Genomic DNA, 68,760 nt, shown 5'->3' with positions numbered 1-68,760 from the left:
CAGTAACTGCACATTTCGACAAAATTGAGTTATAAGTGTGTGGCGGCAGGGGTGTGGTCGAGCATTCGTCCAGAGAGAGAGAAAGCGGTAAGGGTGCACACACCTGAGTGCTATAATGTCTAACACCTGTTTCTGATTGCAGTAAGCACTGGGGAGAGCGATAAAAAGGGACCACACCAGAGACGAGAGAGAGAGAGAGAGAGAGAGAGAGAGAGAGAGCTACCCGTCTGAAAGAGACTGTGTGTGTTTAGCTAAAGAGTATTATGCTGAAAAGCCCTTTTGAGTTTGTTTATTAAAAGTTATACCTTTGAGTTGAAGCCCAAGTTTCCTATGTCCTCCTTTCCCTCCCTTCCTTAAACGTCTACACTGGTGCCGAAACCTGGGAGAATTGGAGGAAATACGCCAGCATGCAGTCCTCGCAGATGGCGGAAGTCATCAAGTCCCTCGCCAGTATGCACCATGCACAACATCAGGCCCTGCTTGAGCTACGCCAGGACCAGGGTCACCGATTCCAGGAGGTGCTCCAAGCTCAAGCAGAGGACCGGCACGCGATCCGGAGCTTACTACACCAGGAGAAAGCGACCCCGGACCCAGCAGCCCCCACGCCCCCGCCGCCACAATGTGAAATTGGATCTCTTTGCCAGTGATCTGTTAGGTGACAGACGAGTTTGATTCAATTGACTGAAATTGCATTAAATGGCAAATTAAGTTCAGTTAGGAAACTCTGTGGCGCAGGCTGATAGGTCACCCAGGCACACCTAGCTACGTTAACCAATCAGAACCCCTTTTTTCCTCATCAAACAAATATAAATCATCGTAGTAGCGGCAGAAGCATGGTAAAACGCAGCGTTTCTCATGCCTCCTGCAGTCATCATTGTCGCTACTTTCTACTTGTTTTCCCACCTCTATGCCTCATCTCAAGCTACAGACCCAGAGAGTACCTTTTCCCTAGAAGATCAGGGAGCTGATAGAGTATTATTGGGGGGGGGGGGGGGATTTTCTCCCCTTTTCTCCCCATTTGGAATGCCCAATTCCCAATGTACTCTAGGTCCTCATGGTGGCGTAGTGACTCGCCTCAATCCGGGTGGCAGAGGACGAATCTCAGTTGCCTCCGCGTCTGAGACCGTCAATCCGCGCATCTTATCACATGACTTGTTGAGCGTGTTACCGCGGAGATGTAGCGTGTGTGGAGGCTTCACGCTATTCTCCACGGCATCCACGCACAACTCACCATGCGCCCCACCGAGAGCGAGAACCACATTATAGCGACCACGAGGAGGTTACCCCATGTGACTCTACCCTCCCTAGCAACTGGGCCAATTTGGTTGCTTAGGAGATCTGGCTGGAGTCACTCAGCACACCCTGGATTCGAACTCATGACTCCAGGGGTGATAGACAGCATCAATACTCGCTGAGATACCCAGGCCCCCTTGTCGAAGAGTATATTAAAGATCTCTGGCATCACCTGCAGGGACAGCAGGTGACGTTACACCGTTCTTTTGGCAGCAGCAAATCCTTTATCTGCAGCTCTATGATTCCCTCTGCAGCAGTATACCACCATCCTTCATAGGAGATTTTAGCAGGTAACAAGATCAGTTTCATATTCGTTTTTCTAGAAGAGAATTCAAGCTTTTAAAGGTATCTTTACATAGCTGTTAAGCCTGCTCTGTACCTGCACAATCAGTTTTAAGCGAACAGAATTGCTTTTATCATTTGTTTTAAAACACTTTGGAATAGTATTTCAGCTGAAGTTATCTCTAGCTTGAACGCAGTGCTGCTTGAAACCAGACTAGGGCTGGGTTTGGAATTGCATACAACCGTACTTCCATGCTATTTCGGCCATTGACACATGCAGTGGCGGTAGTGGGGGTGGTGTGCCATTCCGAACTCTGCATAAATCTCCCTACTCTTCAAACTCAGGTGTAAGTTTTGTACGCTGATTTTGCATAAATGATGGCAGATTCAGAGCTGCTTTCAACATCATATAAGCATATTTGATTTTATATTTTAAAGCATAATGGCCATCTCAGTTGTTGCAATGTAATTGATGTATAAATGCATGCATGCCCACTGAATACCATTAATCTGTTTGAAAATTTACCTGAATGTATTTTGATCAAAGGTTCTCCACCCTTTGACTTCAAGGCCCCCCACTGTCAAGAGAATATATTCCATGTAGGCCTTCCATGTAGGTTGTTTTTCATTATTATAAGATAATTCTCTATTTCTTCTGTAATAATGACAAGCCTGTTTCAAGTTTTAAGAATGTAATAAATATTTAAATCATAATAATCTTCCTATATAAATAATTTTTAAGATCAAGAGGCCCCTGGAAGTGTGCCGAGGCCCCTTGGTGGGTCCCCACCCCCTGTTGAGAACCACTGTTTTAGATGCAGCTTCTATTCCATCTTTTCAGTGTCAGTCTAGAGTCTTCCCTTGCAGAAACTCTTGGCACCAACAATCATCCATGTGATTATCTAATCAGCCAATCGTGTGGCAGCAGTGCAGTGCATAAATCACGCAGATACGGGTCAGGAGCTTCAGTTAATGTTCACATCAACCATCAGAATGGGGGAAAATTTTGATATATATATATTAGGAGTGTAACGGTTCTCTGTAAAAAAACGTACGGTTCACCACCCACGGTTCGGGAAGCATTGGCACCACGGTCGGTTCACCTCAAGTTTATTGACGCATCTGGAGCACAAGTTTTGGTGAAGAAAACAAAGCGTCAAACAGACACGCACAGTTACAACCACCACTTTTGCACCTGAACGGATCTGTAGATGGACGCTCCGCCTGTTTCACGTGGGTCAACTTGATGACATCACTTCAGCACGTGTTATGTAGTTGAAAATGGCAAGTGGATAAAATGAGACCCTCATAGAAAAGCCCCCTGCATTTCTCCTTTCTGGGAACATTTTCTTTTTGCAGTCAATTACAACAGTGATGGTCAAAAGACGTTTACAAAACAGGCACTGTTTGCAGACATCGCTTGACACTAGTGCTGTATACTGGTAATATACAACAGTTAGTCCAAATCTGATTGGACAAGAGACGTTCCATGAGTACTGATGGTTGGATGCTTCACTGTGTGTATCACTCTGCTTGTGTCTGTGTCATTCTAAACTAAAGTGTAAGAGCAGTGCAGATGTGTTAAGAGCTATATGTGTCTCTTTACATTTAATTATGTTACATTACAAATTTTAGCCAGCAGGTGGAGGCAAAAGACCATTTTTTTTTTTTTGTAATATGAGCCAGTTGGTGACGTGAAGTGAGTCAGCATCAGTCAGTGTTTTCATTCATCAGCACTTCCGTAAATGCTCGTATTACTACTACACTACTAAAGCTAGGAAATAGCTTTAAATGGCTTTAAATGAACAACTTCAGCATTAAGGCTCATCACAGCTGATCGACACGACAAACTGATTAATTACACAAACTCCACATTGAGTTTCCACATTGGAGAGGAGATTACGGTTTCTATAGAAGTGAATGTCTCTTGCACACCGGCTACCGCGAAATAGGGAGGAATACCCCCGCTTGGACGGCTATTTTTCCACTGAGAAAATAGGATGCATTTCACCAAAATGACATTATCTTCAGAAAGCTGACTGACACACTACAGCATCATCAACAAGTGATCGCACATGCTCCATCTCTCTCTCTTTCTGTCTTTCTCTCTCTCACACACACACACACACACACATCCGTGTTTCTCCAATAACATGTTAGAAATAGCCCAAGCTGTGAAACTAGTAGTTCTGAAGTGATGTTTTTGAGAGGCTTGGATGCATCATTCGTTTAGAACCAGCAACGGCAGATTCTGATCCGTCGCGTATGTAGTTCCTTGCACAAATGCGTTTTTTGTGACCGTACTCAGTTTTTCCGTACTTGTTCATTGAACTGTTTTATATAAGCAATATCACACTCGCAATCGTGCTATATGGTCCTAAATCAGCACTGCTGTGATTACCTACGGCCAAATCATGATGTAGGGCCATATCGCACTCTTGCTCGTGTGACATTGCTTAAATATATGTCAATAATGCGCATGAGGGTTTATTTAAAACGTGCACGCAAGTTCTTCTTGTTTCCTCATGCGGCTGTAATCTGTTGTGAGTGTCAATAATGCTCTTTGATTAATAGCATTAAGATGCCGTTATAGTAATACATTGATATATGATTAATCATCACCCAGGGAAAGAGCCGCAGGAGAGCCGATACTGCATACACTCCCTTCCAGTGCTAATTCAAACAGAGATGAAACAATAACTAAAGCGCTTGATGTATTCATGTGGGATTTCCACGTGTTATTAAAATACTCGAGCAGCATTATCACAACATCCCTTCTTGTATGCATTTCATAGCAAGGTTTTTCCTTCTATAGTGATGTACAGCTTCCCAGTATTGAATATATGTTGAGAAGTGTTTGAAGTGCACTTTATGTTGATGCATGTAGCGTAATAGTGCAGGTATTAAGTTAAAATGTTGATTTAGTAATTAGAGAAAATTTTTTTAGTTTTCAAAAGTTTGTTTTTTTAGTTAAGGACCCTGATGAAAATTAACCATGATTTTACTATAGTAATATTGTAGTAACCATGACTGCTGTCACCATGGTTTTCTGAGCAGAAATCATTGTTTTGATACAACAGTAAAAGGTTTTATAACAGTAATACTGTAGGTTCAATATAATAAGCATGATTTTACTATATATTGTAACCATGAGAGTAACCATGTTTATATTGTGGTTACTATGATTTTACTACAAATAACATGGTTAAACTATGGTTACTGTTGTATAACAATCATTATTATTTAAGGGCAAACCTGCTGAAGTGTTTACCAAATAGATTATTCTTTGGATTTGGCAGTAATAGTTTTTTTCTGAACAAAATAAATACTGAACTGTACCGAAACTGTGACCCTAAAACCGCGATACAAACTGAACCATGAGAAATTCACCCCTTGCACCCCTAATAAATATATATATATATATATATATATATATATATATATATATATATATATATATATATATATATATATATATATATATATATGTACCTTTATTTGTAGTTCTCTTGGTGAGCGCTGCTGTTTGCTCCTCTGAGATGTTCAGTCTCTTCAGCACATCAGCCATCGTCATCTTCAACAACTGGATCTCATCCTCCTGCATCTGAACACGCTGTTCCAGGAACGTCAGACGATCACACACCTCCAGACCGCTCACATGACAGCTCTGATCATCTGAAACACAACAACAACACAATACAATACACACCCAGAGTCATCCAGTGTGAAACAAAAATGTGAACTGCAAATCAAGGAAACTGAAACCGAAACACTGGAATGGAACTTTATTAGGAATCATGCATCATAAATCTCCCAGTCAGATTCATTCACATAATTATCTGTGTGTTTTTAGAAGTGACCGCAGCTCGCATCACCTCAGCAGGACACATATGGAGTCATGGATTATATGATAGTCCATAATCCCACAGCCGAAAGGAATTAGCATGAGCAAATCCCACTGGACGATCCTCAATTCCTTCTACAGACACTTGCAGAACAACACACAGAATTTACTATTATATGCCTATTTACATTCATTAGATTCTGTCAATTACTGGATGAGGTCATAACACTTTTGAATTAAAAATGAAAATAATCTTATCATGCTGAGTAGAATAAAACCTAATATTTCTTTTATTACATGGTGAACTTGGTTAGTAAAGAGTATTTTAATATTTGAACAGCTCTGGATATTTTGCTCATATTTGCTTGCTTATATTTTAGCTGATGTCTTGAGGTAAAATATGATCTATCTCACATTTCTCAACTTCATCCAACTGAAGACACTTTTCACACTGTAACATGTATCATTGTCTTGTATTATAGTAAAATATCCAAACTTAAATCAAGAAACATTTCCTTGAAAAGCAAAAGATATTGACACTCTTGAGATCTTAATATGTCGTTTTGCTTCTCTAGCTTGTGAATTGTTCTTATTTTAAATAAGTTTGGACATTTGTGCTGTAAAACAACAGAATAAAGCACATTCAGAAGGTGATGTTGTTCAGTGTATGTAGAGATTGTTCACTGACCGAGGATGAAATCGGAGTCGGGTGCGAGCAGAGACTCATTGTTGTAACTGTCTGTCTGTCGAGCTCCTTCATCCTCACCACGCTCCATCAGATCCTCCATCTGTGAGTCCGACTCCATCTCAAATGTGTGTGTGTAAGGAGAACTTCCTGACAAACAATTTACAACAAAAGATACAACACAAGCTCCTCCTCCCTCAGATGACCCGCTTAATCCTTACACACACACACACACACACACACACACACACACACACACACACAGGTTTAGAGGTGATGATTTCATTCCAGATTAACGGCCTGTAAACGTCTCAAGAGCTCGACTGACAGACGCATCAGATGTTGTTTTGAGAATGCATGCATGAAAAAAAAAATCATATTCTTTATCAGATTTTTTGTCTTGTTTTCCAAATATCTAAACATCTTTAAAACAAAAAACATTTACTTGAAAAGTAAAACTGTATAAGACACTACGACTTGTTTTCAGAGAAAGCATCTTCAATTGAAGTCTACATTGTCTTGTTCCGTTTATTTTAAGAAAAATAAAATCTAACTTGTGGACAACTGGATGGTTTGGTTTTACATGGGATTTTCGACCTGTCGTGAGCAGAAAAGCTCAGTTCAGTTTACAAGATGAAAACCGATGTCACTGATTTCTCTCCATTAAATCATCACTTGAGCTTTAAACACAGACTCTGCAGTCAACAACAAAATGACATATTTAGAAAAAGATTATTTACAGTGAAATATCAGATCTCAGCAAGCAACATAAACACACACACACACACACACACAGATGCACACAGACGTACACACACACACAAACACACAGATGCACACACACTCACACACAAACTCACAGACACACACACAAACTCAGACACACACACACAAACTCACACACAGACACACACACACACAAACTCACAGACACACACACACACACACACACACACACACACACAGACAGACACAAACACACACAGAGAGACACACTCACAGACACACACACACACACACACACACACACACACACACACACAGGGAGACACACAGACACAGACACACACACACAGACACACACAAACTCACAGACACACACACACACACACACACAGACAGACACAAACACACACAAAGAGACACACTCACAGACACACACACACAGGGAAACACACACAAACACACACAGATGCACACACACTCACACACAAACTCACAGACACACACACACAAACTCACACACAGACACACACACACACACACACACAACTCACAGACACACACACACACAGACAGACACAAACAAACACACACACACACACACACACTCACTCTCACACACACACACACACACACACACACACACACACACGTGAATGTGAAAATGTGCCTGATTGACATGAACATAATGTCTATAAATAGACTTGATTTTCTTTATGTACAATATAGTTTCTTTTTGATTTATTTTGTTTTTGGGGTTGAATATGAGCTGAACATGTTTTCATGAGAATTATTAAAGTCCTTCAGATTCCACTCATGTGATAAAGTGCAAAATCAATGAAGATGTGTTTATTTGGAGTATTTTACAGGTGAATACTGACATCTACTGGATACAACAGTTACAACACATCACACTATATTGATCCTGTCCACCTTCCATTTCTAGTGTGACTGAAAATCTGACAGAAGTTTATTGTGTAATTTCTTTTCAGTATTCAGTGTGCTAGTATTCTATTCTAAACAACAAGGAGACACTCGTTTCATTACTGCAGAAAACGTGTTCAACAGACCTTGTGACGTCACAGACAGTAAAAGAGGATGTGAGGTCATTTTCTGTGCACTATGATGTAATTAGAATATACTGTGATGTAATGCGACTGTAAATAATATGAATGTAGTGAAAGGAGCATCAACAAACAGAAAACTTGCAGTTTTCACAAAAAAACTTTAATTTGATATTTTATAAATACTCTTTCATTGAACAACAATCAGCAGGGATCCATGTCACTGGAAAATGAAACATTTGAATAATAATAATAAAAATAAAACAAATCCCAAATCTGTCAAAAGAGATGCACAGGATAAAAAAACAAAAAACAAATAATAATAATAAAAAAAAAAAAAAAAAAAAGAATTTTGTTGTTGTTGTTGTTGTTGTTGTTGGTCAGAACATGGGCAAATAAAATAATTTTTTATTGGTTAGTATGAACTAATTATCAATCAGGGAAAATCCAGTATATTCCTATCCAAATGAAAGATTCTTACAGAACTAGTTCAGAACATCTTATCGACACTCATGATCAGAGGGGCTCAAATCCACACATCAGTTCTAAAAACGAATCCCTCACTGGAATGAACCAGAGGCGTAGCCAAGGGTGGGGCGGGGTGCGCCTGAGCCCACCTAAATTAGACCCAGGCCCACCCAGAATATTAGAGATTATTCTTTGACTTCAAATATATATTTATAAAACAGTTAAAAAAATGCATGAATTCTGATTTCTGAAAGTGTGAAAGAACTGTTTGAATGTGCCGTTTCTCTGTTGTTAAGGAACATTTGGTGAAAAAAAAAATGTGGCCCATCCATTTTTATTGAGGCCCACCCAAAAGTAATTTCCTGGCTACGCACTTGGAATGAACTGGAATTTTCCCCAATGAGTTCACTTCAGGTGTTTGTGAATGTGACAACAAATATTACAAACATTACAGCTGCATCACAGACATACTGAAGAAAAAAAAAGATTAAAAACACATGACATATACAGAAAATGTCATAAGGCTCAGTATCATTAAGTCCTTGATAAACCAGTGTAACAGAGTTAATTACTCAGATCTGACATGCTTCCAAATACAATATCCTTCGTTTTACACCATATCTGAAACAGATGTAACTGTAGGGATTACAAACTCTTTAATTCCAGATTTCTTACTACAGGGTCTACAGCATGTGTTCACAAATACATAATTGACCTGATTATGATGTGCTTTGGTCTGAACCTCTTGACATCAACTCAAGACCACATCTGAATTTGCAACATGAAGACTTCATCATTTCATAATAAAACACAAACATTTCAAAAAATGGGGGAAAAAAACTACTGCACTTATTGATCACAAAACTGCAAAAGCACTTCAAAACATGTTTTAAAACTAAGATGACTTGAAATATAGATATTAATATGCGTTTTTACTCCATGTTAAATAATTTGAATACATTTTAAATACAATTACAAATCTCTAAGGTATCATAAATGCACTGTGCAACGCTTTATAAGCTCATTTAAAAAAGATGGCCTGGTGTTTCCTTATTAATCACTGTATGTACATTTCAATACATTATTTAGTAATGGCTCTCAAGCACTTCAAACTTCATGGGCATTTTACAATCCAAAACGAAAGAGAATCCTTCAATTAGATAAAATTGCAGGACTTTAAATAGATTTTTCTCTCTCAAAAATAGTCCTAGAAACATATTGCATATTTCAGCTTTAGAAACACATTTAATAAAAACATCTTTTTGAAATGGGAAAGCAGAGGGGCAGAGCTTTTTCAACAATTAAGAAAAGGGCCGTTTAAAACAGAACAATGTGATTTGTTTTAGAGATGTTCCTACTATAAATGTGTAGCAGTGAATAGGGTTGGTTCTGGTTATTCGACACATTTATCATATATAAACTCTAGAAAATGTTCGTAAACAAACCCTGAAACCCACAGATGAGCAGCTGAGTTAGTTTGATTGATCTCGTGAGTGATTTTAATGAAGTAGAGATGTTAAACCAGGTAAAATAACTGCTGCTCGTACGACCTGGACACAGTTAATTAATAAAGAACTTCAATGATGAACTTTTGATCAGGGATTGTGCGATACATTACCAGAAATGCTGAAAATCACACAATATCTACTGCACTCCATGGGCTGAATTGAGAAATGAACTGAAAATACTAAAGGGCTTTTATTTGAAATACATTTGATGTAAAATGACATTGGGTGACTCATGAACCATGTGTGTTCATGGTAAGGTGCACTAACCAGTCATGACCTAAAAATGAGTCTCAGGTCTGTTCTGGAAAAAGCAGGAAAAAACAACGATGAATGCAAATAATAAAATGCACTAAAGTGACATGGTTGACAAGTTTCAATAAAGAGTTTGCGATGATGTGATGATTTCCATCACACTTCCGTTACTTACAAAACTACGTTGGAGCTGTTTTGAACAAATTCAGGCTGTGCATCTAACTAATTATATTGGTAGCAAAACTAAGAAAAAGACTCTGATCAAGCAAAGCAATAGTGCAATTTCTCTGGGGGAAAACGGTGCAGACGGAGTTCATCAAAAAATATTAAAAATAGATTTTGTGCACTCATTATATAAACTAGATCAGTGGTTCCCAACCCTGTTCCTGGAGGCCCCACAGCACTGCACATTTCTGACACACCCCATTCAGGTCTTGGAGTCTCCACTAATGAGCTGATGAGATGAATCAAGTGTGTTATCCAAAATGTGTAGTGTTAGGGGCCTCCAGGAACAGGGTTGGGAAACACTGATCTAGGGGATTTGAATCCAAAATTTCACTTTAATACATTATAAACATATATAGATCGCCTTAAAAATCACATGAACTTGACATTACTGTGTCCTGCTCTTCAACACAGTAACTGACGTGAAAGCGCATGTGTGCGTGGATTTTACACTCAATGTTGTAATTAACACTGTGTCATCCTTTGGTTCATTTCGTTGGTCAACTCTACAGACACATCGTCCATTGGATGGCTCAATTTCTGCCCATTATTTACTCTTATCTCACAGAATAAAATGGAGAATGAGTTGAGCAACAGAGAGCTTGATCTTGTGTTGGTCACATCAGCATGGCTTTAGTCGGAGTCTCATTTACACCTGGCATTCAAATATGTTTTCAGTGATCGGATTGCAATAAGATAGCACTTGACCCCATTAAATATTAACTATGCACCCAACGTCACATTGTGACTGGATCACTAAAACCACATTCGGAGGTGTTCAGGGACGGATTCTGACCACAGGTGTAAATGCAAAAGTGTTTTCCTCATCTGAATACTACGTCAGATAATTAATAATGTAATGAGGTTGCGTTGCAGTGTTGTGGGCATACACTGATGTCTTGTCACCTGATTTAAAGAACAACATCCCATGAATTATTCCATTGGAAAACACTTCAAATCTCTCGTTTCTCTCCTGGTCTGGTTTGAAGCACATTGGGTACAACTGACAGTTTTGTGTGTTTCCTGCCAAACTGCTAAAGACGTAACATTACTTTAATCATATCGAAGCCTTGGTTGAGTTCATGATGGAAATAAAACGGTTTAATTTAACTCTCTGTTGCCTGTGCTCATTAGATGCTTGGGCATATGTTGCCCGCTAAACTTATTTCAAATTCCCTTAATCATATTAACATTTACTGTTTTACTTTATTTTGCAATGAATCATCATCTACATGATTACAGCTCTGTGGAAATTAATGCATTATCTCTGTGATGCCATTCAAGGATCATTTTTGCATGAATGCATAGAACTTCATACTCGTGTCACAATAAACATGTCTAAAATTGCTCTGGGTGACAATGACGGCGTTGATGAGATGTTCATGTCATTTGCTCCCTGATTGGCTCCAGACGTGCCGCTCACTGGAAAACACTCAAACAGCGCTCTGTCAGCAGGTATTTCATAAGCATCTCCTATGAACTAGACCGACAAAGACATTATTAATAATTCTGATGCCATTCGAAATGGACCCTGCATTTACTGTTTTTCACTTTCCTGAGAATGTATCCTTATTCCAGTGAACGAGTCGTCTTTAGTGCTGTAGTGAAACTGCAGTTTCAAATGGAATTTGTGCAAAGTTGGTCGACTCCCTTGTTGTTTATTTGTGTTCTCATCACGTTTTCAATTAATTTAGCCTTTTATTATTATTATTATTATTATTATTATTATTATTGATGTTGCAACTACCATTGCTGTTGTTTTTATTAGCCTATGCAAAAAACTATGGTATGTTTTTATAGTTGTAATTTAAAAATTGTGCACATTTATTCACTGTTGGAACCTTTAAAGAAATAATTAAATACATGTGAGCTTTGTCCTGCTTGAGTGCAAGCTCTGTTTTTCACTTTAATAATATAAAGATGAAATAAAAAATGTAATTAATTAAAAATCGGTTTTGCATATCGGTTATCTGATGTGTAAACATACAAATAATCGGTATCGTATCGGTTGTAAAAAATCAATATCAGTCGATCTCTAGCTAAAATAGGTACTCATGAGAAAAATAATTGCTATATTTGCCAGTTTGTGAGGTTCACAGCATCATGTCTTAAAGGGATATTCCGGGTTCAAGCTCAATCAGCAGCATTTGTGTTATAATGTTGATTACCACAATAATTAATTTCGACTCATCCCTCCTTTTCTTTAAATGTGTGTTCCAGTGAGACACTTACAATGGAAGTCAATGGGGCCAATTTTTGGAGGGTTTAAAGACTTTTATAAAAGCACTTACATTAATTCTGTTAAAACTCATGTATTATTTGAGCTGTAAAGTTGTTTAAATCATCATATTTACAGTCATATTAGGGTTTAAGGGCAATGAAGTTATAAAATTGTCTATAACTTTCCACAGATGTGGTTAGTAAGTGATTTTATCACACTAAAATCATGTTAACACACATGTTGGCTGTGTCTCGTTTGGAAGGCTGCATGCTAGCTAAGACGCGTCCTTTGAAGGCTGCAGTATACCGAGTGTCCTCCTTTAAACAAGCCTCGTTTAAACGAGACGGCCTTCGTAGGACAAACAGAAACGGAACGTAACATGGTTGCTATGACAGCACGCCACTCTTTAACAAGCGCGAGCGCTTTGAGTGAGAAGGTGACAAAGTCCCTTTAGAAGGGAATGTATGAGGTACATTTTAGGAGAGTTATAATGATGTAAAGAGAAAATAAAATAGATTTTACAGGTGTACTATTAGTCTAATACTTTATTTTAATTATATATTCATATAACTATACATATTATATACTCTGCACCCAACTACTGAAGTACTTCAACTTGGGAATTAACATTCCTTGCGTTTGAACGTCATATTTACGGGCAAATTGAAGCAAAGTATTGTGAGTCTCCACAAAGGATACACCTCATGCATCCTCCGAATTCCCGTGAGAGAAGGTCGCATTTGAAGGCTGCATTCGAAGTGTCCTACCCGCTTTTCTGAAACGAGACGTATGCGGCTGACAAATGCGACCTCCGGAGGACGCATCCATCCAAACGAGACACAGCCATTATTTATGTCTTGTTTCTATACTTTTGAGTATTTTAACGTTTACAGATTATTGACCCCATTGACTTCCATTGTAAGTGTCTCTCTGGAACACACATTTAAAGAAAAGGAGGGACGAGTCGAAATTAATTTATGTGGTAATCAACATTATGACACAAATGCTGCTGACTGAGCTTGAACCCGGAATATTCCTTTAATAAAATAATTTTTCAAATGTCCAGACAATCGCGAGTCACGAGCGCTCTTCTTGCATGCGCGCACAAACACACGAGTGTTGGAAAGCAGCCGCCCAACAATGACAGCGCACGTGTGTACTGAACTAAGTCAGTATTTGGTATTATCGATACTATGTAGACAGACCTGGAATCATTAACTTATATTCGTATTACTTAATAGTATAAATATATGTATATTAGTATCAACTTTAGATTAAAAACATTCAGGGCTTAAGCCCCTAGTAGCCCACCCCTAGCGCCGCCCATGCTGGTACTTTCTGTATATGCATATTAATGCCAGGTGTAAAGGGAGGCCTCAGTGTTTTGTTCTGGGTCTTAAAACTTTCAGTCTTGATCGCATCCAGATCTCGGCTTCTGGTCTCGTAAACACCATAGTCTATTTCCAACATGTTAAAGGTGATAATTCACAGAATCACAGGTCAGCTGCAATATCCTGTATTCTTGGACTGACAGGTTTGGGTTTTAGGGGGTCTGGTACTGGTCGATTCTTCACTCTAACTCTGTTTCCAAACTAATGGAGATATTTTAACTCAGCAACTTCTGCTTCATAGTTTCAGATCCCTCAGATCTTTGATCATTGGCCTTCAGCAGTGTGACAGTCCAGTGTACATGACCTTTGAACCTTCAGCGAACTGATACACAGAGCGAACTTTCAATGAGTCTCTGAAGAAATGAACTCTTATTCTTTTGTGTTAAATGGGAAGTCCTTGCATTGGCAGTTAGGGTTAGGACAGATTGTCAACTTCTCGCCCAGTAAAGTCGATCAACATGTTCTGTCCGTATAATGATCCCACATACCTCTGAATCGGGTGTTTCGTTGGACCTCATGTAGGATTGTCCTCTCACTGGGTCCCTTTCAGTGTGCGATACAGACTTACGGTGGTGTGGCAGTTTTACTGCAGATTCTTCAGGATACGGCCGTATCGGAAGTCGTAGACGTGTCGGCACAGATACACCAGCTCAGGGTCGACGTCATCGGGCACGAGGCGGTGAGGAGGGATGCCGCTGTCTGAAGGGGTGGGCACCACCGGGGTGCTGTCGCATATGCCCTCCGATCGCCGCTTGACCAAGGCACAAAATCTGCAACATCAGATGTCGTTATAGGTCATTTCTATAAGCAAACACATGACAGAGTGCTCTGATGGTGACCAGACTCACCTACAGTACTGTGCTAATGGCAGAACGTAACATCTGTCTTCAATGCAAGCCACGCTGTTTTCATCTTGATGTCGAGAGGCGAAGATCTCATTCTGAAACGACACACAATAACTACATTTGTATCTTTTCACAAGAAAAAGCGACTGGTGTTTGCCCGTGTAAAACTCATCACCACACTTTTAGGGGTGCAGAGTGAGATATGCACTGATGTTAACCTCATGCGACCCCGTGTCCACATGTGTGGACGTTGTATTTTGGCTTCGCTATACGCAACGCATAATTTAAATGAATTAAAACTGACTGAATACTGTTCACAAGACTCAACGCTGTCATTTAAGTGTTAAACTTCTGCTAGAGATGCAAGGATGCATCTTATGCAATTCAAGATTTTACACAGATTCTATTGGACCCCCTCTAGATTGTATAGGCTTGGTCTTAAAGACACACCCACCTGCTGGTGATGCCAATCAGAAGATGGGAACACAACCCATGTTTTTTGGGGGTGTGTTAAGATCCAAGAATTTTGGTTGAAGGTTCAGAGTTTTGTATGTGATGTATTGGGCACTCAAATTTCATTCTGCCCCAGACTCTGTATTTTAGGTGATGGGGCGGTCATTAATATGGGGGATGAATGCATAAAAAACTGGGTTCTAACTAGCATTATGATCGCCAGACAGATCGCCAGACACCCCCCAGTTTTAAGGGGTTGGAAGTCAGCTGAAGCGCCCCCATTTCAGGAGTGGTGTTCAGAGATGGGCAGGATGGCAGCTTTTGAAGAGAGGTCATCTAGAAGACTGGGGAATTTAGACCTGTTAGTGGGGAAATGGGGCAAATATCTGGCTTTTTTGGAGGCCCTCGGGGAGGGACAGTGGAGAGAGAGGTGTAGTGGATAATGTGTGTGATTTATTTATTATTTAATTTTTTATTTTTTTGTGTGTATATAATCATGTGACCACTGGGGTGTTGTTGGAGGTCAGGGTGGGGGTAATAGTGGAGGTTAAATATTGATTCTGTTTGTATATGTTTTGCTTTTCTTTGTTTAATAGATGAATCAATAAAACAAATGTAATCACCAAAAAAAGTAGTCCACAGGGCTGTCACCATTATGAAAAAAAAAAAAGGGTTAAACTTTTGGTGCACCGCATCACGTGACACAACAGTGTGACGTCGATTTCCGTGTAGCTCTCCTACGAGCGCAGTGCCAACAAAAGAGCCTCTGGAAAGAAACCTCTTTAAATTTTTTGATCGAAACCTATTTGGTTGTAAAGAGTAGCATCTGTAGTTTTGTTTGATATGCTACTTTAAAAAATCCATTCATTTATCGCACGTCAGCGCGCTGATAAACATGATGTCCACATATGTGGAAATTAGAACCACATTCCCTCAAAAGTTGAAAAAACATGTTATTTTGAATAACTTTCAACATTAACACATCTGTGGGTCATTTCTCTTCATTTTAATATAAACTTTTAATACAGTATTTTATTGTGTTATCACTGTGCAATACGGTTCTATTCATTAACATTAATAAATGCATTCTTATATATTTACTGTACATTATCACATTGAGAATAAATGTATTCATGCAAAAGCTGAAAATGTGTCTTTCAGAGGCTTTATATGGAGTTAGGATGAAAATAAGGTGCATTTCAAACTGTTCTGAGACCAGTGCAGACAGACAGCACACTGGAGGTTAAGTCATTCACTAAATAGGGAGCAAGGGAGCATCCTATAGCTCTCTATGCAGTTAAGTGCATTCACTCCTAAAATCTGATCAAAAGTTCAGTTTCAGGCTGCAGATGATGTTTGGATCACTCAACATGTTTGACAGACATGGGACAATGATAATCAGTACATAGATTCAGAATTTATAATGTATCATTTTATTTTAACATGGTTGACAGTGATTGGATGATGCTGGACATTACTTTGAATCAGAATGTAATGTCTGTAACATCTCAAAAACATGAATAATTAACACTCCTGGACACATAATAAGCAATTTGATGAAAAATGGTTTATTATGGACTTTCTATAGCTTGATATTATTTAAAATTTCACAAATTAGTCCCGCTGTCCATATATGAGGACATCATTTTTAAGAAAACTATTTACTCTAGAATATTATTTTTTCTTTGCTTGTTTATTAGGTGCTACTAGTTACAAGTCAAAAAGGGAAATGGAAAATGCACACAGCAGTCACACGGGGGTCTCAGGAGGTTAAAACTACGACAGAGCTCCAGAATGCAACTAACTCTCTTTCTGATTATGTGCTGCTGTTTTCCGGCAAGCAGGGAAAAAGTGGAATGAAACTGCACTTCCTGCTACCTCGAACAATTACCAAGCACAGCTGAACTGAATCTGTCAAGGAGTCAGAACACTTTAATTTAGCTCAAAATCATCACTTTACTCTCAAATGTGCATTTCAATGGGACAAAATATGCAATATTTGAAGTCAGTGTCTCACCTCACAGTGCATGCTGGGATCTCGGCCTCCTTGCGTGTGTTCGGGTCGATAATACCAGAATAAACTCATCATGAGCTCTCCTGAAACAACAACAACACCGTCAGAACACAGCAGGACAGCCAACAGTCCAGCTGGGTAGAGAAGCGATTAGCACCGCCTTGAGAAGTTTTTTAACTTCAGTGTAATGTGCAAATTCAGACACAGACGTGTATGAATGAAGATACAGGGGTAAACTGGGTGAACAATCTGTCATGTCAGTAGTAAGTCTGAAGAGCTGCAATATTCTCTCAAAGTAAAACCACATTCCAAGCATATTTGTCATTCACATGGGGCATAGACACCCACAGGCATTAACTTCATGTAACTACAAACTTTAAGAAAAGCATTTAATTAAAAGTAAACAAAAACTGAATGTTGATTTGTGAACAACAGGTTTGTAGTTTAAAGTTCATGACTTTATTTCCTGTAAACAACTACAAAATGTTAAGCTGCACAACTGCTGTGACAATAATAAATGAATAAATGACATGCTGTCTTTATCACCTGATCTGGGATCTTCCCACAGAGCTGAAATCTTGGCCACATACGGCAGGGATTTCTTGCGGGGTCCAGATCGTAAGAGCACTGTGTCACGAACCCTGATCACGTCACCATCTCGCTCGACTCCTTCATAACACTGTCGCAGTACCGTCTCATCATCGCCCTGAAAAATGATTACAGGTAAAACAACTGCATGCTCATCATGACATTTTAGATTACCGGTATTTTTAATTACTGCTACTTGTATCTATTCTATTTGAATACTCTATTCTGGTTGTTTGGAATGTCTAATTGCTGCGCTGCTCATCACACACCCGCTAGAGGGCGCTGCTCGATCACACATCGCTGACTGAAGCTCTGAATGAAGAATCAAGTTTTATAAAACAGTCTTTTGCAGTTTAGTAATCGTGCAATGCCACATCATGATTTCATCTTATTTCAATCACTCGTGCAGCCTTAATAGATACCGTACTAATCAATGCTGGCAAGTGACCATTGGTATAAGCGTGATAATCCACAACTAGATATACGTTAAACGACTTGAATGCACTCCGCTTTGCGTTGGGTGGTTCTACGGCTCCACATCGTGCATTAAAATCATTTAACGCACACCTCACCATGGACTATCCCTTACTTACAAAATACTGTAGTAAAATATTGTTCATTGTTAGTTCATGATACCTGACGCATTAATTAATGTTAACAAATAGAAATGTATTTAAAGTGAAACGATTTGATACACTGAGCTATTGCTAACATTATATTTTCTGCTTTATAAAACATTTCACTAAGAAACATTCTTACTTTGAATCAATTTCATATCAGAGTTGGTAAATGATTAACTTTGCTGCAAAATGTAGCATTCCAATTTAAACATTTGAAATCTACCACTTTTACAAAATAAACATAAGACGTCTAAGAAACTGTTTCTCAAGAAAATATTCAAAATCTTTCATTCTCAGTGAAATCCCCTTTGAAAACACTCACCGCAATAAAGACCTCCTTCTCCGTGGGCACTCCAACAGGTTGCCATCCGTTTGTGACCCGGCGACGGCTCACCTTCTTCTGTTTGGCACTTGCCGGACTGGTGGTTGGTTGTTTCTGGGATAGTTTTGTGTGGCCCATAGCGAGCGAGCCATTGGGTGGTTTGGTGTTTTGAGGGCATTCTTTAGCCACCTTAAGCCGGACTTCTGCCTGTGTGTGGTCTGACAGCGTGTTAAGAAGACGTGGCAAAGCCGATGAGGACGGGTTTGCTCTGGGCACACGGGGGCGAGATAGAGGCAAAGCTGGAGGAACGAGTAATGTGCGACTGTGTTCTTCTTGAGATGAGGTGTAGCCTTCTAAAAAACACAATGTGAGAAAGACTATCCATCAGCATTCATTCAAAACTTTCAAAGAGGAGTCCATAATTCTGTTATTATTTATGTATCTAATATAGATGCATTTCAAAGCTATCACTATTTTGGCCATGTTTATGTACTTTGGCCAGTAGGTGTCATTTTCACCAGACTTGTTTGTACATTCAGGGAGGACACCGTGGCAATGATACATAGCAAGTTGCATGTCAATACGTCAAAGTTTTGCAAAGATACGGTTGATCTGTTTGGCATCCTTAACGTCAAATTCGTTAATGCACGTCCCTTTCCAATGCAGTAAAGGGGGTGAATTGTCCCCCTCAATCACAGGTCTGTCCTTGTTTATATATTTTAAATCAACATTGAAAATAATTGAGTGTGAGATACCGGTAAGGCTTGCAATTGCGTGACTTTGAGTAGGTCATAATCAGACAAAAATCTGAAGTCCTCCCTCTTGGTTTGGTAAAGCCAAACAAGTGTCGCACAATCCCCTCTGGTGTAGACAGCGGTGTCACGTGGTACCTGTTCCTTTCCTCAGCGCTAGCCAGGATGGGCCAGTCACAGTCATTTATTTTTACTTGATTTTAAAAATGCTTTTATTGATACTGCTGAGGCAGATTTCCATTCACAGGTATAAATCCTTGAAAAATTATCAGTTTTTATTTAAAATAACTATCCAGTGTAAAATGTCTCCAATGAGTTATAAAAAGTTCTGAGATTTTAATGCGGATGGATTGAGGATTAGGTTTTCAGAGCTGTCAAGCGCCCCCTGCTGGAAGAAAAAAGTGTGTCTCAAAAGACACAGTCAGTGGCTGACAACATTTGCAATTTCAGTCTGTAAGTCTGTTCCTCACACAAAACTATCATATGAATTTAAAAAACATGAAATATGTGGAGTCAGTAGAGGTGTTAAAGGCGTCCATAGAAATGATCAGTTGTTTTTGTCTGGCTTATGTGGATATAGGACAGGGTGAGGACAGCAGCCAGGCAGGCATTTCAGATAAGCATGTAAGAATGTAACTATTTAAGAGAATGCGATAGATATGACTTCCTCTTTATCTTTTGTTCATAAATGCTTGTGAACTCTTAATATTTTACAAGGATGTATTGATGGCTGACAGGGTATTGGCCTACAGGTGCTAATGATGCAGTTCTATTATAATTATAGCATAAGGATAAATTAAACTAGAAGCAAAGGGGACATTAAGCAGTGAAGTTTAGATGTTATAACGTTATTAAAAAATAAATCACATGGAAGCATGCCCCGGTAACCAGAAGTTGCGTTAACAGGAATATTTTTGTTATTTAACACATTTTTAAAACATTGAAGAATAATTCCAAAATGCTGTTATTTCAATCCGTTATTTTGACACATAAAGAACAAGAAAGAAAACCATTTGGGAGGCGTGAAATAGTCTTTTAACCATTTTTACGTGTCTTCAGTCTATCTTTCTCTGCCTGTGCACTGTATGTATGTGTGTGAGTGTGTCTGTGTGTGTGTGAGTGTGTATGTGTGTGTCTGTCTGTGTTTGTGAGTGTGAGTGTGTGCATGTGTCTGTCTGTCTGTGTGCGTGTGAGTGTGTGTCTGTGTGCGCGTGAGTGTGTGTGTGTCTGTGTGTGTGAGTGTGCGAGTGTGCGTGTGTGTCTGCATGTTAGTGTGTGTGTGCATGTGTGTGTGCATGCGCACATGTGTGTGCGTGTCTGTGAGTGTGCGTGTGTGAGTGTGTGCGTGTCGGTGCACGTGTGTGTGTGTGCATGTGCGTGCGCGCGTGTGTGCATGTGTGTGTGTCTGTCTGTCTGTGTGTGTGAGTGCGCGTGTGTGAGTGTGTCTCTGTGTGTGTGTGTGTGTGTGTGTGCGTGTGTGTGAGTGCGTGTGAGTGTGTCTGTGTCTGTGTCTGCGTGTGTGAGTGTGTGTGTGCATGTGTGTGTGTGTGTGTGTAAAGCATGTACGCGTGTGAGAATGTGTTCTAATCCAAGAAGGCAGCTTTTGATGCAAAAATGACACAAAAGTAATAACGGATAAAAATAATATACTGAATATAATGATTTGTAGTGATTTGTAGATGACTGGAAAGCACATTCCCTACCACACGGTGTAATTTTGCATAACAGCGATGAAAAAAATCTCTGTGACACATTTCTACTGGTATATTGATTTAACCCATATGTTACCAACCCCTGCTTTGGTATTTCAAAAATCTTTAACTTTTGATCACCAAAGTCTCAAGAGGATTTTAATTTTGGGAAGGTCTGATTAATAAAAATAAAAATAAACTAAAGCAACACAATTCTAGCACATTTTGTCACGACTCGATTTCATTACGTTCTATCCATTGAAAATAGTCAAATGGAAGTATTTTTAGCAAGATGAGAATAGGAGGAAATTTGTTCATATTTAATGCTCTCTTAAACTGGTATTTAAAAAGAGTGTCTGTTATGCTAGAGTTTTGGGAGGTTACCATTGTGGTGAAGAATGGTGCTTGTGCTTTGGTTGAGGATGAACTTTCAGTTTCAAGTGATACTGATGCTATTAAAATGAAAGTGCAACAGTTCCACTGTCCTCACACTTGCTCACCTGACATATACTTATGATTAATAAAATAAATTAAGTTGGACCAACATAAGAACATTTATTAAATAAACCTTAATAAATTGAGTTTGACTAACCTAATAAAGTTGAGTTAAAACTACTATAATAAATCAATTTGACGTAATCAAACTAAATTATTGGCTCAATGACTAAATCTGAATGAAAGACATTAAATTACTTGTAAAACATTTCTACAGTTCAATTAAGTAAGGGTTATAACTTAATTTTTTGAGTGTAATATAATGGGTGTGTTCCAAAATCTAGTGAGCGTCCTCCAGAGGCAGCACTTAAAGGCATCATAGGCGCGCTCCCAACATGAAGGCTGTTCCAAAAGTGAGTTATCTTAATTATGCTGCCTCCTAAAGATATCTCGTTAAAATTCTAAGGTAGCATTGTATGTATCCTTCCCCAGGTAGGCAATCCCACAATGCACCAAGATGAGCTCAGTGGAAAAATAAATCCAAGAGAAAAATTTGGATTATAAATAATCTTATAACCAATTTAATACTGTAAAGTGTAGATAAAAATAGTTTAATATCATAAAAATGTGTGTGCTATAAGTATTTATGCTCATTAGAATACCGCGTCATTCCTCTTGCTCTACCTGTATTAAAATCAGTTACGAGACAAGTTTCTCGCCCGTGTGAGGAGCGCTATTTGAATAACGTGAGGAGTTGCCGCCAATGTAGAGCGTTCTACATCGGTCTCTTATGAGGCATCATTTCAGGAAGGATGTTGCCATAGAAGACAGCTGCCTATATAGGGAGGAGACAGCAAGGCAGCTCACTGAGCTTTAGAACAGACCCATTGTTATATTGTGCTACCATAACATCAGAGGCAAATACCACTTCCACTGGCTTTATCATGTCTTACCTGTTTTGATTGGATGGCTGCAGTTGGAGCAGTTCATGGAGAAAGGGCACACCCTGCTGGTGACCGGCTGCATGGTGCTAAAGGTGTACCGGTTTACCGTACAGGCCTCGCGGTAGCAGGGTGACCCTACTGAGTTACAGAAGGCGTGGTGTGGGATACCTGAGGCATGTGATACCGAGGGGGGCAGCAGCTTGGATCCAGAAACCCCGCGAGGGCAAAAGGGACTGTGTGCGCAGGGTAGTGGTTGTGAGCTCAAACTGGCTGCTGGTGGCCCAGTGTGAGCAATGTGGACGTAGTAACTACAGTAACATGGATCTGCACACAGGCATGGATGGGCACTCAGGGTGAGGGTGGGGTGTGCCAGTGAAGGAGGAGAAACCAGGCATTCATGTTTAACCGAGGTCACGGGGTGCTCCTCGGTCTCGCCATACGCCTTTTGCCCGAGGAAGAGTGCCAACCTGTGGCAGTACTCTACCGAACCTTCCGGTGGACAGCAAAAGTACGGACTCAGCTCTGCCTCCACCTGTTCCTCTTTGACGGCTTTTAGGGGATATCCCAGCATACTACGGGACTGGTACCCTGGTTTGGTTAAGCGATGGCTTTCCGGAGACCCTTCATACTTCAGTTTCAACTCTAAGTTTCTATTCTTGCACACTTCAAAGCCGCCTTTCAGTACAGGATGCTTACAGCTTTGTTTTTTAGACTTTTGAACTTTGGGCTTGCAGTGAACGGCATGTTTCTCTGAAGCACAAACACCCTTATTGTCCATTTTTAGCCATTGCTTCTTTCCTGTCGTTGAGCTTGTGAGCTTCAGCAGAGCAGCAGCATTGAGTCCAGCTAAGCGTCTGGGTGTGGGAGCGTACAGACCGAGTTCACCGTCATCCTTCTCTTCTGCCTTGGCTTTCTTCATCTGCTTGGGATTTTGGCATGTCTCAGACTCAGAAGCTTGCGAGGCCTTTTTTGAGTTCGGGCAAGTCTTTAATTGTTCTGCAGAAGTGGTACCATCTCCTTGTTTCTTAGCAAATTTGGCACCAGATGGTCCATCTGCTTTATCAAGCAGCAGACTGTTGACGGCCTCAGCGTTGAGAGAGGCTAGTCTACGTTTGCGTGGCTCCTGAGTTAAAGGTTTATCAATGGTGGACTCTTTTATAGTTTTGGTGGATTCATGCAGCGATTCCCTCTTGTTTTTTGCTTTCTTGTTGGACTTCGATTTTGTTTTGTGCCCTGAAACTCTGCTTTGATCTGCCTTACCCTTGTTGTTGTCTTCTTCCCAAACGTCTAGACGAGTAAGCAGAACATGACAACTCACAGCCTTGTTCTTTGAAGCACCGCCCCTTCGCCGTAATGGGTAAAGCTTCCGATAGCGCTCTGATCTCAGCTTTCTCTTGGATATGTCCTTCTTAGTTTTACCCATTTTCATTAAACGTTTTGGCTTGACTTTTTTTGCCATGTCCTTTGTCTTGCCTTCTCGCAATAAACACGCAGGCCAGACTCCACCCACAGTTTCACCATGTAACCTCCTTTCTATGTGGCCCCGCCCCTCACCATGATACTTGGTGAGGGAACTTTTTTTTCCAAACATGGGTCATCACATGCTTCCTGAGAATACCTATGGGATAAAACGATTTTAAATTACAATGATAATACTCATGAACTGGTTTTAAGAAGCGTTCACACTGACTGATGTAATCACTCAAGATTGCCAAGTACTTGTCAATGCATATTTGTAGAAAGGTAAACTTTACTCAATTCGGTCACATCGCTGGGGTTGGGAACCAAGAACCAGTTCTTGTTAAGAATGGGTTCTATTTAAAAAAAATAAAAAAATATGGCACTAAAATACTCCAACAGACTTTCCTATAGCAATTTGGCGGCAGCACAACCTAAAGCACTGTCTAAACACACAGCGCAACGAAACATACAGAGTAACCAATGTAGTCCGATTCCTGAACAAATGACTCTTATGAACCGGTTCTTTTGAATCTACAGCACGAAACATATAGCGTGACCAGTGTAGTCCGATTCCCAAACAAATGACTCTTATGAACCGGTTCTTTTAAATCTGTGTCATGAAACACACAGATTCTAGTGTAGTCCAATTCCCGAACAAATGACTCTTATGAACCGGTTCTTTTTAATCTACAGCACGAAACATACATAGATTCTAGTGTAGTCCGATTCCCGAACAAATGACTCTTATGAACCGGTTCTTTTGAATCTACAGCACGAAACATACAGAGCTACCAGTGTAGTCCGATTCCCGAACAAATGACTCTTATGAACCGGTTCTTTTGAATCTACAGCACGAAACATACAGAGCTACCAGTGTAGTCCCATTCCCGAACAAATGATTCTTATGAACCTGTTCTTTTACTCTACAGCACGAAACATACAGAGCTACCAGTGTAGTCCGATTCCCGAACAAATGATTCTTATGAACCGGTTCTTTTGAATCTACAGCACGAAACATACAGAGCTACCAGTGTAGTCCGTTTCCCGAACAAATGATTCTTATGAACTGCTTCTTTTGAATCTACAGCATGAAACATACAGAGCTACCAGTGTAGTCCGTTTCCCGAACAAATGATTCTTATGAACCGATTATTTTAATCTACAGCACGAAACATACAGTGCGAACCAGTGTAGTCCGATTCCCGAACAAATGATTCTTATGAACCGGTTCTTTTAAATCTGTGTCATGAAACATACAGCGCGACCAGTGTAGTCCCATTCCCAAACAAATGACTCTTTTGAACCGGTTCTTTTGAATCTACAGCACGAAACATACAGAGCTACCAGTGTAGTCCAATTCCCGAACAAATGACTCTTATGAACCGGTTCTTTTGAATCTACAGCACGAAACATACAGTGCGACCAGTGTAGTCCGTTTCCTGAACAAATGATTCTTATGAACCGGTTATTTTAATCTACAGCACGAAACATACAGTGCAACCAGTGTAGTCCGATTCCCGAACAAATGATTCTTATGAACCGGTTCTTTTAAATCTGTGTCATGAAACATACAGCGTGACCAGTGTAGTCCCATTCCCAAACAAATGACTCTTTTGAACCGGTTCTTTTGAATCTACAGCACGAAACATACAGTGCGACCAGTGTAGTCCGATTCCTGAACAAATGACTCTTATGAACCGGTTCTTTTAAATCTGTGTCATGAAACATACAGCGCGACCAGTGTAGTCCGTTTCCCGAACAAATGATTCTTATGAACCGGTTCTTTTGAATCTACAGCACGAAACATACAGAGCTACCAGTGTAGTCCGTTTCCCGAACAAATGATTCTTATGAACCGGTTCTTTTGAATCTACAGCATGAAACATACAGAGCTACCAGTGTAGTCCGATTCCTGAACAAATTACTATTATGAGCCGGTTCTTTTGAATCTACAGCAAGAAACATACAGTGTGACCAGTGTAGTCCGATTCCTGAACTAATGACTCTTATGAACCAGTTCTTTTGAATCTGCGCCACGGAACATACAGCGCGACCAGTGTAGTCCGATTCCTGAACAAATGACTCTTATGAACCGGTTCTTTTGAATCTACAGCACGAAACATACAGTGTGACCAGTGTAGTCCGATTCCTGAACAAATGACTCTTATGAACCGGTTCTTTTAAATCTGTGTCATGAAACATACAGCGTGACCAGTGTAGTCCCATTCCCAAACAAATGACTCTTTTGAACCGGTTCTTTTGAATCTACAGCACGAAACATACAGTGCGACCAGTGTAGTCCGATTCCTGAACAAATGACTCTTATGAACCGGTTCTTTTAAATCTGTGTCATGAAACATACAGCGCGACCAGTGTAGTCCGTTTCCCGAACAAATGATTCTTATGAACCGGTTCTTTTGAATCTACAGCACGAAACATACAGAGCTACCAGTGTAGTCCGTTTCCCGAACAAATGATTCTTATGAACCGGTTCTTTTGAATCTACAGCAAGAAACATACAGTGTGACCAGTGTAGTCCGATTCCCGAACAAATGATTCTTATGAACCGGTTCTTTTGAATCTACAGCAAGAAACATACAGTGTGACCAGTGTAGTCCGATTCCTGAACTAATGACTCTTATGAACCAGTTCTTTTGAATCTGCGCCACGGAACATACAGCGCGACCAGTGTAGTCCGATTCCTGAACAAATGACTCTTATGAACCGGTTCTTTTGAATCTACAGCACGAAACATACAGTGTGACCAGTGTAGTCCGATTCCTGAACAAATGATTCTTATGAACCGGTTCTTTTGAATCTACTGTCATGAAACATACAGCAGTGACCAGTGTAGTCCGATTCCCGAACAAATGATTCTTATGAACCGGTTCTTTTGAATCTACAGCACGAAACATACAGTAGCGACCAGTGTAGTCCGATTCCTGAACAAATGACTCTTATGAACCGGTTCTTTTGAATCTACTGTCATGAAACATACAGCGCGACCAGTGTAGTCCGATTCCTGAACAAATGATTCTTATGAACCGGTTCTTTTGAATCTACAGCACGAAACATACAGAGCTGACCAGTGTAGTCCGTTTCCCGAACAAATGATTCTTATGAACCGGTTCTTTTGAATCTACAGCATGAAACATACAGAGCTACCAGTGTAGTCCGTTTCCCGAACAAATGATTCTTATGAACCGGTTCTTTTGAATCTACAGCAAGAAACATACAGTGTGACCAGTGTAGTCCGATTCCTGAACTAATGACTCTTATGAACCAGTTCTTTTGAATCTGCGCCACGGAACATACAGCGCGACCAGTGTAGTCCGATTCCTGAACAAATGACTCTTATGAACCGGTTCTTTTGAATCTACAGCACGAAACATACAGTGTGACCAGTGTAGTCCGATTCCTGAACAAATGACTCTTATGAACCGGTTCTTTTAAATCTGTGTCATGAAACATACAGTGCGACCAGTGTAGTCCGTTTCCCGAACAAATGATTCTTATGAACCGGTTCTTTTGAATCTACAGCACGAAACATACAGAGCTACCAGTGTAGTCCGTTTCCCGAACAAATGATTCTTATGAACTGGTTCTTTTGATTCTACAGCATGAAACATAAAGAGCTACCAGTGTAGTCCGATTCCTGAACAAATGACTCTTATGAACCGGTTCTTTTGAATCTACAGCACGAAACATACAGTGCGACCAGTGTAGTCCGATTCCTGAACAAATGACTCTTATGAACCGGTTCTTTTAAATCTGTGTCATGAAACATACAGCGTGACCAGTGTAGTCCGTTTCCCGAACAAATGATTCTTATGAACCGGTTCTTTTGAATCTACAGCACGAAACATACAGTGCGACCAGTGTAGTCCAATTCCTGAACAAATGACTCTTATGAACCAGTTCTTTTGAATCTACAGCACGAAACATACAGCGTGACCAGTGTAGACCGATTCCTGAACAAATGACTCTTATGAACCGGTTCTTTTGAATCTACAGCAAGAAACATACAGTGTGACCAGTGTAGTCCGATTCACGAACTAATGACTCTTATGAACCGGTTCTTTTGAATCTGCGCCACGGAACATACAGCGCCACCAGTGTAGTCCGATTCCCGAACAAATGACTCTTATGAACCGGTTCTTTTGAATCTACAGCAAGAAACATACAGTGTGACCAGTGTAGTCTGATTCCTGAACTAATGACTCTTATGAACCGGTTCTTTTGAATCTGTGCCACGGAACATACAGCGCGACCAGTGTAGTCCGATTCCCGAACAAATGACTCTTATGAACCAGTTCTTTTGAATCTACAGCACGAAACATACAGTGCGACCAGTGTAGTCCGATTCCTGAACAAATGACTCTTATGAACCGGTTCTTTTGAATCTACAGCAAGAAACATACAGTGTGACCAGTGTAGTCTGATTCCTGAACTAATGACTCTTATGAACCGGTTCTTTTGAATCTGTGCCACGGAACATACAGCGCGACCAGTGTAGTCCGATTCCTGAACAAATGACTCTTATGAACAGGTTCTTTTGAATCTACAGCACGAAACATACAGTGCGACCAGTGTAGTCCGATTCCTGAACAAATGACTCTTATGAACAGGTTCTTTTGAATCTACAGCACGAAACATACAGTGCGACCAGTGTAGTCCGATTCCTGAACAAATGACTCTTATGAACCGGTTCTTTTGAATCTACAGCACGAAACATACAGTGCGACCAGTGTAGTCCGATTCCCGAACAAATGACTCTTATGAACAGGTTCTTTTGAATCTACAGCACGAAACATACAGTGCGACCAGTGTAGTCCGATTCCTGAACAAATGACTCTTATGAACCGGTTCTTTTGAATCTACAGCACGAAACATACAGTGCGACCAGTGTAGTCCGATTCCCGAACAAATGACTCTTATGAACAGGTTCTTTTGAATCTACAGCACGAAACATACAGTGCGACCAGTGTAGTCCCATTTCCGAACAAATGATTCTTATGAACCGGTTCTTTTGAATCTACAGCAAGAAACATACAGTTGTGGATTAAAGCACTGAACTGGTAATCAGAAGGTTGTTGGTTCAATCCCCACAGCCACCACCATTGTGTCCTTGAGCAAGGCACTTAACTCCAGGTTGCTCCAGGGGGATTGTCCCTTTAATAAGGGCACTGTAAGTTGCTTTGGATAAAAGCGTCTGCCAAATGCATAAATGTAAATGTATGAACCAGTTCTTTTAAATCTGTGCCACAAACATACATAGTTTCCAGTGTAATCCGATTCCTATGACAGCGCTTTAGTGCCACGTAAAAAAAAATCTAATATTTTGAGAATAAAGTCAAAATTACGAGAATAAAGTCATATCATTATGAAATTTATGTCGTAATATTTTGAGAATAAATCGTGAGAAAAGTAACATCAAAGTGATGCGGTGGAGAACAGCAAAGTGGAGCGTCTGAGTCTTTGGATACGGTAAACACCACTAATCAGTAGGGCTGGGTATTGCCAGCCACCTCACGATATGATACATATCACGATACATATATCACAATACGATATATAGGTGTATACCACAAAATCATGATTCGATTTCCTTATGATTCACATGCTCTCAATTTTTTACAATTCATACTGGTATATTTCAGTTATGTCCATTTTGCTTACAAATGAAAGAAATTCTCTCTCAGCTGATGTTTTTTTAGCAGTAGTTTTTCATTACAGAGGTCACATTTCAGACAGGGGCAGCGGTGGCTCAGCGTTTAAGGCTCTGGGTTACAGGTCAGGGGTTCAAGCCCCAGCACTGCGAAGATGCCACAGTTGGGCCCTTGAGCAAGGCCCCTGACCCTATCTGCTCCAGGTGTGCTGTATCATGGCTGACCCTGCACTCTGACCCCAGCTTTGCTGGGATATGTGAAAAAAAAAAATTTCACTGTATATGTGCAAATGTATAATGTGTGATAAAATTATTATTATTTTAGCTTTTAAAAATATAAAAATGTCATGTTTTCCATCAATATGATGTTAAAAAATTGCATGTGTGTGTATATACTGTATATATGTGTGTGTGTGTTTATAGTTTAGATGCCTAATTTTTCCTATTTGACATTTTAAGTCACATCTGTGAGTGATATAGTCTCATTGTAAAGTGCTGCGCATAGAGTAAAAGATTGCTTTTGGGATTTTAAGAATCGATGTTGATATGATTAAAAGAAGATCGCAGTTAGTCGGAAAATCTGTATTTTTGCATGACCCTAGTGATAAACACATAAGGACCAGCATCTCATATAGAAGTGTCTCTCTGAGTTCGCAATTATTTAGACGACCTGCTTCGTCTTTATTGAACTGTTGGACATGATATGAATACACAAATAGTTGAATAAAAATATCCATACAGGGATCTAAAGTATCGATACAACATCATGAGGAGAAGTATCGTGATATATTGATATTTGAATATCAATATAAAACAGGATTAAATGATGGACATCAGTAGGCTACTGAACTATATACCTATTTAAATATTATTAGATCATCTGGTTATACAGTTGTAGGCACTGTGCACTTGAAGACATTACTGCCATTATGCAGCATGCAATTTGTGACTGCCATGTAAACAGAATACAGGACTATTTGAACCATCCATTGGAGGGAGGCAGAGGAGGAGGAGGAAGAGAGAGAGTGAACCGCTCATTGCACTCTCCCACTCTAATCTCCTCTGTTAACCATATTTTAATGATTTATTTATTAACTGTAGGGTCACATTACTCACATATCTCTAAGTAAATCTGTTAATTAAGAACATGCTACTTAGAAAATGATGCTTTTGGGAAACGTGCTGTAGAGATTAAGTACAATTTAAGTGCTGCAGTGTCCGGATACCAATAACTCCATGCTGATGTACCAAAAGATCACAAAGGATTTCTTTGTGCAGGTCCCTTACTAATGACACTTATCAGTCAGAGCGGTTACTGAAATAGCCTAATATTACTGACGTGCGAGTTATGACTTTCATTACGTCCAACTGGAAATATAAAAAAACCAAACTGTTCCAAACTGTGTTCTGTAACACCTCGTCTACATCAGACGCAAAAGCAGTTCAATATTTGGTTATGAAATAGGCTATTTCTGATAAACATTTCTGATAAATATATAAAAATACTTGAATCCTTTAACTTTTGATCTTGAACATCAGGACACTCTTAATCCGACAACGTAAAAAAACAAAAAAAAACATTAACAACAAAACTTTTTTTTTGGCAATATGTACAGTAGTCAGATGATTATAACTAAACATTGATTTCGATGGTACAGAACAGGAATTATCTTGAACTCACTTAAAGGCCTTCCCATATTATTATTAGAATGTAAGAAGTAATTAAATCAGGTAACATGATGCAATTCTGTTAATAAGTCTCATAATACAGTAGTTCAGAACACACCACTGAAATATTTCTCAGCTGTTCAAATCATGGTCATCCCTGACAGATGTTATTAGCTGGTTCATTGATTATCATGACATTATTATCATGTAATCAGTTGTTCATATTGATTTGTATGGTCTTTAGTTAAGCTGTATGAATAAAATGGGCACATAAATGCCAACACAAAACTAGAAATGTTCATTTCTGCCTATAAATCTCACTGAACCCCTTCATTATATCTTACATTACATCTACTTGAAATATTAACGCCGTTCAAAGGGGCCAGCCAAATGTTTAACAAAAGCAACAATGAATCCAACTGATTTGAATCATTGTCAGGTAATTATCATGCCATTATCATGTCTCCTGCGGTGTGACATCTTAAAGGGAAAGTTCACCCAAGAAATGAGAATTCTGTCATCATTCACTTACCCATGTTGCTCTAAAAGTATGCCTTTCTTTTCTGTGTGCCTCAGTCACCATTCACTTTTATTGAAGCAACTTTCTTTCCATACAATAAAAGTGAACATCTTTGGAAGATGTTAGGTTTGGAAGAGTAGTGACAGAATTTCCATTTTTAGGTGAACTAATATTAAGCTATTTTAAATAGCATTTTCCTAATTGTTGCTTAATTATTATACATGCAATTTTATGCCTGTCTAAATGAGAGACTGCATGGAATATTTATACTTATTTGTCACACCACGGGACATTTTAAATGATTGAAATGAATCTAAAAATAGAGGAGAAAAAACTACACAAATTCGAATTTCTAGGTGAGCTATTTACTTTACTGTCTTTATGTTTAGATTCTCAGAGACCCCAATGATGTACTGACATGATGTCAAAATGAACCTATTATTTGAATATCTTCCTTATCAAAACCCTTGATATCTCTGTTGTATCAAAGCTGCACTTTTCAGAAAGGCAAGGGGTATACAGGACAGTGATGTAACTTCTGTTTTGTGTCAATATGACTTAAAAAGCAAAACCACATTATACAACAAATACAATCAATCTTACAAATAAACTTTTGCTATGACTGTATCTCTCTGAGCATTCACTGCATTTATTCATGTTTTATATCTGCAGTTTCTGAGACCCCAAACAGAAATGATGTGACATTTTCATGACATGATTCTTCAATGTTTTTGAGCTATTATAATGGCCTTTGGGTCTCTGAGACCTCAAACAGAACTGCTGAAAAGGTGATCAAATATAGTTGAAAACCTTACAAGAGATAAACAACAGTCAATACACCTCACGCTATAACAATGATTCAAATGCAGGTGTGATAGTGTCAATCACTTGTCTAATATTGCAACAGGTTCGGATCGCAGGTGTCGGTCTCCCCGGACATGAGCGCGAGAGCTGAACCCCGCCGCTCGTTGTTACATTGTTACGATCCGATTGCGACGTGAGTTTGTTACACTGTCGCAGTCTTTCGCTCATCAACACGAGAGGCCGACGCGTGCTGGCCTGACGTCAGCATACATTATGACCACAAATAACAACAACAACAACAACAACAACAACATCATCCTCTTTCTCATCATCATCATCATATTAGACTAAAAACTCAAACACTGGTCCAGAACTGCAGTTACGCACTATCCAGCAATAACTCACGACATCACGTCATAATTTAATCCGCCCTTAATCGTCTGTGCGCAAACAACACGTTCGTGCTTTAAAGAGAGCGAATACAGAACGATCTCGAACACACAGCCGAGAGCAGTTTCATGTTGAATTCGCATAAATGTGTACTTACTAACACACGATCCGCGTGAAGCGTCGAAGGTTCTGCTGTGTGTCAGTGCTGCTGGTGTCGCTCTTCCTGGTTCTGCTCTGAACTTCATCTGAACCAATAACACACACACATGCTGATGCTGACACACACACCATCCAATGAGCAGAGCTGCATTTACTTCTCAGTAATGTGTCAAGAAGTGTCTGTCAATGTGATCACACTTGTAACCCACTTAAAGTATCGGTGGGAAAAACAAAACAAAAACACACTGGGATCTAAAACATGATCCGTGATTCATTAATAAACGCGCCGCTCTGAAAATGGGCGAAGTGCGACACTTGGAAACGTTACTTTTCCTGGCACTTTTAATGATGATCTAAATGACATATAACCAGAAACTATACCTTTATATAAAGCTTAGGATGTCTCCTGCCTTAGTCTAAAGCAAAAACGAAGAAATACTAAATACTAGGAGGAAGAACCTTTGAAGAACATCTTGTGACCTAATCCCAGATTGTATCAGGCAATACTGGTAAAGTGGGACAGAGGAAAACTGATTAAATATACATACTATAATATATATATATATATATATATATATATATATATATATATATATATATATATATATATATATATATATATATATATACAGGGGTGTAAAAAGTACTCAAAAGATTATACTTAAGTGAAAGTATGGATACTGAGTGAAAATTTTACATTTTTAAATTCGATTGGTTTGTTAAGTCGCCTTTTTACTGTCTCCGATGACTCCTATTTCTCCCCCAGTGGCATTCCCAACCTGGCCATAGAATCCATTTTTGCTAAATGATTTTAATGTGGCCTGTTGTACGTAACACAGCAATTTTCTGGTGAAATGAACACTAGAGGCATTACAACAGCAATGACTTTTATTCACTTTCACACAAGTCACAAGTAAATCGGCAGATTATCAGTTCATAAACACTTACTTTTCACCCTGTTCCTCACACAATGCTATCTTATGACATCTAAACACTTTTACTAAAGCGCATGACCAGGGTTGGGGAGTAACGGGATACATGTAACAGGAATACGTATTTAAAATACATAATATAAGTGACTGTATTCCACTACAGTTACTAGTTTAAATCATTTGTAATTAGAATACAGTTACATTCAAAAAGTATTTTGATTACTGAAGAGATTACTTTGCATTTTATTGACATTTGTTTCATTTAATATTTAGTCCTTTCAGATGGAAAACATTTATACATATAAATGATGCAATCCAAAGTGCATTTGAACAGCGGTGAAACACTTTCTTATGATGTGTTACATTCATACGAGCAGACAGAGAAGTACGTTTGAAGTAAGTTTGGAGCAGAAGAAATAGAAATAAACCTGGTGTAAACTGTCAGTTTTACGCTAAGATAAAATGCTATTTCTAGACATTTTACATGCACATGTTACCAGACACGATCATGTTTTTATATCAAGAAAATTCACGTTGGATCATAATTTCTGTATTCTAGTAAGACCTTTGATATTAGGGCAAAAATCATATTCTTGATAATAATTTTTGTATTGTTTTCCTGTAAAAATATCTAAAAATCCTTAAAGCAAGATCAATTTGATTAATCTTGTTTTAGAAACAACACTGCATGAGATATTTAGGATAAAATTCATAATTCATATTTACTCAGATTCCCTTATTTTTTATATTATTGTCATTATCAATGCTAATTTTATAGTTATCATTATAATTCATAGTTGCCTAATAACAATAATTCAGCAAATAGAGTGTAGAAATAAATGACATGTACACAATTAAAGACAAATCCTTTTGTTTTTATATGTATATTTTTCACTTCATAACTGTCCAATCTGTAGAAGTAGCAGGTGTTTAGCACATAAACTGTCAGTATTTCTCACATCGTGCTCATAGTTTTAAGATAAATAAATCACATTCAGTCGAGCAATCACATACGGTCTAGTCGCACAAATATTTCAACATATCCGAAGCTCAAATCAGATTCAAAATTCCACCTCTGCAGATGGTCAGAACTCCACACAGCTGCCGTAAGACACTCCATTTGAAATGACTGACTGAAACAGAAACAAACACACACAGACTTACACACATACACACAGACATACACACAGACACACACACACGCATACACACACACTAACACACACACAGACACACACACACACACACAGACACACACAGACAGACAGACACACACACACACACACACACATACACACACAGAGAGCAGAGAGACACACACACACACACAGACACAGACACACACACACACAACCACACTGACAGACACACACACATCGACAGACACACACACACACGCATACACACACAAACACACACACAGACACACACACAGACACACACACACAGACAGACAGACACACACACACACACACACACACACACATACACACACAGAGAGCAGAGAGACTCACACACACACACAGACACAGACACACACACACACACACAACCACACAGACAGACACACACACATCGACAGACACACACACACACACACACACACACACACACACACACACACATACACACATACACACATACACAGACACACACACAGGTACACACACACACACACACTAACACACACACAGACATACACACACACACAGACACACACACACACACACAGACACAGAGACACACAGACACACACACACACACACACACACACACACACACAAACACACACAGACATACACACACACAGACACACACACACTCACACACAGAAACACACACACACACACACACACACACACACAGACACAACCACACAGACAGACACACACACACAGACAGACACATACACACAGACACACACACACACACACACACACACACACACACACACACACAGAAACACACAGACAGACAGACACACACACACACACACACACACACACAGACACACAAACACACACACACACACACACACACACACACACACACAGACAGACACACACACAGACAGACACACACACACACACACTCAAACACATACACACTTACACACACACACTGACATACACACAGACACACACACAGATACACACAGACACAAACACACAGACAAACACACACACACACACACACACACACACACACATACACACAGACAGACACACACACACAAACAGACACACACAGATACACACACAAAAAGACACACACACACACACAGACACACACACACACACACACACACACAAACAGATACACACACAGACACACACACACAACTTTTATAACAATAAAGATCTCCAATAAAGATCTAACAATAAAGAAAAGACATTGTCAGATTGCGGAGTTTTTCAGTGACCAGCATGATCCAAAAGACATAAAAGATAAATAAATATTTATCTTATAGCCACAAGACATAAACAATATGCTGTTTCAAGGTCATAAATCATGCTCACCACACACAGTAACATAAAAAAAACTGCTTCATTTTAGCACCTTGGAGTCACTTAAATTCCAACTTATTCTCCAAGTTTTAGAACATACAATCAATTTATCTCAGTGCAGTTAACACAAATACCAACATAAAAAAAAAAGAATAAAAAAATTTGGAGAGTCACATGACGCCATGCGAGGAGCGGACGTGTGAGCGGCGAGCTCTGTGCACTTTGCTTATTTTATTACTATTTGTGTCATAAACCGGTGAGATCCGAAACACCCTGATGCTTAACTGTTCTAGGAAGACAAAATCTCAAAAAATTCAAAATCCTCGGTCTCTGGAGACATTAAAAGACACTTACGTGCTCGGGCTGATTCCCCGGAGCAACAGACCGAAAGCCCCGGACTCAATTCAGACGGTGAACTGAAAGAAATCCGACATGAATTGATGAATGTGATGGCAATGCTGACGAAAGTCGTTGCAGACATGGAGGATCTTGCTGTAATACATTGATCGATTACTTCCATGGAGTTGGTTACAAGATTGTCGGACGTCGAGAGACAGATCGATTATCTGGAGTCATCAGAGAGGGAATTAGCTGCTAACCCGCTAGCGACCAAGACAGACTTGGAACACGTTTGGGAAAAGTAGGAAGATATGAAGAATCGTAATCAACGAAACAACGTCCGAATTGTTGGAATTCCTGAGCATGAGGAAGGCCGAGATATGGTAAAATTCCTAGACGAGCTCTTCCCGAGTCTGCTCGACATAACAGGCCATAAGCTGGAAATCGAGCGAGCTCACAGAGTTCTGGCTCGGAGATCCGCTGAGGGAGAGAGTCCCCGAACAATCCTGGCTAAATTTCTGAGATCATCCAATAAAGATCTTGTGTTACGCGAGGCGAGAAGTAAAGGAAGGCTTTCTTGGAAGAACCACAGCATTATCTTGTTCCCAGACTTTGCGAATTCGACAAGAGAGAAACATGATCGATTCAAGGAATGCAAGAAACTCTTACATCAATGGAAGGTCGATTTTGCACTGATGTTCCCGGCCAAATTTAGAATAGATACTAAGGATGGCCGTAGAGAATTGACATGCCCACAGCAAGCATTGTCCTTCATAAAAACACTGGAGTGAGTAAGCCATTTGGGGTTTTCATGTTGCCACCTAGTGGACCTGTCTCACTGAACATACACTTGCCTTTTACGCTTCGCTTTGTTCTGGTTCTGCCTAATGGCTGGAGTTTGTTTGTGTAGAATAATTTCTTCGGGACAGCTTGTGGATGAATCTGCTCGTTTTGGGTGCTTATGCCTCCTGTTGGGTGGAGTTGGTTTTGTGGAATATTTCTTGCAGGACATTGGAGTGAGTCTGACTACCCAAAGAACTGATTGGTCCATTTTTGTTGTTGTTGTTGTTTTTTGTGCTGGTTCCACTAGTGGCTGGAAATTGTTTTGTGAAGGCACACACCTTTGAGACAGTTAAGTGGATGTTATTGACTGGAGTTTGTTTTATAGATTATTTTCTGTTGTGTAATTCTGTCTCACAAAATTTGTATAGAAGCACTGGACTTGAGCAATTCAATGGCAAAGTTGTCGCTGGGACTCTCGTAGGCATACATGGACTGTTTGAGTTTAGAGGATGGGCGCCGGTTGGCGCTGTCATGCACGGAGTTATTGTGCACGTTTTTTTTTTTTTCTGTATTTTTTGTTTTGTTCTGGGGGATGTTCGAGGGTTGATTGTTGCACCAGTGTTGGAATGTGGTCTTTATAATTTTATTTTTGACACACAATCAATTTTTTCTCATATCTCATAATGTAAAATGTTAATATGAGTGGATTGTCTCTCTCCAGGTGGAATGTGAATGGGTTGGGGCACCCCATAAATAGAAGGAAGGTTATTTATTTTCTTAAAACATAAGAAATATGATAAAGTGTTTCTTCAAGAAACGCATCTTTCCCCACATGAAGCTGAAATATTTGGGAAGATATGGGGTTTTCTTTAGTGCCGGCTCAAGTAAGAGCAGGGGAGTCATTACACTGATAAATAAACATCTACAATTCAAATGTCTCGAACAGATTAAAGATAAATTAGGAAGAGTCATTATTGTTTTAGCAGAAATTCAGGGGCAAAGGTTGATTTTAGCTAATATTTACGCACCTAACGCTGATGATCAGGGCTTTTTTATAGATCTTGAAGGAATGTTGCAAGCTGCTGGCAACCCTCATGATATAATATTGGGAGGAGACTTTAATCTTTTGATGGACTTAGTCTTTGATCATAGTGAAGCAAAAGTGTGTAAGCCCCCTAGAGCAACATTGATGCTTCACAGGATGTGTAAAAATTTTGGTCTTACAGATATTTGGAGACTGGTAGGGACTATAAATTTTTTCATCAGTCCATAAGATTTATTCTAGAATAGATTTTTTTTTTATATCTAAGTCCCTAATTTCATCTGTTGTGGACTGCTCAATTGGAAACATCTTAGTCTCAGATCACACCCTGGTGCATTTAGAGGTGTTGCCACATACGAAGAAAAAGAAATCATATAGTTGGCATCAATGTTTATATGGAGATCAACTGGTCCTCAGTATCCTCTGTGGGTGTGGCTTGGGAGGAACTTAAGGCAGTTCTTAGGGGTTGGATCATACAGTATGCCTCATTCATCAAAAAATCCAAAGCACGAGAACTTGTGGAGTTGGAAGGGAATATTAAAAGTGCAGAGGCAGAGCTGAAGCACTGAATGTCGTCTGATGGCCTCAGAGATTTGACTCGATTGAAATACAGATATAATAATTTTGTTGCAGAAGGTGGAGTTTTCGCTATTCAGGGCAAGACAGTCATACTTTGAGTCGGGGGACAAAGCAGGAAAACTTCTTGCTAGATATATAAAGCAGAGAGAGTCTTTTTCTACCATTCCCTCAGTGAAATCTGCTGGTGGTGAAATATTTACCTTGGCCATTGATATTAATAATGCTTTTAAAGAATTCTGTCTTGATCTCTATAGTTCCAGATTTCGTCTACTGAAGAAGATATTATACATTTTATGGAACCATTAGAACTCCCTAAACTGACGACTGAGCAAAACAATTATCTTGATTCAGAGATAATCTTGGTGGAGCTGGGCGAGGTAATTAAGGCCCTGCCTATAGGCAAGTCTCCGGGGCCAGACGGCTTTGCTGCTGAATTTTTTAGATCTTATGCTACAGAACTGGCTCCACTTTTGTTAGAAGTTTATACAGGATCATTAAAGAATGGAAAGCTTCCTCTAACCATGACACAAGCCCGGATCAATCTGATTCTTAAGAAGGACAAAGATCCAAGCGAGTGTAAGAGTTACCGTCCAATTTCCCTGATCTAGCTGGACGTAAAAATATTGTCAAAAATTCTGGCTAACCGATTAAGTAAAGTTATGACATTTCTTATACATATAGATCAGGTGGGGTATATTCGGGGCCGCAGCTCTTCTAACATTAGGCGTTTCATCAATATCATGTGGTCAGTGGCGAATGATCAGACTCCGGTTGCTGCCATCTCACTTGACGCCGAAAAGGCGTTTGATATGGTAGAATGGGATTATCTTTTTAAGATTTTGGAAATATACGGGTTCGGGAATACTTTTATTGGATGGATTAAGTTATAGACATCCGGTAGCGGCGGTACAAACAAATGGATTAATTTCAGATTATTTTACTCTGGATAGGGGCACCCAGCAGGATTGCCCTCTTTCCCCATTATTGTTCTGTCTTGCCCTGGAACCATTAGCAGTCGTGATAAGAAGGGAAGATGATTTTCCAGGGGTGGTGGCGGGAGGTGTGGCTCATAAGCTTTTGCTTTTTTCGCAGATGATATTTTATTATTCATCTCCGACCCCACTAGATCTATGTCTTGCCTTCACAGAATTATTCATTCCTTTTCTAAATTCTCAGGATACAGAGTAAATTTGTCTAAATCCGAAGCTTTGGCTCTGACAGCATACTGCCCAGTAACAGCTTTCCAGCCGGGTGCCTTCCAGTGGCCCAAACAGGGCATTAAGTATTTGGGTATTTTATTCCCAGCAAATTTGTCTGATTTAGTTAGAGTTAATTTTGACCACTTAATAAAAAAGTTTTTGAGCAATGTGGACAGGTGGGCTTCATTACATTTATCTATGATTGGGAAGATTAATGTTATTAAAATTAATTGTATTCCAAAATTGAACTACCTGCTACAATCTCTCCCTGTAGATGTCCCTCTCTCTTATTTCAAGCAATTTGATAGCATAGCGAAGTCCTTCATTTGGAATGGTAAGCATCCTAGATTATATTTTAATAAGTTGCATAGGCCGATTGACAAAGGTGGGCTAGGCCTACCCAAGATTTGGTTTTATTATTATGCATTCCGTCCCAGACATTTGGCTCATTGGTCACTTCCACCTGAGAGAGCCTCTCCCTGGTTTTGTATTGAACAGGAAGTTCTTGCCCCTATTTTGCCATTGCAAAGCCTTTCTATCAAACTAACCGGAGAAGTTAAGCCACACCCCGTTATCTCGCATTTACACTCGGTATGGACAAAAGTGTCCAGAGTGTTTAATTGGGACATTTATTTAAATGTTGCCTCAAGCATATGGCAGAACCCTAAGTTATGTGTTAATAAGTCCCCTTTCTGCTGGTAAGAGTGGATTGCGAGGGGGGTTACTACACTCGGTGACCTATATATGAGAGTGGAGTGTTGAGATCCTTTGAAAATTTGGTTCAACATTTTGGGATTCCCAGATCTCAGTTCTTTAGGTATTTACAGCCGTGCCACCTGCTCTGTATTGTTTTTGTGAGTAGCACAACCCCCCTAAAGCAGCAGATACTCTGGGAGAGGTGATTACTGCTTTTGGAAAAGGTCATGAGGCATTGGTGTATTACTCCCTGCTAATTCAGGGTCTGGGGGATGGAGCTTTAACTTCCATCAAGAGATTATGGGAGAAAGATTTAAACTTGGTATTGGAGGAGGGAGTGTGGGCTAGGATTCTAAAAAATGTCAAGTCTGTATTTAGAGATGCAAGGGTGTGCCTGATGCAATTCAAGATTTTACACAGATTTTATTGGACCCCCTCTAGATTGTATAGGCTTGGTCTTAAAGACACACCCACCTGCTGGTGATGCCAATCAGAAGATGGAGACACAACTCATGTTTCTTGGGGGTGTGTTAAGATCCTAGAATTTTGGTTGAAGGTTCAGAGTTTTAAATGTGATGTTTTAGGCACTCAAATTTCATTCTGACCCAGACTCTGTATTTTGGGCAGTGGTCTGGTCATACATTTGGGGGATAAACACATAAAAAATTGGGTTCTGACCAGTATTATGATTGGAAGTCAAATTATTTTAAGGGGATGGAAGTCAGATGGAGCGCAGAGATGGGGAGGGTGGCTGCTTTCGAGGAGATTTCAAGCAGAAGGCTCAATTTCTTTGATAGGAAGTGGGGCAATTACTTAGTGTTTTTGGGGGACTCTCGGGGAGGGGCTGCGGAGAGTGATGTTTAGTTTTAATTATATATGATAACTATATTTTCTTTTTGTGCGTGTATTCTATTTGTGACGACAGGGGTGTTCGTTGGGGGTCAGGATGGGGTTGGTGATTGGGGAGGGGTATTGGGGGGTTAAATATTGATTCAGGGCATATATGTTGCGCTTTTTATTTGTTATATGTCTATGAATAAAAAGTTAATCGAAAAAAAAAAACCTGCCGCATTTAGCAATAATGTGCAATACACAGCTTAGTCCATTTCTATTTATCCAACATACCACACCTCTTCTACCATTACATTCCCTTGCTTCTGTATAAAACAGATTTGTATATATATATATAGTACTATTGTGTATTTCTGTATATACACTTTTTCTATATTTTTATTATCGGTCTTGTTGCTGTATTGTTTTTGCACTGGAAGCTTGTCACCAAGACAAATTCCTTGTGTAAGCATACTTTGCAATAAAGCTCATTCTGATTTATAAAATGTTCTATTTTTGAAAATTTTACACTCCTGTAACTTGATACAGTAAGTGCTGGGTCTCTAAAGACCCAAATATGTACGAGTGTTTGGGAAAAATCCCAGGCATTTAAGGGTTAAATATTTTACAAACCCTCATAATGTGATTTGCTTAACTGTACTGGCTTTTAGCAGACCTAAAGACTACACTGAAGATAAAAGGAATGTTCATAATAGTCAAAACAGAAGTCTACTAGAAATGTACTATAAATTAAAATGTATTTGGCACAAAAATAATGTCAATCAGTTAAGGTGACGAATAGGGTGGCAACATGTTCTCTCAGAGAACATACACACTAGGGAAAGCTTTTGACTAATAGGAACTGAACCAAGAGTGTATTCAAACTCATCATCTTTCCACTTGGTCTATCATGGTATGTCCAAAACACTCAAGTGAATTGGTTTGCTTCCATGGTTCACATAAGATTAACCAGTTGAAATTGATAATGCACAGATTCAATTATTCAGCCCCCGCATAGCACCTTTGAACTCAGTCTTTCCAAGTAAAAGGTTCAGGTACTTGGAGCTGTTAGGTCACATTTTTCAAGGTTGTAAGAAACTATTGACACTAGTTTTAGTGCAAGTTTCTGGTTTAGTAGCCTAGCATTTAATTTGTGCATAAGGGTGGTTCTGGCATCAGTGGAAGTCCAGATTTTTTTGATGTTGACCAACACTGCAAGATGATCCGCTTTTAAATGCAAGTGTACACCACAAACGGTCAAAGCACTAATCAAACACTTGAAAGAGGTACCACTGACAGCAAAATTGTGCTTTTATCACCAGTTTAAATTGGTATAACCTTGGCCCCTCTCAGCTCTTCATGGTAGTGAGGTTGAGGACAGTGGAGAACCCCCTCCCAAAGAGCTCAAATGTACACTTCATCCCAAGAATCTTGAACGGTTTACAAGAACTCCTTGGGTTGAGCATGTCCCTTCTGTAGGGTCAGCTGCACTTGGAGCAAGTTCAAATACACGAGACAGTAGGCATCTCAGTTATCAAATTGCATAACCTTTTGTACTAATTGGCAATGTTTGAACATGGTGTTGCTTGCAGCCACAGTGGTTTTCGCAGTTACACCCCACCTCATTAAAACAGCTTAGACAATTGTTAATGTCTGGGAACTTTATTAAATCACAAAGAAAATGCCTCCACTGGAAACAACAGCCTTCTCAATATGCTCACCAACATCCCGTTCTGGAATACAAGAGAAGGCAGAGGTTAAAGCGGTGTACAAACCCCCCTCCCCACCACAGTAAAGTAATACACCTACTTTGCCTGAAGCAGCTCTGCTCACAGGAGCCAGAGGAAGAGGGATGGCACACTGATGTACTACAGTGGATGAAGACCTGTTCAAGAGGTGATTAACCACAGCATTCAGAAGAACCATTAAGGGTTTAGAGATGTTGAAGGTTGGATGGTAATCATACCATTCCCTGCAGAGGAGCTAACGATGCTGGATCCACAAACGTGAACATCTTCACAATGAAGCGCTTGTAGTGGGTTGGGAACTGAAGACCAGAGGAGCCATCCACAGGAACCAGTGTGGTGAGGTAACGATCATCCTGGTAAGGGCATCTGGAAGGCACAGTAACAGTCAGGGCTAGCCCAGAATGGACCAATGACACAAATGCTGGGGTTATACTCACCCATTAACTAGAAGGTCCCACTGAGGTAGGCTGAGGGGATCAGGGGTTGATGTCGCCCAGCAATGTCCCAGCATCAGGACAATATTGGGGTCAGTCCTCTCCAAAAGGTGTACCTCAACATACACAGGTTGTCGTAGAACTCTTGTGACAGGGTAATCAGCATCACTGTAGTAGGATGTGTACGCAGCATCCTCTGCAGGAGGGGAGCACTTTAATGCCTAGTTACACTTTCAAGAGAACCATCTAGAAGCAGTACATTACCTTCTGCACATCCTTTGGTGACACATTGTCCATTTGCCAGGCGAAGCTCCACTCGGAGGGGTCCAGGAGCAGCTACAGGTGGAGGTGGAGGAACAGTGTTGACCTCCACAACCAGAGCTTGAACAGCAGTGCCAGAATACCTACACTGGAAGAGAAGCCTGGACAAACAGTGAGCTTGTAGCCCAAGTCAAAGATTAGCATTTAAGCTAAAGCATAGATCACCTACTCAAAGTGACTGTCCCTTGTGATGGAACCAAGTGGTCCAATCCCCACTTCATAGGATGAAGTCATTCTGTTCTCATACACCACATATCCATTGTCCTCCTGCAAACAGCAACATGATTAGCATCCACTCCTTGCCAAGCAAAGAGTCTAAAAAGCACCAGTACACACCATCATGCTTGTGCCACAAGCAGTGACAGGGAACTGGTAAATGGCAAAGGAAGGTGTGGACCCAACTGGAGCACAAGGTGGGTCACTTCCACCCAACAGACGGACTGTATCCAGACTAAGTGAAGGCAGCGTAACATCTCTAGCCACCACAACCACAAACTGGCCATCTCGAATACACTGGACGGTCACTGTTTCAAGGCAGAGCAAGTTACCACAAAGAATCAGTTTAATATGAACACCTTAACATTGGCTCAACACGCTTACCGGCTTTGCCATAGTAACACTGCTGTCCATTGAAGCAGCAGTTTATAGCATCACATTCAGCAGCACTGATACCAGGTTGTCCACATTGGATCTGCTCATAATCAGTTACAGCACACTTGTCAAGAGGCTCTGCCTGCGCCACTGGCTGCTTGGGTGGAAATGCTTGAGAAAACTGAGTTTGCGGTTGCAGGGCCTGTTGAGCCAAAAACTGCCGATCACTTGATTGGAATACTAGGGCTTGAGGATTCAGAGCTGGAATTCCCCCATGTTGTGGAGTTCGGCGGACTGAAGCCTGAGGATTCTGGACTGGATTTCCCCCTTGTCGTCGAGTCTGCTGTTGCAGACCCTGTTGAGCCAAAGACTGCCGATCACTTGATTGGAATACTAGGGCTTGAGGATTCAGAGCTGGAATTCCCCCATGTTGTGGAGTTCGGCGGACTGAAGCCTGAGGATTCTGGACTGGATTTCCCCCTTGTCGTCGAGTCTGCTGTTGCAGAGCCTGTTGAGCCAAAGGCTGTTGATCACTTGGCTGAAACGCAAGAGCTTGACGACTCCGGGCTGGAATCCCTCCTTGTTGTTCACTTTGCTGGAAGACTGACGCTTGAGGAACCTGGGGCAGATTACTCCACTGTGGAACAGCATGACAAAAAGCACAAAACCACACACAAAGTGCCAAAAGATGAAATGTACCCATACTTTCTGCCATTACTCCACAACTAAACTCATCAGTCAAGTGGATCCCTTTTTGAATCCTGCAGAGTGCAGCTCATTAACGATGTCACTCCCTGTTCAATTAACAGTCTTCACTCATCAGACTGGGCGTTTACAAATAAGGTGATACTAATTGATTCTAAAAAGTTAACCTGAAGGTTTTGTGTGGTCACATTTAGTCTAAATAACATGCTAATCTTCACACAACTTAATTAAAACAATTCACAACAAATGATGAAACACACAGAAGCCAATATGTAGACCAAAGCATATGTATATCAGTAAAAGATTTACTAAAGTATTTTTATTTAATTTATATGTTACCTCTAATTTAAATATTATATTTAGTATAATTTGGCAGACATATTTACCCACTTAAAGTACTTTTAGTAGTAAGAATGTCCCCTGCAGTATTTTCTCACAATGATGGCAAAGGAAGGCGTGGAACCAACCGGACCAGAAGGTGGTTCATTTCCATCAAGTAGTTAGACTGTATCTAGGCAATAATCAAAATTATCATTATCAAAATCATCTGATTATTTTCTGCTTTTGATGTCAAAATGTAAGCGGACTCCGCCCAGGGCGCCATACAAGCTAGAACCGCTACTGTTAAAAAAACAGAAATAACACATTTTTAAATCTTTACAAACTAACAACATCCCTACAAATTTTTTAAAGTTCTAAGTTTTAATTTCAAATTTTCTACAATTCCGAACTCAGCCCCTGAGTTTAACGGGATAGTTCACCCAAAAATGAAAATTCTCACATCATTTACTCACCCTCATGCCATCCTGAATGTGTATAACTTTCTTTCTTCTGCAGAACACAAATGAAAGTTTTTAGAGGAATATCTCAGCTCTGTAGGTCCATACAATGCAAGTGAATGGTGATCAGAACTCAGAAAGTCAAAAAGCACATACGATCATAGTAAAAGTAATCCATTCGACTCCAGTGGTTAAATGAATGTCTTCTAAAGTGATACAATTGCTTTGGGTGAGAAACAGATCAATATTTAAGCAGTGGCGTAGCCAAGGGTGGGCTGGCTACACCGCTCAAATTATTAGAGATTATTCTTTGACTTCAAATATATATTTAGAAAATAGTTTAAAAAAAGCATGAATTCTGATTTCTGAAATTGTGAAAGAACTGTTTGAATGTGCCGTTTCTCTGTTGTTAAGGAAAATTTGGTAAAATTTTGGCGAAAACTTGGCCCATCCATTTTTATTGGGGCCCGCCCAAAAGTAATTTCCTGGCTACGCACTTGTATTTCAGTCCTTTTCACAATAATTGTTTACTTCCGGTCATATATAAATACATATTATACATGCTTTTTCTTAGGGTGGCACTGATGTTTCAGTGATTGACATTGCTATTTTATGTAACAACATAAAAGTAAACTTGTGGAGGTGAGGCCGTGGTCAAGAGCCCGTCTGGGGAGAGGGAGAGTGGTAAGGACATCCACCTGAGATGAATTGTGAATAATTACCATTTCCATGTTCATAGTGAGAGTCGGGGGAGATAAAAGACAGTCCGGTCCACCAAAAGTCAGAAAGAGCACGGCTGAGAAGCTGTTTGTGTTGTTGATTTGAAGCTTCACCAGTGCGCTTTAAGTGAACGTGTTTATTTTCTGTTAATAAAAAGTGACATTCCTGAGTTGGAATCGCTGTGTCCCGCTTCCTCCTTTTGACCCATATACGAATTTCTGCTACAAAACTATAGCAAGTTGATCACATGAACAGTATGATATGACTATTGTCATTTGGGTGTACTAGTGAAATTATGTTGTGCATCTATTTAGACTCAATACATGGCTGAGAAAATATATACAGTATATGTAATCTATGTGTAACTTATGTGTAGAACATGTGTATCTTGTGTTATGCATAGCTCAATATGTTTTTGACAGTCAGTTTGTGTCTCATGAAATTTCAGTGTGAAAGTAATGAATCCTGTTGTAGATTTGTTGCATTATCTCTTTGACCCCACTCACCCAGCCCACTAACTTTTTGAACTGTTGCCTTCTGCAGGCGCTACAGAGCACTGAGCACCAGAACCGTCAGGCACAGCAGTTTTTTCCCTCAGGCTATCCATCTCACGAACAGTTAAAACTGCCCCATTGGGAATCGTGTGGCGCCATGCGAGGTTCGGATGCGTTAACGGCGAGCTCTGTGCACTTTGCTAGTTTTAATACTTTTTGTGTCATAAACCGGTGAGATTCGATACACCCTATTTCATAACTGTTCTATGAAGACAATATGTCAAAGAATTCAAAATCCTCAGGCTCTGGAGACATTAAAAGACACTTACGCGCTCAAGCTGATACCCCTGACAAGGCCACAGACCAGGGACTCAATTTGGCCATTGAGGTGAAAGAGATTCAGCGTCAACTGTTGAACATGACGGCAATGCTGACGAAGGTCGTTGCTGATTTGGAGGATCTTGCTGTAATACGTCGATCGATCACTGCCATGGAGCTTGTTTTGTGGAGGAACACACCTTCGGGACAGTTATGTGGATGAATCTACACGTTCTTTGTGCTTATTCTGCCTTCTGGCTGGAGTTTGTTTTATAGATTTTATTCTGTTGTGTAATTCTGTCTCACAAAATTTGTATAGAAGCACCGGACTTGAGCAATCCGACGGCAAAGTTGTCGCAGGGATCTCGTAGGCATACATGGACTGTTTGAGTTTAGAAGGATGGACACCGGTTGCCGTTGACATGTGCGGGGTTATTGAGCACGTTTTTCTTTTTTTTGTATTTTTTTGTTGTTGTTGTTCTGGGGGATGTTCGGGGGTTGCTTGTTGCACCAGTGTTGGAATGTGGTCTTTATAATTTTATTTTTGACACACAATCTAGTTTTTCTCATATGTCAAAATGTCAGATGTTAATATGAGCAGACTGTCTCTCTCCATGTGGAATGTGAATGGGTTGGGGCACCCCATAAAAAGAAGGAAGGTTATTTCTTTTCTTAAACGTAAGAAATATGATATAGTGTTTCTTCAAGAAACGCATCAAGATATGGGGTTTTCTTTAGTGCTGGCTCAAGTAAGAGCAGCGGAGTCATTACACTGATAAATAAACATCTACAATTCAAATGTCTCGAACAGATTAAAGATAAATTAGGAAGAGTCATTATTGTTTTAGCAGAAATTCAGGTGCAAAGGTTGATTTTGGCTAATATTTATGCACCTAACGCTGATGGTCAGGGCTTTTTTATAGATCTTGAAGAGATGTTGCAAGCCGCTGGCATCCCTCATGATATAATATTGGGAGGAGACTTTAATAATTTAAGAGACTCAGTCCTTGATCATAGTGAAGCAACACTGATGCTTCCCAACAAACAACACTGATGCTTCACAGGATGTGTAAATATCTTGGTCTTACAGATATTTGGAGACTGGTAGGGACTATAAATTTTTTTCATCAGTCCATAAGATTTATTCTAGAATATATATATATATATATATATATATTTTTTATATCTAAGTCCCTCATTTCATCTGTTGTGGATTGCTCAATTGGAAACATCTTAGTCTTAGATCAAGTCCTGGTGCGTTTAGAGGTGTTGCTACATACAGAGAAAAAGAAATCATATAGTTGCCGCTTTAATGTATCCCTTTTGCAAAATACTGATTTCCAACAAATGTTAAAGGCTAAAATCAATGTCTATATGGAGACAACTGGTCCTCAGTATCCTCTGTGGGCGTGGCTTGGGAGGCACTTAAGGCAGTTCTTAGGGGTTGGATCATACAGTATGCCTCATTCACCAAAAAATCTAAAGCACGAGAACTCGTGGAGTTGGAAGGGAATATTAAAAGTGCAGAGGCAGAGCTGAAGCGCCGAATGTCGTCTGATGGCCTCAGAGAATTGACCCGATTGAAATACAGATATAATACTATTTTGTCGCGGAAGGTGGAGTTTTGGCTATTCAGGGCAAGACAGTCATACTTTGAGTCGGGGGTCAAAGCAGGAAAACCTCTGGCTACGTATATAAAACAGAGTGGTCTTTTTCTACCATTCCCTCAGTGAAATCTGCTGGTGGTGAAATATTTACCTCGGCCATTGATATTAATAATGCTTTTAAAGAATTCTATCTTGATCTCTAAAGTTCCACGTCTTCGTCTACTGATGAAGATTTTAGAAACTTTGTGGAACCATTAGAACTCCCTAAACTGATGGCTGAGCAAAACAAATTCTCTTGATTCTGAGATAATCTTGGAGGAGCTTGGCGAGGTAATTAAGGCCTTGCCTACAGGCAAGGCTCTGTGGCCAGACGTATTTGCCGCTGAATTTTTTAGATCTTATGCTACAGAACTGGCTCCACTTTTGTTAGAAGTTTATACGGAATCATTAAAGAATGGAAAGCTTCCTGCAACCATGACACAAGCCTGGATCAATCTGATTCTTAAAAAGGACAAAGATTCAAACAAATGTAAGAGTTACCGTCCAATTTCCCTGATCCAGCTAGATGTAAAAATATTGTCAAAAATTCTGGATAACCGGTTAAGTAAAGTTATGACATCTCTTATACATATAGATCAGGTGGGGTTTATTCGGGCCACAGCTCTTCTGATAACATTAGACGTTTCATCAATATCATGTGGTCAGTGGCGAATGATCAGACTCCGGTTGCTGCCATCTCACTTGACGCCGAAAAAGCGTTTGATATGGTAGAATGGGATTATCTTAATTAGATTTTGGAAATATACGGGTTCGGGAATACTTTTATTGGATGGATCAAGTTACTTTATAGACACCCGGTAGCAGTGGTACAAACAAATGTATTAATTTCAGATTATTTTACTCTGGATAGGGGCACCTGGCAGGGTTGTCCTCTTTCCCCATTATTGTTCTGTCTTGCCTTGGAACCATTAGCAGTCATGATAAGAAGGGAAGATTAATTTCCAGGGGTGGTGGTGGGAGGTATGGCGCATAAGCTTTTGCTTTACGCAGATGATATTTTATTATTCGTCTCCGACCCCACTAGATCTACACTTTGCCTCCACAGAATTATTAATTCCTTTTCTAAGTTCTCAGCATACAGAGTCAATTTGTCTAAATCCGAAGCTTTGGCTCTGACAGCGTACTTCCCAGTAACAGCTTTTCAACCGGGCGCCTTTCAGTGGCCCAAACAGGGCATTAAGTATTTGGGCATTTTATTCCTAGAAAATTTGTCTGATTAAGTTAGAGTTAATTTTGACCACTTAATAAAAAGGTTTTCGAGCGATGTGGGCAGGTGGGCTTCATTACATTTATCTATGATTGGGAAGGTTAATGTTATTCTAAAATTGAACTACCTGCTACAATCTCTCCTTGTAGATGTCCCTCTCTCTTATTTCAAGCAATTTGATAGCATAGCGAAGTCCTTAATTTGGAATGGTAAACGACCCAGATTACATTTCAGTAAGTTACATAGGCCAATTGACAAAGGTGGGTTAGGCCTACCCAAGATTTTGTTTTATTATTATGCATTCGGTCACAGACATTTGGCTGATTGGTCACTTCCACCTGAGAGAGCCTCTCCCTGGTTTTGTATTGAACAGGAAGTTCTTGCCCCTCTTTCGCCATTGCAAAGCCTTTCTATCAAACTAACCGGAGAAGTTAAGTTACACCCCGTTATCTCGCATTTACACTCAGTATGGACAAATTGTCCAGAGTGTTTAATGCCTCAAGCATATGGCTGAACCCTAAATGATGTATTAACAAGTCCCCTTTCTGCTGGTCAGAGTGGATTGTGAGGGGCGTTACTACACTCGGTGACCTATAAGAGAGTGGAGTGTTGAGATCCTATGATAATTTGGTTCAACATTTTAGGATTCACAGATCTCAGTTTTATAGGTATTTACAGCTGCGCCACCTGCTCTGTATTGTTTTTGGGAGTAGCACACACCCCCTAAAGCGGCAGATACTCTGGGAGAGGTGATTACTGCTTTTGGAAAAGGTCATGAGGCATCAGTGTATTACTCCCTGCTAATTCAGAGTCTGGGAGACAGAGCTTTAACTTCTATCAAGAGATTATGGGAGAAAGATTTATACTTGGTATTGGAGGAAGGAGTGTGGACTAGGATTCTAAAAAATGTCAAGTCTGTATCTAGAGATGCAAGGGTGCGCCTTATGCAATTCAAGATTTTACATAGATTCTATTGGACCCCCTCTAGATTGTATAGGCTTGATCTTAAAGACACACCCACCTGCTGGCGTTGCCAATCAGAGGATGGAAATACGGTCCATGATTTTTTGGTGGTGTGTTGAGATCCAGGGGTTTTGGGTGAATGTTCAGAGTGTTGTGTATGACGTGTTGGGCACTCAGATTTCGTTTTGCCCCAGACTCTGCATTTTGGGCGATGGGGAGGTCATCGATATGGGAAACAAAAACATAAAGAACTGGGTCCTGACAAGTGTGATGGTTGCCAGACAGATTGTTTTGAGGGGATGGAAGTCAGCTGGAGCGCCCCCATTTCAGGAGTGGAGCGCGGAGATGGGGAGGGTGGCAGCATATGAGGAGATGATATTTAGTAGACTGGGTAATTTGGATTTGTTTGTTGGGAAGTGGGGCAAGTGGTTGGCATTCTTGGAGGGTTCTCAGGGAGAGGTAGCGGAGAGAGAGGATTAGCTGTGGATGTGTGTTTATTATATATGTTTTTTTTTTATTTTATTTATTTTATTATTATTTATTTCTGTGTGAATATGTTCATGTGACCATGGGAGTGTTTGCTGGGGGTTGGGGTGAGGTTGGGGATTGGAAAGGGGAGGGGTAGTGGTGAGGATTAAATGTTAAATGTTGATTCCATGTATATATGTTTTGTTTTTTGTGTCTTCTGTTGACTCAATAAAATGTTAATTACAAAATAATTAAAAGATTTAGCACATTTAAAACAACAGACTCACACAGCTAAAATTATTTCCATCTCCATTTATTAAAAGTCCACATGTAAGAAAATCATTAGAAAGAAGACAAAATGCTGTTATTTCAAAGTTATTTGCATAATATACAGTGGCGCAAAAACAATTTGGACACTTTTGTTTCCTTAAGTCACTTAAAATTGTCTGAATAGAATTGCATTAGATAACAAATCATCAAAGCAAATTTCATATTCTTTTAATCCCTTTTTGGTTTTTTTGGTTTTTGCTTGAAATTGTGCTTGTGGATCTTTAAAATTTAGTTTTCTACTGCAATGACATTTAGACATTTGTAAGGAAAACTAAAATTTACTTTTTTAGTCACTATATTTTAGGCAAACGATCCCATACCGAAATCTGATATATGGCAATATATGTCAAACAAATAATAAAATAGTGACATACTTGTGCATGCAACATATATTTCAAAAATGGCCAGTTTCATATGCATAACATATTTTCCCAAAAACTAATGAACATTAAATATGTACATACAGTATATGCTGAAATATACAGTATATTTATATGGTGATATAAGGCCATACGTCGAATTTCTGTATGGGATGTAATTAAAGGAATATTCCGGGTTTAATACAAGTTAAGGTCAATCAACAGCATTTGTGTCATAATGTTGATTACCACAATAATTAATTTCGACTCGTCCCTCCTTTTCTTTAAATCTGTGTTCCAGTGAGAAACTTACAATGGAAGTCAATGGGGTCAATTTTTGGAGGTTTAAAGTCAGAAATGTGATGCTTATAATTTTATAAAAGCACTTACATTAATTCTTTTGTTAAAACTCATGTAGTATTTGAGCTGTAAAGTTGTTTAAATCATTGTAGGGTTTGTTGACATTAAATCATCATGGCAATGAGGGTTACCCTGAAAAGGTTAGTAAGTAATTTTATTACAGTAAAATCATGTTAACACACATATTGTTTATGTCTTGTGTCTATACTTTTGAAACAGTGAGTATTTTAATGTTTAATGTAAATTAACTTGTGTACAGCCAGAAAGGAAAAAGGAAAACTGTCTTCCACCTGGACAGCGTCTCCTTCACTTTATTCATCAAGCAGGAGAACATCTCTACAGCTCTTATACAGCACAACAATCAGTAAGATGATGTTTGGTAGCAGCACAATCCTGAACATTGATGAACAAAACTTGAGAGGACACGTGCTTACTTGTATTTCAAAGGAATAGTTCATCCAAAAATTAAAATGTAGTAATTAAGTTCATCCTGATGTCGCTCCAAACCTGTATGCTGTGAATACTAAAATAAACATTTTGAAAAAATCTTTATACTGCTCTTTTCCATAAAAGCATTTTAGCAAAAGTATTTTAGTATGGTTCACATGACTCATATTATTTCACACTTATTCTAACCCTACTTCTGAAACTGATAACTTAAGCAGAACGTTTCAGCTAATGATGCGCTTTATGTTGAAAAGGTTATTTCCTATTCCATAAACATACGGGCTGATCGCTGTGTAAAACGTGGTTATGAAGAACTCCACTTCAGACCATGACGGTAAACTGTATGGGTTACACGCCAGGTGCAGGATTAAATAAATGGTCCAGTCCACCTGGAAGAGCGCCATCGCTGCGAGGATCGCAATAGTGCTGCGCTGGAGCCTGGATTTCTTTGGCCGCTGCTGTTGTGATGTCGAAGTCTCTACACTCGGACCTTGCCGGGCCCTCACCACTTTCTGCTGAACAATTAAAATCCTGATGATCATGGTGCTTGTTAGCGTGACTATAAGAAGAGGCAACAGGATACACACCAGAATGAACGAGTACTTGTAAGTGCGGTTACGAATCGGACACCTCGTTAGTGTACACTGGAAGAAATCTGCAAGACAGCCCGGTTGGGAAGAATTACTGTTGCCCTCGTTCAGGTCTATGACAAACGTGGGCACACCAAAAATTAGAGCCAATATTGCACAGAACGCACTGATGCCAATGGCAGACCGCATGTTGTCCATAAAGACAGGCAAGTTGACACGCGTGTGGACGTCACGCAATTTCTGATAGCGGTAAATGCTGATGACCACCGTGAAAAGGATGCTACCAATTTCCCCAAAGATAGTGAGAAATTTCAGGCTCCTACATGTCCAAATACCAATCCTGTACGAGGAACGCAAGAGCATGATGTCATAGATGTTCACGATCACGATCGTCTCCAGATTCACTGCAGCCAGTCCCAGAAGAATGACTTCAAATGTCTTCAGACGTGTCATTTGAAAGATAGATATGATCAATATCGTGTTTCCCGAAACACCAATGACAGATATGATGATCCTCAGGGCCATAAGTTCAACATAAAATGACCCCTCCATCACTTCAGGTTCAATGAGTGACTGGATGAAGGTGATTTGTTTTGTGTGTTGACAGAGTCAGGTCTTTTATATCATCTGGTTTGGTGCCATTTCTGCTCCAGTGGATCGAAGTATCTGTGATGTCAGTAGATTAGGTTCATCCTGGTTAATTGGAGCTGAAAGAAAAGCTGAAGAACTTAGAGAGCTGGGAGTCATGTAATTGATGCCTTAGAGCTTTGGTGTCCTTCATGTTGTGACGAACAGGAACCCAGTTTTAATTTCTCCATGGAGCTTGGCATCTTCATCACTGACTTGTTGACTGAAAGTAAATATGGTTTATTGGTTTCAATCCCGAGAAGCTCTGAGAAGATTCATTATTTTTAATTAAGAAGATTTGGCTGCATCACACAAAATTCAATGTTTAAAGGAAATCATTTTCACTTTACAGACCTCTGTCAGGGTAGACACCATATTTAACTACCTTTTTTTATTTTATCTAAATGTTGTAGAATAGATCATTTCCAATAATCACAACCCATTTTTTCTAGAGTTTTTTTCTGGCATGACATTTTTAATGTTTCTTCAGCTGAATGATTAGACAGAACAACCCACTGAATATACATCTATCCCTCACAGCCTCGTTTTCAATCGCAAAAAATAGAATATGGCGTCTACCCTAAGGTCAAAGTTCCTTTCAAGGTAAGTCAGTCTACTCAATGGCCATCTTGAGAACGCTCTCGGGCAGCTATTTCCTGTGTAAACAAGCGGCATGCACAGCTGCTGTCTACTTGAATGGGGAAAGACTAAAGTCTTCAAAACAGCTGGTCAAGATTACAATCAAAAAGAACATATTTTAAAATCAACAGTAAAGTTTGACAACAATGGTATCATAAATTGTGATTCTCGGGTCTGGGTAGCTCAGTGGTAGAAGACGCTGGCTGTCACCCCTGGAGTCGCGAGTTTGAATCCAGGGCATGGTGAGTGATTCCAGCCAGGTCTCCTAAGCAACCAAATTGGCCCGGTTGCTAGGGAGGGTAGAGTCACATGGGATAACCTCCTCGTGGTCGCCATAATGTGGTTCTCGCTCTCGGTGGGGCGCGTGTTGAGTTGTGCGTGGATGCCGTGGAGAATAGCGTGAAGCCTGCACACGTGCTACGTCTCCATGGTAACGCGCTCAACAAGCCACGTGATAAGATGCGCGGATTGACGGTCTCAGACGCGGAGGCAACTGAGATTCGTCCTCCGCCACCCGGATTGAGGCGAGTCACTATGCCACCACGAGGACTTAGAGCGCATTTGGGAATTGGGCATTCCAAATTGGGTGAAAAAGGGGAAAAATCCCCCCCCAAAAATAAAATAAAAATAATTGTGCTTCTCTACCTCAGATCACGAAAAAAAAAAAAAGACTTTTTCTGTCAGATCTAGCAAATGCGCATGCTCGCTCTCAAGAGAACTCACAGATGATGTCCAGAAATAAAAAAATAACGGAAAAAAAGCTTGCACAAAATGTCCATATAAAACATATTCCAGGATATTTATTACACTGTTGTGTTCAAGTTTTTCTTTCCTTGTTACTAATTTTTTTTGAGCATGCGCACCGAAGCAATGTGGATATTCTGTATAAGCTTTTCAGTGTTTGGCGTGGATGTTTCAACTGTTTTTTGCTTACTAGAACTCAAAAATGAAATCTAAAAGATGATTGGCAGGACTTATCCACCATTTTGGATGTTTCAATTTCTCCCATTCATTTCAATACAAGTGCTCTGTTTCGAGCTTAATAATCTTTGCTAAGGTCCATACCAGAAAAGTTATATGCAGTAATACAGGGCAATTCTCAAACTTTAATGCCAGTGAAACCCCTGCACGGTCACAGTTTGTGAAGAGATGAGGTGAGAGAGAGGATCCAAATGCAGAACTTTAATTTGAACAAAAGAAGAGGATACAACAAAGGAGGTAAACGTATGAAGACGCCAGTAACAAAAGCACAACAGCAGTATGCTAGCTATTAATGCACTACATACAAACAAGAACGACAAAGGAACAAGAGGGTATATATACACATGGGAATAACAAGCTAAATGGGGAACACCTGGGATACAATTAAGGAAGGAACTGAAGACAGAGACAATGGAGGGAAACAAAGACACTTTCAAAATAAAAGTCATAACAGGAATCCAATACGTGACATGCACATTCTATACTTCACTTCACTTTTATTGTCACACAACCATATACACAAGTGCAATAGTGGGTGAAAGTCTTGGATCTACTCTATGCCCCACTGATATTACCTTTTTATTACATATATTTAAAGGAATATTCTGGGTTCAATACAAGTTAAGTTCAATTTAGAGCATTTGTGACATAATGTTGATTACCACAAAAATGTATTTCAACTCGTCCCTCCTTTTCTTTAAATGTGTGTTCCAGTGAGACACTTACAATGGAAGTCAATGGGGTCGATATTTGGAGGGTTTAAAGTCAGAAATGTGAAGATTATAATTTTATAAAAGCACTTACATTAATTCTTCTGTTAAAACTCATGTATTATTTGAGCTGTAAAGTTGTTTAAATTGTCGATTTTACAGTCGTTTTAGGGTTTAAGGGTTTACAGCGTTATGTCGTCATGGCAACAAAGTTGTAAAATTGTCTATAACTTTCCACAGATGTGGTTAGTAAGTGATTTAATCACAGTAAAATCATGTTAACACACATATTGTTTTGTCTTGTGTCTATACATTTGAAACAGTGAGTATTTTAATGTTTACAGATTATTAACCCCATTGACTTCCATTGTAAGTGTCTCACTGGAACACAGTTTTAAAAAAAATTAGGGACGAGTCGAAATTTATTTTTGTGGTAATCAACATTGACACAAATGCTGTTGATTGAGCTGAACTTGTATTGAACCCGGAATATTCCTTTAATTTATTTAGATTTAACAGTAGTACAAAGAGTTAACTTGGCGTAAACTATGGTTACCATGCTACGTTTCATTACATTCATTGCTCAAGTACAAAAGCAACACCACTTCATCACTGCATGAGAAATTGTTTGTTTGTAAATGTCAACAAAGTCTTTACAGTTGACAGTTATGTAACCTTAACCATTTATGTAAATACTCTTTCCTATAATTAATGCTGCTTTACAAACGATGGACTACATTCAATAGTTCCCTCTATATATATGGTATATAGAGGAAACACATGTAAAAAAACTATCAGCACGTGCTTCACAAACACATTCATCAAAAAGAAGAATCAAGTCACTCAAGTTTGTATTTGTTCTCTTGATCAAAAACACATTTGTAAAGGCTGATATTTATCATGTAGGTACATCAAATTATATTGTATGCGTGCATCTAATTTATGTAAACAAACTCTAAAACTAGTGTAATTTCCCCCAAACCAAAGATTCACCAGAATCCTTTCACTTGTTGAAGGAAACACACATTTGATGTATTTTCGCACTTGACAGAACAGAGAAATATGGGGACAATGTACAGCACATACACTATATTGCCAAAAGTATTCGCTCATATGCCTTTAGACGCATATGAACTTAAGTGACATCCCATTCTTAATCCATAGGGTTTAATATGACGTCGGCCCACCCTTTGCAGCTATAACAGCTTCAACTCTTCTGGGAAGGCTTTCCACAAGGTTTAGGAGTGTGTTTATGGGAATTTTTGACCATTCTTCCAGAAGCGCATTTGTGAGGTCAGACACTGATGTTGGACGAGAAGGCCTGGCTCGCAGTCTTCGCTCTAATTCATCCCAAAGGCGCTCTATCGGGTTGAGGTCAGGACTCTGTGCAGGCCAGTCAAGTTCTTCCACACCAAACTCGCTCATCCATGTCTTTATGGACCTTGCTTTGTGCACTGGTGCGCAGTCATGTTGGAACAGGAAGGGGCCATCCCCAAACTGTTCCCACAAAGTTGGGAGCATGGAATTGTCCAAAATCTCTTGGTATGCTGAAGCATTCAGAGTTCCTTTCACTGGAACTAAGGGGCCAAGCCCAGCTCCTGAAAAACAACCCCACACCATAATCCCCCCTCCACCAAACTTCACAGTTGGCACAATGCAGTCAGACAAGTACCGTTCTCCTGGCAACCGCCAAACCCAGACTCGTCCATCAGATAGCCAGATGGAGAAGCGTGATTCGTCACTCCAGAGAACGCGTCTCCACTGCTCTAGAGTCCAGTGGCGGCGTGCTTTACACCACTGCATCCGACGCTTTGCATTGCACTTGGTGATGTATGGCTTGGATGCAGCTGCTCGGCCATGGAAACCCATTCCATGAAGCTCTCTACGCACTGTTCTTGAGCTAATCTGAAGGCCACATGAACTTTGGAGGTCTGTAGCGATTGACTCTGCAGAAAGTTGGCGACCTCTGCGCACTATGCGCCTCAGCATCCGCTGACCCCGCTCTGTCATTTTATGTGGCCTACCACTTCGTGCCTGAGTTGCTGTCATTCCCAATCGCTTTCACTTTGTTATAATACCCCTAGAGTTGACTGTGGAATATTTAGTAGCGAGGAAATGTCACGACTGGACTTGTTGCACAGGTGGCATCCTATCACAGTACCACGCTGGAATTCATTGAGCTCCTGAGAGCGGCCCATATTCTTTCACAAATGTTTGTAGAAGCAGTCTGCATGCCTAGGTGCTTCATTTTATACACCTGTGGCCATGGAAGTGATTGGAACACCTGAATTCAATTATTTGGATGGGTGAGCGAACACTTTTGGCAATATAACGTATGTACAGGATTCTTCTACTAGCACATATGTTACATATCTAAACTCCAACACAAAGCGATGAGTCACCGCTGCATTAAGGAACGCCACGCCATTCGCCAAGCGATGAGTCACCGCTGCATTAAGGAACGCCACGCCATTCGCCCAGCGGGAGCAGCTCCGGTGATTGTGACGTCACTCGAGGCTGTCTGTTGGTTTGAGTGGTATTTCAGTTATGAAGAGCTGGCCGCCCCAGACAAACAGAGATACCAACGAAGAAGAATATAAACACTTACATGTGGAGATTGTCATATCGAATGACTTCGACTGGATCCATTGCTGTTTATCCAAGGCAAGTGACTAACTCCTGCTATCTGTATTGTGTTAGATGTGCATGTTTTGTAAGAGTTTAGCGACTAACATGAGTCGTTTGATCCTGACAGACTTCCCGCGCATCCATGAGCTCGTTCTGCAGTCACGTGGAAAACTCCCGCCATTGAATTGCGCGGCAGAAATATCGCAGACTGAGGACGTTGTTTATTGTCGCATTTGAAATCAGCTTGAAATACTTGCTGAAAAGTTTGATGCAATGGCTTCCAAAAACTTTCACTAAAGCACTGAAGTTCATTAAAGTCACTGAGTTCACCTATAAGTTGATGATTTCTGGCAGAGCTCATTTCACGAGCACCTGCGAGAAAAGCAATGGTAAAGAAAGTGACATAAATCTGAGGTGGTTATAAAAAAGGTTGAAAAAGGTGACTCAATGTTTGTAAATGTTACATATGATTATTAGAACATGTAGATAGTAATTCTAAATAATTAGTAGATATGTTTCTATAGAATGAGTTTTTCTGTCCCACTTTACCAGAGGCATGTTGGCAAAGTGGGACAGGATATCAAGACATTGGAGTTATGAGTTTATTATTAACTTACACAGCTATAATAATTACAAAAATGCAGTGTTGTGCGGTGTATAATGTTTGTATTGATGTGTATGTGTAGCAGGGTTTTTTTTTAATTTTATTTTTATTTTTTATTTTTTTATTAATCAATGATAGAACAAATGTAAGTACAATACAACATAACATCAAGAAATATAAAAAAGAACATAGATGATAGCCAGGGGAAAGAAAATTCAATTATAATCCAAATAAAGTAATATATAAATAACAAATAAATAAAAAATAATAATAAAACAGATAACAGAAAACCAAGTAAGCAAATGGATAAATAAATAAATAACTAAACAAATACATAAATATAAAGTAATAATTTTACAGGGGAATCCTGAAAAAGGCACAACAAGTTAGCGTTTTCCTCGCCTTAGTATTTTCCGATACTGAGAGCGTTTCAAAATATTGTTGCAACTCTCTAATAAACACCTTAAAATGCGGCTTATTATTAGAGAATTTACATTTGTGGATATGGTATTTGGCTAGGAGAAGTAAAAGATTTATAAGATAAAACTCTTTCTCAGTATTTATATCTGTATCCACAAAACCAAACAAAACATCTTTCCAAAACAAAGAAAATTGAGAGTACACAAAATCAATTACAAACTTGCAAAAACTATTCCAAAATACTTTAGTATAATTACAATTACAGTACCAAAATAAATGTACAATCGTTTCATCTTGTATATTACAAAAGTTGCATATTGTGTCAATATCGGGTTTGAATTTTTTTAGGTAAGTATTCACCGGGTAGAATCTGTGGATTAATTTGAAAGATACTTCTCTGACTTTGTTCGCAATAAGGTATTTATGTGGCAAAAGCCAAACTTTTTTCCAATTTGCAATATTTGTAAAATTACTCCAATAGGCAATAACATATGGTTTGGAAACAACTGCTTTCTGAAAAAGAGCACGAATCAGTTTGTTACTTGAATATGAAACGAGACAAGCTTTACCCACTATTGTTTGGAGTGGATCACAAAGAGGTGGTACGGTACATAGAGTTCTATCAAGACCTTTAAACAGTGTAATGACTCCTGAAGGAACAGCATCAAAAACAACTGCAAATTCTTTGGGTGAAACAGGAAAGTTAAACTTATGTAAAAACTCATAATATGACAGAAGAAGACCACTTTCATCAAAAAGATCACGTACTAAAATTATTTTGTTATTATACCAGCTCTGAAAAAATAAAGACTTGTTTTTATAAAGTATATTACGATTGTTCCATATAAAAAAAGAATGTGGAGAGAAATTGTGCTTATAAATAAGAGACCAAGCAAGAAGCATTTGCTTGTGGAATGCCGAGAGTTTAACAGGTAATTTTTCAATATTATAATTACACAGAGAATGAAAATTTAAGCCACCCAGCTGTGAAAAAAACATAGTTAGGGATCTAATTCCAAATCAATGAGGGACACTTCAAGAAGCGTTTCATCCAATTGACTTTAAAAGTGTAGAGTATTGAAATCTTGAAAATTTTGTCCTCCATTTTCATACATGTTCATCACAACTGTTTTCTTAATATAATGGGTACGATTCCTCCAAACAAAGTCAAACAACAAATTATCTATCATTTTACAAATTTGATTTTCCAAATGTAAAGCCAAAGCTGCATACGTCAATCTTGATAAACCTTCATCTTTAGTAAGTAATACCCTTCCTTTTAAAGAAATATTTCTTTGAAGCCACTGGTTAAGTTTTTTACGGGTTTTTTCTATAATTGGAATAAAATTATTATTACAGCGTGTAGACTCATTTTTGGTTATAACAATTCCTAAATAAACTACTTTTTCCTTAACCGGAATATTACAAATTGAGGAAACGGTACAATCCATAATAGACAATAGTTCACATTTAGAAATATTCAGGTGTAAACCAGATGCTTTGGAAAACGTATCTATTATTCCTAAGGCTACTGCAACTTGATCACTATTTTTTAAGAAGAGAATTGTGTCATCCGCCAACTGACTGATGATCACTTCCCTCCCAGCAATAGAGATACCTGTAAGATTACTTTGCTTAATATGGTCTGCTAACAGCTGCGCAGCCAATACAAATAAATAAGGAGAAATGGGACAACCTTGACGTATACCCCTTTTAATATCAAATCTAGTTGAGGTCCCATGCTTCAGTTTAATTGAGCTGTTAGCATTACAATATAAAGTTCTAATTGCATTACAAAAAAAAAAGGACCAAAACCAAACCTTTTAAGACTAAGGAAAATAAAATTGTGTTCAAGATTATCAAATGCTTTGTAGAAATCCAGAAATAAAATATAACTTTGATCAGAAATCAGATGGGAATAATCAAGAATATCCAAAACTAGTCTATTAGTATTGGCAATATGTCTATTCTTCATGAATCCTGATTGTGTTTGGTCAATAATTGAGTCTAGTACAGTTTTAATTCTCTCGGCAAAAATCGCAGCAAGTATCTTATAATCATTATTTAATAGACATATTGGATGCCAATTATCAATAAATAACAGATCTTTCTTTGACTTTGGAACAAGTGTAATAAGACCTTGATTCATACTAGATGGCAGTTGACCATTGGACATACTCTCATTGAATACATGCAGTAAGAAAGGCACCATCTGCTGGGCGAAAGATTTATAAAACTCTGCTATTAACCTATCTGTTGCAGGGGATTTATTATCTTTTAAATGGTTAATGGAATCCAGTATTTCTTAATAGTTATGGATTTGTCACAAAAAAACTTATCTTCTGTTAAAATATTCTTAGAATTTTTTAAAGAAGAAAAAAGGAGGATGTTAATTGTTCTGAGTAATTTGAAGTGTATAACTTCCTGTAAAACATAGAGCAAAATTTGGAAATGAACTTAGAGTCAGAGGTAATCGTACCATTAATACCAAGTTGATGTATAGTATTGTGATTTGCACGCTGTTTTTCCAATCGGAAGAAATAAGCGGAATTTTGCTCGCCCTCCTCAAGCCATTTCTTCCTAGAGCGAACGAATGCACCCTCAGCTTTCCTTCTGTAAATCTCGTCTAATTTGTTCTGTGATTCTGTTAAATTTAGCTGATCTTCTTCTGTAAAATTATCTATGCCCTTCTCTATAATGGAGGAAATGTGCACTATAATATTATCTTCCTCTACCCTCCTAGCCCATACACACATACTACCATAAGATCTCAGGAATTTTACAGATTCGTATTTGAATAACTCCCAGTTTTTACAAAAAGATTGTTCTACAGTTGCTTTCTTCAGAAAATATTTAATTAAACGGTTAATTTCTGTTTTAACATGTTCGTTTTTTAGATATGAGCTATTAAGCTTCCAATAAGATGTTCTGGCTATTTCTCTCTCATGTGCACATATATTAATTCGTATTAAAATTGCTTTATGATCTGTCAACAGGGTGAGATGAGTAGAAACAGAAATGTCCTCTTGGTTTAAATCCTTTGATACTAACCAGTAATCAATGTGTGAATAGTTACTAAGATTCTTGGTAGACCAAGTAAATCCCGGATCATCGGGAAATTTTTGCCTCCAAGTATCTTCTAGTCCATATCTATCTATTAATGATTTTATCTTTGTAGTTACCGAGGAATCTCTACCAGGGGGCCAGTGATCAATTTGATTATTAAGAGTAATATTAAAATCTCCTCCAATTAAAATATGCGCACTAGGAAATTTAGTCAACCAGTGTTTAATTTTATGCTCTATCAAATCAAGCAGCCGGGCATTCTGTGCATTGGAGTTGTACCCATAAGTATTGATAATCAAAAACGTCATGTTAATAATAGATATCACGTGAATGAGAAAGTGGCCATTACTATCACATTCTGAGTGCAAAATATTGCCATTAAAATGGTTTAACAAGGTAATAACACCAGCAGAACGCTCAGAACAATTGGAAAACCAAATATCATTCCCCCATTGGGACCTCCAAAACTTGGAGTCTTCAGGTACAGAGTGCGATTCCTGAAAAAAGCAAAAATCAGTTTTAAATTGTTTAACAAACAAAAAAAGTGCTTTACGTTTTAAATTTAGCCGTAATCCCCTGGCATTTAAAGACAATATAGATAAAGACATATACAGTCAACTTGAAAAAAACAAAAAAAAGAACCAAATGTCACTTGTGCAAAAATGTATCCATTAAAGGACCGAACGCAGCACCATATCGTTAGTAAAGGCAAGTAGAGTCAAAAAGAAAAAGAAAAAAAAAAACCTGAGCAAAGGAGTCTTTCTTGCTGTAGCCTATGCATGACATGAAGAAACCAAATAGACCACAAATGGTCTAGAATTTAAGTCATTTCATTTCCGTCAGCTTTAACAACCCGCTGATCATCCTCAATCTGTTGGAGACGAAGCTCAACGCCCCCCGATGAAGGCCCGTGCCCCGACGAAGTAGGCTGATTTTCCCTCACTACGTGCCTTTTGAATTGTAGGCCAAAACTTGGCTCTAATTTCCTTAACAGCTTGAGGGAGATCTTCAGCAAACCTTAGGCCCTTTTCACGTAGGAACGTGTTGTTCTTTGCTGCAGCCCAAATAGCATCCCGGTGTGTTCTCGACAGAAAGCGAAGTATGATCCCTCTTGGTCTCACGACCCCTGGCTTCCTCTTTCCCAGACGATTGTGCGATGTCAATCACCTCCGTCAGCTTGCTCTGTTCTTGAGGCAGAATGTTTTGGCAGATCTTGATGGTCTCCGTTTTAACATCTTCTACTGACTCTGGTAACCCGTGTAATTTCAAGTTCCACCTTTTTGTGTAATTTTCCAGCTCTGTTACTCTGTCTTTAAGCTGAGCAACCACCTCCTCTTCTTTCTTCAAACATTTCTCAACTTTCTCAGTCCGTTTCTTTGCATCCTTTATTTCTTTGCATGCAAAATCAATTGTCAGCTTTAAGCCCTCTATTTTCATATGGCATCTGATCTCGTGTTGATCAGTTTCGAGAGAGTATCAACAATGTCCGAATTGGATGGGGAAACTCCACGTTCATCTTTAAGGAGAGCTTTTTTGGATGCAGGTGGCTTGCATGGTGTCGCTGGATATGAGGGAAATTCCTCTTCTGAAAGCATCAGAGACAACTGACCGACCGGGTTAGCATAGTCATGACAGGTAGATATGAGGGGATTTGCCAAACCTGTTGCAACGGCCTGTTTAGCAGCCTTCATCGTCCTCTTTTTTCCCATGTAGACATATGGATGATAAAATGTGGCTTACAGATCACATTCAGACTCTGCTCAGAATCTAACTACAGTCTTATCCTCAATATTAATATTTCAGTGCAAGCACTCAGTAAAACATGTGCGGTCAGGTCGCCATCTTGGAAAACCTCTCGTGTGTAGCAGGGGTTGCAAAGACTAGCCAACTGCAACTGACGTAGTCGACACCGTCAGCTTGAAGTCGACTTGTCGTTCACCACGTGATTTATAAAACTTGTAAAACTGTCTGTAGGAAATACAGCGGGTGTGAAGCCCTGTGGCTCTGCACACGCAAGGTGCGTTCCAATCGACCGTTAGGGTCCTCCGAAGTGGACTTACGTGGTATTCAAAAGGGAACGTTTATGTTCAGTTGGAAGGGCACTTCAGACGGCACAGGGAATAAGTGAACATCGATACATCACTTCACAGGAAGTGGAGAAGGAAATTTACCCACCAGTCATTGCGAACCAGCAGAGTACTGATGTAGGCTGAGTTCAGAATGGCGTACTACCATACTACTCCTACTAATTCTGCCATAGACACACATGGTAGAAGTAGTAAGGGTAGTATGCCATTCCGAACTCAGCTGTAGTTTGTCTAAAATAAACGCTAAAACCAAATAAACTAAAGGAGTATAAGATGTTGTCATTTTAATTCAGCTTAATTTACCTCAGGTGTTCTATGGGTTGTGCTTGAATGCAAAGTGCACGAGATGCGACAGTTACATCCATTATCATGACAACTGGGTATACAAGACACACATATTATAAAATAACCACATAACATTTATTTTTTTAAATGAATCAGCAAAAGTCATTTAACTTACTGGTTACAAGTCTAGAGAAATATATTAATTTAAATGTATAACGATACATTTTTATAAGTCTACATGTGAATGTATTATATAATATATATATATATATATATATATATATATATATATATATATATATATATATATATATATATATATATATATATATATTCAGTTGAAGTCATTAAAGCTCATTTTAAACCACTCCACAGATTTCATATTAGCAAACTATAGTTTTGGCAAGTTGTTTAGGACATCTACTTTGTGCATGATACGAGTAATTTTTCCAACAATTGTTTACAGACAGATTGTTTCACTTTTAATTGACTATATCACAATTCCAGTGGGTCAGAAGTTTACATACACTAAGTTAACTGTGCCTTTAAGCAGCTTGGAAAATTCCAGAAAATTATGTCAAGCCTAATGTAGCTTCTTATATGCTAATTGAGTCAATTGGAGGTGTACCTGTGGATGTATTTTAAGGTCTACCTTCAAACTCAGTGCCTCTTTGCTTGACATCATGGGAAAATCAAAAGAAATCACCCAAGACCTCAGAAAAAAAATTGTGGACCTCCACAAGTCTGGTTCATCCTTGGAAGCAATTTCCAAACGCCGAAGGTACCACGTTCATCTGTACAAACAATAGTACTCAAGTATAAACACCATGGGACCATGCAGCCATCATACCGCTCAGGAAGGAGATGCATTCTATCTCCTAGAGATGAACGTAGTTTGGTGTGAAAAGTGCAAATCAATCCCAGAACAACAGCAAAGGACCTTGTGACGATGCTGGAGGAAACAGGTAGACAAGTATCTATATCCACAGTAAAACGAGTCCTATATTGACATAACCTGAAAGGAAGAAGCCACTGCTCCAAAACTGCCATAAAAAAGACAGACTACAGTTTGCAAGTGCACATGGGGACAAAGATCTTACTTTCTGGAGAAATGTCCTCTGGTCTGATGAAACAAAAATTGAGCTGTTGGCCATAATGACCATCGTTATGTTTGGAGAAAAAAGGGTGAGGCTTGCAAGCCGAAGAACACCATCCCAACCGTGAAGCATGGGGGTGGCAGCATCATGTTGTGGGGGTGCTTTGCTGCAGGAGGGACTGGTGCACTTCACAAAATAGGTGGCATCATGAGGAAGGAAACTTATGTGGATATATTGAAGCAACATCTCAAGACATCAGCCAGGAAGTTAAAGCTCGGTCACAAATGGGTCTTCCAAATGGACAATGACCCCAAGCATACCTCCAGAGTTGTGGCAAAATGGCTTAAGGACAACAAAGTCAAGGTATTGGAGTGGCCATCACAAAGCCCTGACCTCAGTCCGATAGAACATTTGTGGGCAGAACTGAAAAAGTGTGTGTGAGCAAGGAGGCCTACAAACCTGACTCAGTTACACCAGTTCTGTCTGGAGGAATGGGCCAAAATTCCAGCAACTTATTGTGAGAAGCTTGTGGAAGGATACCCAAAACATTTGACCCAAGTTAAACAATTTAAAGGCAATGCTACCAAATACTAACAAAGTGTATGTAAACTTCTGACCCACTGGGAATGTGATGAAAGAAATAAAAGCTGAAATAAATAATTCTCTCTACTATTATTCTGACATTTCACATTCTTAAAATAAAATAGTGATTCTAACTGACCTAAGAAAGGGAATGTTTTCTACGATTAAATGTCAGGAATTGTGAAAAACTGAGTTTAAATGTATTTGGCTAAAGTGTATGTAAACTTCTGACTTCAACTGTATATTAGCAAGTAATTTATATTTGTGTAGCTTTTTTCAGCTTTATAGAAAATCATGTCTTGTTGTCTTGAAGTCTCCAGTGAGCTGAAGTGACT

General features: G+C 39.4%; 4 protein-coding genes across 5 annotated transcripts in view; all 4 read right to left on the bottom strand.

The window, feature by feature from the left end:
* LOC127416213 (echinoderm microtubule-associated protein-like 1) overlaps positions 1-6,249 on the bottom strand; it is a 13,670-nt gene extending 7,421 nt beyond the window's left edge. For both annotated transcript variants that reach the window (XM_051655433.1, XM_051655434.1), the window contains exons 1-2: positions 6,108-6,249; positions 5,068-5,250 (exon numbers count right to left, since the gene is read on the bottom strand). In XM_051655433.1, coding sequence (XP_051511393.1) covers positions 5,068-5,250; positions 6,108-6,225 — 301 coding nt within the window. In that variant the 5' untranslated portion in view covers positions 6,226-6,249. The remainder of the gene's footprint in view (positions 1-5,067; positions 5,251-6,107) is intronic.
* A 6,287-nt stretch (positions 6,250-12,536) lies between these two features.
* Positions 12,537-33,431, bottom strand: LOC127416452 (bromo adjacent homology domain-containing 1 protein). The gene is made up of 7 exons (XM_051655824.1): positions 33,289-33,431; positions 22,630-24,238; positions 18,799-19,151; positions 17,815-17,974; positions 17,272-17,351; positions 14,805-14,896; positions 12,537-14,726 (listed from the first exon to the last, which is right to left on the bottom strand). Exons 2-7 carry the CDS (start codon positions 24,209-24,211, stop codon positions 14,540-14,542), a joined length of 2,454 nt encoding a protein of 817 aa, XP_051511784.1. The 5' UTR covers positions 24,212-24,238; positions 33,289-33,431; the 3' UTR covers positions 12,537-14,539.
* A 10,484-nt stretch (positions 33,432-43,915) lies between these two features.
* On the bottom strand, positions 43,916-46,007 carry LOC127415567 (zona pellucida sperm-binding protein 4-like). The gene is made up of 7 exons (XM_051654346.1): positions 45,302-46,007; positions 45,038-45,225; positions 44,871-44,968; positions 44,645-44,802; positions 44,384-44,576; positions 44,165-44,312; positions 43,916-44,083 (listed from the first exon to the last, which is right to left on the bottom strand). The coding sequence occupies exons 1-7, from the start codon at positions 46,005-46,007 to the stop codon at positions 43,916-43,918; spliced, it is 1,659 nt and encodes a 552-aa protein (XP_051510306.1).
* Positions 46,008-54,333: 8,326 nt separating this feature from the next.
* LOC127415566 (uncharacterized) lies at positions 54,334-55,251 on the bottom strand. The gene has a single exon (XM_051654345.1). The coding sequence runs from the start codon at positions 55,249-55,251 to the stop codon at positions 54,334-54,336; it is 918 nt and encodes a 305-aa protein (XP_051510305.1).
* Between the last annotated feature and the right edge of the window lie 13,509 nt (positions 55,252-68,760).

This window comes from Myxocyprinus asiaticus, chromosome 25 (assembly GCF_019703515.2).
Source record: "Myxocyprinus asiaticus isolate MX2 ecotype Aquarium Trade chromosome 25, UBuf_Myxa_2, whole genome shotgun sequence".
Lineage (NCBI taxonomy): Eukaryota > Metazoa > Chordata > Actinopteri > Cypriniformes > Catostomidae > Myxocyprinus > Myxocyprinus asiaticus.
This window is presented reverse-complemented; position numbering and strand designations above follow the sequence as displayed.

What these genes read in the sequence shown, in the direction of transcription:
- LOC127416452 (XM_051655824.1), bottom strand. Translation starts at nt 24,211, where the DNA reads ATGTTTGGAAAAAAAAGTTCCCTCACCAAGTATCATGGTGAGGGGCGG. An exon ending in AGAAGGAGGTCTTTATTGCG is followed by an intron (nt 17,975 to 18,798) that starts GTGAGTGTTTTC and finishes ATCATTTTTCAG; the next exon opens with GGCGATGATGAGACGGTACT. An exon ending in CCATTAGCACAGTACTGTAG is followed by an intron (nt 14,727 to 14,804) that starts GTGAGTCTGGTC and finishes CTGATGTTGCAG; the next exon opens with ATTTTGTGCCTTGGTCAAGC.
- LOC127415567 (XM_051654346.1), bottom strand. Translation starts at nt 46,007, where the DNA reads ATGGCAGAAAGTATGGGTACATTTCATCTTTTGGCACTTTGTGTGTGG. An exon ending in CACCAAAGGATGTGCAGAAG is followed by an intron (nt 44,577 to 44,644) that starts GTAATGTACTGC and finishes CCCCTCCTGCAG; the next exon opens with AGGATGCTGCGTACACATCC. An exon ending in TGGGACCTTCTAGTTAATGG is followed by an intron (nt 44,313 to 44,383) that starts GTGAGTATAACC and finishes TGTGCCTTCCAG; the next exon opens with ATGCCCTTACCAGGATGATC.
- LOC127415566 (XM_051654345.1), bottom strand. Translation starts at nt 55,251, where the DNA reads ATGGAGGGGTCATTTTATGTTGAACTTATGGCCCTGAGGATCATCATA.